Here is a 70391-nt window from a genome sequence, read left to right as displayed (position 1 = left end):
CTCTGGCACACTCAGTGCTGGGGATCAAACTCAGACCTCATGCTTGCAAGTCCTGTGCCTTATTATTATTATTATTACTATTTTTACCAGAGCACTGCTCAGCTCTGGCTTGTGGTGGTGCAGAGGATTAAACCTGGGACTTCGGAGCCTCAGGCATGAGAGTCTCTTTGCATAACCATTATGCTATCTACTACTGCCCCTTCTTTTGCACTACCTCTCAGGCCACCTAACTTCATATATAGGATAGAGACAGAGAGAAATTAAGAGGAGAGGGGGATACAGAGAGGGAGAGAGACAGGGCCTGCAGCCCTGCTTTGCTGCCTTGGAAGCTTCCCCCCTACAGGTGGGGACAGGAAGTTTGAACTTGGGTCCTTGCATATTGTAATATGTGCACTCAACTGGGTGCATCACCGACCAGCCCCCATAAAATTTATCTATTTTTCCACATTAAAAAAAAATTTGGCGGGGGGCAGGGGTAGATAGCATAATGGCTATGCAAACAGACTGTCATGACTGAGGCTTCGAAGTCCCAGGTTCAATCCCCTGCACCACCATAAACCAGAGCTGAACAGTGCTCTGGTAATAAATAAATAAATATTTATTTTCCCTTTTGTTGCCCTTGTTGTTTTTCATAGTTGTTATAGTTATTATTGTTGTTGTTATTGATGTCATCGTTGTTGGATAGGACAGACAGAAGTGGAGAGAGGAGGGGAAGACAGAGAGGGAGAAAGATAAGACACCTGCAGACCTGCTTCACCACCTGTGAAGCCACCCCCCTGCAGGTGGGGAGCCGGGACCTTAAACCGGGATCCTTATGCTTCACGCCACGTGCGCTCAACCCGCTGCGCTACCACCCAACTCCCGTTTTTCCACATTTTATAATCACTCTGTTTGAAATATTTATTGGGGGCTGGTTGGTAGCGTAGTGGGTTAAGCGCACATGGCGCAAAGCGCAAGGACTGGTTTAAGCCCCAACTCCCCACCTGCAGGAGGGCCCTTCAAAAGGGGTGAAGCAGGTCTGCAGGTGTCTGTCTTTCTCTCCCCCTCTCTGTCTTCCCCTCCTCTCTTGGTTTCTCTCTGTCCTATCCAACAACAATAATAAAATATAACAATGATGAACAACAAGGGGAAAAAATAGCCTCCAGGAGCAGTGGATTCATAGTGTAGGCTCCAAGCCCCAGCAATAATGCTGGAGGCAAAAAGAGAAAGAAAGAAAGAAAGAGAATTATTTATTTGTTGTTGCCATCAGAGTTATCACTGTATGGCTGGGGCTCATTGTCTGCATGACAAATCCACCATTCCCAGCAGCAATTATTTAGGATAGAGACAGAGAAATTGAAAGAGCAGAGGGGGATAGATAGACGCTGGGTAGATGAATGGCTAGAAACATGCATTCTTGTTTGACCGCCCATGAAGCTTTTTCCTTGCAGGTGGGGACCCAGAGGACTCGAGCCTGGGTCCTTGGACATGGTAAAGTGTGCACTCAACTAGGTAGCCACCACCCGGCCTCCTGTCTTCTTGGTTAATGAGAAAGTGAGAGGAGAGAGAAGATACACACCAACTGCTCTCCAGGAATGCCTTTTGTCTCTGTTCTTGCTCTCCCAGGTAGTGCCAATGATGTCTCATGCGTAGGAGACATCTCCTCCAGCCTATGAGCCACCTCCCACAAGTCAAGGTCTACTAACTCTTTAATGACTGTGTGAAGTGTCTCCTTACTGGAAAAGAAACAGAGCTTACTGGCCTGGGGTCAACGGGTCAACAGATTCTATTCATGTTGCCTAGATACTTAATCGAGATTTTATGCAGGAGGTTCCCTTACCAGTAAAGACAAGTGTAGGAAGGGAGTTGAGGGACAGGGAGAGGGGTAGTAGGGACCATGCAGGGGGTACCATGAGCAGTACCATGGACAGCAGCTGTAATGCCGAAAGGGCCAGATAAGCAGCAGGGGAAATAGCTCGACTGGTAGAGCACTGGACCTTTATGCTAGGACTTTCTAGATAGACCCCTGGTACTGGGTCTATGTACCAGAAGCTCCAGCTTCTCTCTCTTTCTCTTTGCCTATGTGAAACTCTCATATGTAATAAATAAAATCAATCTTTAACAAAATGGTAGGGGGCAGAGAAATTACATAGGAGTAGTCAGCAAACACTAATCTCTGGGGACCGTGAACAGGCAGTTCAAATCTTTAAAATGCAGGAAAACACTGTAGGCCCACTAAGGGACCAGATGGCTTTACAGTTGGGTTGAAACCTCAGGGACATGAAGAGGAGGGGGAAGAAGAGATGAGCGTGAAAAAGAAGGCTTGGAATCTTGCTGCAAAGGCCCTTAAATGCCAGGCAAAGGAGTTCATGCCCAATTTTGTAGGCAGTGAGAGTCACTGTAGGTCTTAGACAGGGGAAGTGGCATGACCAGGATGCTCCTTTGAGATGTGGAGGCTGAGGGGCTGAATGGTAGCACACCTGGTTGAGTGCACGTGTTAAAATGCACAAGGACAGGACCCAGTCTCCGGTCCCCACCTACAGGGAGGAAAGCCTTGTGGGTGGTGAAGCAATGTTGTAGGTGTGTGTGTGTGTGTGTGTGTGTGTGTGTGTGTCTCTCTCTCTCTCCCTATCACCTTCTTCCCTCTCAATTTCTCGATTTCTGGCTAGTGAAAGGCCTCCTAGGGAGATAGCAGTGAAAGTGAAGAGGCATATATTTGAGGGTCAGAATCAATGGGACTTGGCATCTTAACCTAAACACCAGGAGGGGTATAATAAAGAATAAAAATTTTTTTAAAAATCACCAGGGGAAGTCACAGAAGGTGGGAGGATGGTGATGAGTTAGGAGTTGGGGGCAGAGGAGAGATATGGAGTAAATGTTTTCTTTTTAATTATTATTTTAAAAATATTTTTATTTATAGTGGTCTGGGAGCTGGCGCAGTGGATAAAGCGATTGACTCTCAAGAGTGAGGTCCTGAGTTCAAGCCCCGGCAGCAAGTGTACCAGAGTGATGTCTGGTTCTTTCTCTCTCTCCTCCTTCCTCATCAATAAATAAATAAAATCCTTTAAAAAATTATTTATTTTCCCTTTTGTTGCCCTTGTTGCTTTTTATTGTTGTTGTAGTTATTATTGTTGTTGTTACTGATGTCATCATTGTTGGATAGGACAGAGAGAAATGGAGAGAAGAGGGGAAGACAGAGAGGGGAAGAGAAAGACACCTGCCGAGCTGCTTCACCACCTGTGAAGCGACCCCCCTGCAGGTGGGGAGCCGGGGGCTCAAACCAGGATCCTTACTCCAGTCCTTGTGCTTTGTGCCACCTGTGTTTAAGCCCCTGCGCTACCGCCCGAATCCCTGTTGTTTTTTTTTAATATTTATTTTATTTATTTATTCCCTTTTGTTGCCCTTGTTGTTTTATTGTTGTAGTTATTATTGTTGTTGTTGTTGGATAGGACAGAGAGAAATGGAGAGAGAAGGGGAAGACAGAGAGGAGGAGAGAAAGATAGACACCTGCAGACCTGCTTTACCGCCTGTGAAGCGACTCCCCTGCAGGTGGGGAGCCAGGGTTCGAACCGGGATCCTTATGCCAGTCCTTGTGCTTTGCGCCACCTGCGCTTAACCCGCTGTGCTACAGCCCGACTCCCCTCCCTGCTTTTTTTTTTTTTAATGAGAGAGAGAGAATGTGTGGTGGGGGTAGATAGCATAATCGTTATGTAAGAGACTCTCATGCGTGAGGCTCTAAAGTCCCAGGTTCATTCCCCTGCACCACCATAAACCAGAGGTGAGCAGTGCTCTGGTTTAAAAAATGAGAGACAAGCCAAAGCACTCTCAGTTCTGGTTTCTAGTGCAGCTGGGGATTAAACCTGTGACCTCAGACCTCGGGCATGACAGTCTTTTTCTTTTTTCTTTTTTTACCTTTACTGTAGAAGAGATAGATACAGAAAGAAATGGGGAAGAAAGAGAAAGACTAGAGCACTGCTCAGCTCTGGCTTATGGTAGTGTTGGAGACTAAACCTGGGACTTCAGAACCTCAAGCATGAAAATATATTTATTTATTGATTTATTTTTCCCCTTTCTGTTGCCCTTTTTTTTATTGTTGTTGTAGTTATTATTGTTGTTATTGATGTCTTCATTGTTGGATAGGACAGAGACAAATGGAGAGAGGAGGGGAAGACAGAGAGGAGGAGAGAAAGATAAGACACCTGCAAATCTGCTTCACCACCTGTGAAGCAACTCCTCTGCAGGTGGGGAGCCGGGGGCTTGAACCGGGATCCTTATACCGGTCCTTGCACTTTCCACCACGTGTGCTTATAAGACCCACTGTGCCGTCGGACGCCCATTTTTTTAATTTTAAGTATTTCATTTATTTATTAGATAGAGACAGAGAGAAATTGAGAGGGAGGGAGAGATATGAAGAGAGATACCTGCAGACCCTGCTTCACCACTTGTGAAGTTTCTCCCTGCAGGTGGGGACTGAGAGCTTGAACCCAGGTCCTTGTGCATTGTAATGTGCGTTCAACCAGGTGTGTCACCACCTGGTCCCTGAAAGTCTTTTTGTATAACCATTATACAATCTCCCCAGACCAGAAAATACCTTCATTCTAGAGACACTAAGGTGCTTTGTTTTGGTGTGCGCAGAGCTGAGCCTCTTTTGGATGCATTTTCATTCTGCTAGGGAGACAGCACAGTGCCAGAGCTTCCTCCCAGATGGTACCAGGGTCCTGACCTGACACAACCTAACCCACTGAGCTACTCTGTCCCTGCAGACAGCGAGTTTGAGGCGCCATGCAGCGCATGGAGAGTTTCAGCAGCTCCCTACATAGCTGAATCTGAAAAACAAGTTGGGGCAAGAGACACTGCCATGAGGATAATCACCATAATCGTGATGGTAGCAGAGCTAGAGGAAGGGCTGAGACTGGTGCTGGGTTTGCTTTGTGCTCCTGGGCCTTTATTTAGCATGGTGCCTGCATGCCTGAGGCTCCCAGTTTTCTGCCGTCACTTTGCACATGTCTGACGTTCTTGTGAACTAGTAGTCTGATGTGTCTGTGCAGACGCGAGAACAGGGTTCACAAATTTCATCAGATTTCCAAAGGGAACCTAACAAGTCAGAGACTAGGATGCTACTGATTGCTGCTGGGAAGAGGAGCTGGGTAGGAGGAGGACAGGTGTGGGAGGTTGACTTTCTATCATATGCTCTTACAACTGTTTTTTTTTTTTTTTTTTTTTGCCTCCAGGTTTATTGCTGGGGCTTGGCACCTACACTACAAATCCACTGCTCCTAGCAGTCATTTTTTCCATTTGTTGTTGTTGGATAGGACAGAGAGAAATCGAGAGAGGAGGGGAAGTGGGGGGCAGGGGGAGAGAGATTCCTGCAGACCTGCTTCACCGCTTGTGAGGTAACCCCCCTGCAGGTAACCCCCCTGGTGGGACGCTGGGGGCTCGAACCAGGGTCGCTTTGCATTATGTGTGCTTAACCAGGTGTGCCACTGCCTCCTGACTGCCTCTGACAAACTTTTTTTTTTTAACCAGAGCACTGATCAGCTCTGGCTTATGGTGGTGCAGGGAGATTGAACCTGGGACTTTGGAGCATCAGGCATGACAGTCTGGTTGCATAACCATCATGCCTCCTACCCCGCACTCTGACAACCTTTTTACTCTGACTATGGCATATATCACCTGGCCATTATTATTATTGTTGTTGGTATTAATTATTTTAACACGTGTGCTCAACCAAGTGTGCCACCACCTGACGGTGTTAATTATTTTAACTTATCCAGAGCACAGTTCAGCTCTGGCTTATGGTGGTGCAGAGGGTTGAACCTGGGACTTCAGAAGTTGGAGCATGAAAGTCTTGTGTGGTCCAGGAGGTGATGCAGTGGATAAAGCATTGGATTCTCAAGCATGAGGTCCTAAGTTCGGTCCCTGGCAGCACATGTACCAGAGAGGTATCTGGTTCTTTCTCTCTTTGTCCTCCTAGCTTCATGAATAAATAAATAAAATCTTAAAAAAAAAAAAAGAAAGTCTTTTGTATAAGCATTATGCTGTCTCCCCCCCACCCTTTACTACCTATTTAAAAAAAAAAAAAAAAAACTCAGGCAAAGGTAGACGGCATAATGGTTATGCAAAGAGACTCTTACACCTGCAGCTGCAAAGTCCCAGGTTCAACCTCCCGCACCACCATAAACCAGAACTAAACAGTGGTCTGGTTTAAAAAAACAACAACAACTTGGGAGTCGAGCGGTAGCACAGCAGGTTAAGTGCACGTGGCGCAAAGCGCAAGGACCAGTGTAAGGATCCCGGTTCAAGCCCCAGCTCCCCACCTGCAGGGGAGTCGCTTCACAGGCAGTGAAGCAGGTCTGCAGGTGTCTATCTTTCTCTCCCCCCTCTATCTTCCCCTCCTCTCTCCATTTCTCTCTGTCCTATTCAACAACAACAACATCAATAACTACAACAATAAAACAAGGGCATCAAAAGGGAATAAATAAATAAATATTTAAAAAGAAAAAGAAAAAAGTAAAACAACTCAGCTGGAGAAGCATCTGCCTTTCATGTCCAAGGTTCCCAGTTTGACCTATGGCACCACATGTAACAGTGATTCTGCTGTGCTTCTCTCTGTCTCAGATGAAATGCGCTTTCACTACAGACATAGATTTAACAAAACAAATAGCCAAACAACACCCAGTGGCATAGCCTGGGAGGTGGAGCAATAAGGAGGGTGTGGAATCTCAGGCTTCAGGTTGTGAGTTCAGTCCCTGGCATCCCATGTGATGCTCTGAGTGATGCTCTGATCATCTTGTATAAGTAGTCTTTTTTTTTTTTCAATTTTTTAATTAATTTATTTATTTCCCCTTTAGTTGCCCTTGTTCCTTTTCATTGTCATGTAGTTGCTGTTATTGATGTCATCGTTGTTGGATAGGACAGAGAGAAATGGAGAGAGGAGGGGAAGACAGAGAGGGGGAGAGAAAGAGAGACACCTGCAGACCTGCTTCACCGCCTGTGATGCAACTCCCCTGCAGGTGGGGAGCTGGGGGCTCGAACCAGGGTCCTGACGCTGGTCCTTGTGCTTTGCGCCACATGCGCTTAACCCACTGCACTACCGCCCAACTCCCATAAAGTCTTTTTTAAAAACCTAAGTAAAATATTTTATTTTTATTTCTTTAGAAAGATGTATTAATAGAGGCCAGGTGGCGCACCTGCTTAAGTGCATACATTACAGTGCACAAGGACCCAGGTTCAAGCCCCTGGTCCCCACGTGCAGGGGAGAAGTTTCATGAGTGCTGGAGAGGGCTGCAGGTGTCTCTGTCTCGCTCCCTCTCTATGTCTCCCTCCCCTCTCAATTTCTTTCTTTCTCTGTCCAATAATAAATAAAATATGAAAAAAAATTTAGAAAGATGCATTGGGGGCTGGGCGGTAGCACAGTGGGTTAAGCGCACAAGGTGCAAAGTGCAAGGACTGGCTTAAGGATCTGGGTTCCAGCCCCCTGCTCCCCTCCTGCAGGCGGGGGTCGCTTTGCAGGCGGTGAGGCAGGCCTGTAGGCGTCTTATCTTCCTCTCCTCCTCTGTCTTCCCCTCCTCTCTTGATTTCTCTCTGTCCTGTCCAACAACAACAACCATAACAACAATAGCAATAACAACCACAAAGGCAACAAAATGGGAAAAAATAGCCTCCAGGACCAGTGGATTCGTAGTGCAGGCACTGAGCCCCAGTGATAACCCTGGAGGCAAAAAAAACAACTGCATTAATGAGAAAGAGAAAGAACTAGACATCACTCTGGCACATGTGGTTCAGGACCTTTTATGCCTGAGAACCCAACATTATCTACCACATCACCTCCTAGAATGCTAAATAAATAAAATTATTATTGTTATTTTACCAGAGCACTTCTCAGCACTGGTTTTTGGTGGTGTGGGATTGAACCTGGGGCTTTGGAGCCTCAGTCACAAGAGTCTTTTTGTATAACCATTATGCTATCTACCCCTGCCCAAATTATTTTCTTTTAAAAAATGTTTATTTATTTATTTATTTATTTTGCCTCCACGGTTATTGCTGGGGCTCGGTGCCTACATTACGAATCCACTGCTCCTGGAGGTCATTTCTCATTTTATTGGATAGGCAGAGAGAAATTCAGAGAGAAGAAGGGGAAGATAAAGAGGTGGAGGGAGAGAAAGATAAGACACCTGCAGACCTGCTTCAAGGCTTGTATAGCGAGCCCCCTGCAGGTGGGGAACCGGCAGGCTCGAACCGGGATCCTTGCATGGGTCCTTGGGCTTCGTACTATTTGGACTTAACCCGGTATGCTACCGCTCGGCCCCTTTCTTAAAAAACATTTTATTTATTTACTTATATGATAGAGACACAGCGAAATCAAGACAAGAGGGAAAGAGAAGACAGAGTGGCAGAGAAAGAGAAACATCTAACAGCACTGCTTCACCGTTTATAAAGCTTACCCCCTGACTGGGGAATTGAACTTGGATCCTTGAACTGGGCTAAGCGCACAGAAATGCAAGCACTCGTGCAGGGATCCGGGTTCGAGCCTCCAGCCCCCCATCTGCATGGGGGATGCTTCACAAGCAGTGAAGCAGGTCTGCAGGTGTCTCTCTCTGTCCCTTTCTATCTTCTCCTCCTCTGTCCTCTCCAATAAAATGGAACAAATGGCTGTCAGGAGCAGTGAATTCTTAGTGCTGGCACTGAACCCCGGTGACAAAAGAACTTAGATCCTTGGTGCACCACTGCCCGGCGCCTAAAAAACAAAACAAGTTAAAACAAAGCAAAGCCTTGTTTCAGAGAAAGAAGAGGGCCTAGAGAGTCTTAAGGCTGGGGAAATAGCATAATGATTATGCAAAAACCTTTCATGCTTGAGGCTTCAAAGATCCCATGTTCAATCCCCAGCACCATCATAAGCCAGAGTTAAGCAGTGCTTTGGTATAATAAAGTAAAAAAAAAAAAAAAAAAAAAAGGTGGGGCCCACTTTCCTGCATGCTTCTCTCAATTCAAATCAAATAATATTACATCCGAGGATCGCAACTCAATCAACGCAATGAGTGCCACCACAACATGCTTCACTTCAGACTGTGACCAGAGACTTCAGGTGTGGAATGACAACCCTTCAGCTTCATCACTCGGGTGAGACCTTTCCTTTCATAGTATTCTCTAATTCCATCCCAGGTGGTCCACTCCCCAATAAAGTCCCCAAACCTAGATATAGTCCAGGTCCCCTGAGATAGAGCATAGGTTCACACGTGCCCATAATCTAGGGAAAAATATATACCTGAAAGCAGAAGTACACAAGAGCATGCAGGGAATACTCCCACAACACTTCATCTGCACTATTCCAGTCTTTAGGTCCATGATTGTTCAACAATTTGTTTGGCTTTGTATGTTAACTCTCTTTTCAGCCACCAGGTTCCGGATGCCAGCACGATGCTGACCAGTCTTCCCAGGACAGACGACCCCACCAATGTGTCCTGGAGCTCCACTTCCCCTGAGACCCACCCTACTAGGGAAAGATAGAGGCAGACTGGGAGTATGGATCCACCAATCAACGCCCATGTTCAGCGGGAAGCAATTATAGAAGCCAGACCTTCCACTCTCTGCAACCCACGACCTTGGGTCCATGCTCCCAGAGCGACAGAGAATGGGAAAGCTATCAGGGGAGGGGGTGGGATATGGAGATCGGGTGGTGGGAACTGTGTGGAACTGTACCCCTCTTAGCCTATGGTTTTGTTAATGTCTCCTTTCTTAAATAAATAAATAAATAAATAAATAAATAAATAAATAAAAAGGAGGGGGGCTGGGTAGTAGCGTACTTGGTTGAGCACACATGTTACAATGCACAAAGACCCGGGCCAGGAGGTGGCACACCTGGTTGAATGTATGTTACAATGTGCAAGGACCAGAGTTCGAGCCCCTGTTTCCCACCGGCAGGAGGAAAGCTTCACAAGTGGTGAAGCAGGGCTGCAGGTGTCTCTCTGTCTCTCTCCCTCTCTACCTCCCCCTTCCTCTCAATTTCTCTCTGTCCTATCCAATAATAAATAATATAAAAAATTGAGAATACAATGCACAAAGACCCAGGTTCAAGCCCCCAGTTCCCACAAGTGCTGCAGGTGTCTTCTCTCCCTTGCTCTCTTCCCCATCCCCCTCGATTTCTGTCTCTATCCAATTAACTAATTAATTAAGAGAAAACTGACATTTAAAAAAAAAGATTCGGGCGGTAGCGCAGCGGGTTAAGCTCACGTGGCACAAAGCTCAAGGACCCGGTGTAAGGATCCCGGTTCAAGCCCCCGGCTCCCCACCTGCAGGGGAGTCGCTTCACAGGCGGTGAAGCAGGTCTGCAGGTGTCTGTCTTTCTCTCCCCCTCTCTGTCTTCCTCTCCTCTCTCCATTTCTCTCTGTCCTATCCAACAACAACGACATCAATAGCAACAATAATAATAACTACAACAATAAAACAACAAGAGCAACAAAAGGGAAAATAAATTAATTTTTTTAAAGATTTTTTTATTTTATTTTATGAGAAAGATAGGGGAGAGAGAGAAAGAACCAGACATCATTCTGGTACATGTGCTGCCAGGGATTGAACTCAGGACCTCATGCTTGAGAGTCTAGTGCCTTAGCCACTGCGCCAGCTCCTGGACCACAATAAATAAATTTTTAAAAATTAAAAAAAAAAGATTCTTAGGGGCTAGGTAGGTGAAGAAGGCAAAGATAATATGCCAAAGAGGTTGTGGAAGAAGTGGGGGCTACTGTCAAGGGAGGGGAGTTTTCTAGAAAGAACCACCTATGGACATGTGTGGCAAGAGAGGAGAAGGGACAAGAAAGCCTTGTATCTCTCATGGGGAAGACACTTTAAAATGTGCTCACGGGGGAGCCGGGTGGTGGTGCAACAGGTTAAGCGCACATGGCACCAAGCGCAAGGACCGGCGTAAGGACCCCGGTTCAAGCCCCGGGATCCCCACCTGCAGGGGCGTTGCTTCACAGGCAGTGAAGCAGGCCTGCAGGTGTCTGTCTTTCTCTCCCCCTCTCTGTCTTCCCGTCCTCTCTCCATTTCTCTCTGTCCTATCCAACAACGATGACAACAATAACAACAACAATAATAACTACAACAATGATAAACAACAAGGGCAACAAAAGGGAAAAAAATAGAAAATAAAGTTTCTTTAAAAAAACCAGAGACTGTCATGCTTTAGGCTCCGAAGTCTCAGGTTCAATCCCCCACACCTCTGTAAGCCAGAGCTGAGCAGTGCTCTGGTTATAAAAAAAAAAAAAAAAGTGTTCACTGCAGCTGGTGGAGAAGGGACCTCCCCCATGAGGGGAGCTACACGCACCACAAGCCTGCCTCCCTCCAACTCAGCCAGTCCCATCAGCCGACCCATCTGTGTGTTCCCTCCAGACGCCTACAGGGAAGAGCTCTCAGAACAGAAGGAAGCTGAAGCCAAGCTCCCGCCAGATTTGGGAGATGGGGTCTTCTTCGAGAGCCAGGTAACTCTCCCCACCTCTGACCAAGGTTGTGAGATCAGCTAAGGGCGCTGGGCCTTGCCCGTCTTAAGCATTGCCATTGTTTGTCTTGTATCCTCTCTCTGCCCACCCCTACTGGTCTCACTGCCGCCCAGCTCCCCATGAGCTCTCATGAGCAAAAGCACTGACACTGTGTGTTCCCTGAAGGGTCAGGGATAAGGCCAGTCCCGAGTCTGAGGTCCATTTGCTCCGAGCCAGTGGCCCCTGCTGCATCTATCCATCCTGAGAGACTGGATCAGGGCTGTCTTCTGAAAGGCCGCTGGAATCACGGAAGGGTACTCAGGATCCAACCCTCACTCGTTGTTTTTATTAGCTTAATATAGCTCCAGTTCTTATCGGCCTGAGTGAATTTTTCCTAGACATGATAATCTTTCATCCACAGTTGCTTAACTGTCCCCCCGCCGCAACCCCCACCCATCCCACCAAGTACTGCGATATGCCAGTCACTCGGTTAAGATCCTCTGGGAAAGACAGATATAGACAAGACATTATCCTCATCCTTGTAGCTCACAAGTGAGCTAGAGACAGGACAAAACAGTGACAGCATTACTACAGCTGAAACTGCAGTAAATGCTGACTCGCTTTAAAAAAGTAAAAGAAATATATTTGACTTTCATGAGGCCAAAGCACTGCACAGCTCTGGCATATGGGGGTGACAGAAATTGAATTTGGGACCTCTGTAACCTCAGACATGCAAGTCTAATGCACAGAGTCTTCACCAGGGATATTCAGATAGCCAACACGCATATGAAAAAGTGCTCAGTTTTGTGTATTGCACCAAGACAAAGGATTCTGGGAAAATAAGGAGTGGGGAGAGGGGAGGGGCTTTGGGGCCATGGTTTATGACAGTGGAAAAGGTCATAGGCTGGGGGTGAGATGAGATATTTTACCTATGTGTCAACAACTACACTGTAAACCATTACACCCCCTCCCCATTAAAAAAAAGCTCAAAGTTAGGACTGAGTAAATAGTTCAGTGGCTTAGACAACAGACTCCCATGCCTGAAGCACCAGAAATCTCACAGGTTCAATCCCTGGCACCACCATAAACCAGTTGAGCAGTATTCTGGAAAAAATAGAAGAACAATAAATGCTCAAAGACAGTAACTATCAGAAAATGCAAATCAAGACAACAGTGAGATACCAACCACCTCACCCTTATAAGAATGGCCTAATAGCAGTGCTTTGGTTAAGAAATAAAAATAAGGGGAAGCAACTACAGAAGCCAACCTTCCACCTTCTGCAACCCACAAGGACCCTGGGTCCATGCTCCCAGAGGGATAGAGAATGGGAAAGCTACTGGGGAGGGGGTGGGATATGGAGATTAGGTGGCGGGAATTGTGTGGAGTTGTACCCCCCCCCCATCCTATGATTTTGTTAATGTCTCCTTTATTAAATAAATAATAATTAAAAAAATAAATAAAAACAGCTGCTGGTAAGGATATGAAGAGAAAAGTGGGCAGGGATAGATAGCATAATGGTTATGCAAAGAGACTCTCATGCCTGAGGCTCCGAAGTCCCAGGTTCAATCCCCCACATCATCAAAAGTCAGAGCGAGCAGTTAAAGAGAGAGAGAGAGAGAAAGAGAGAAGAGAGAGAGAACAGTTTTCTTCCTTCCTTGCTCAGGGAGAGAGAAACAGAGAACACCAGACATCTCTCTGGTACATGTGATGCCAGGGATTGAACTTGAGTTCTCATGCTTGAGAGTCCAACACTTTACTCACTTTGGTGATTCCCACAAACATAAAAAATGAAACTACCTGGGAGTCGGATGGTAGCGCAGTGGGTTAAGCGCACGTGGCGCAAAGCGCAAGGACCGGTGTCAAGGATCCCGGTTCGAGCCCCCGGCTCCCCACCTGCAGGGGAGTCGCTTCACAAGTGGTGAAGTAGGTCTGCAGGTGTCTGTCTTTCTCTCCTCCTCTCTCTGTCTTCCCCTCCTCTCTCCATTTCTCTGTCCTATCCAACAGTGACAACATCAACAACAACAATAATAACTACAACAATAAAAAAAAAGGGCAACAAAAAAGAAAGAAATATTTAAAAATAAATAAAATCTTAAAAAAAAAGAAGAAGAAGAGAAAAGACACAGTGGCATACATATGCAATAGACCTTCCCTCCAGTTCTCATCTCACGTCATGAGTGGTGAAGCAATGTTGCTGGTGACTTTCTTTCTCTCTACCTACCTCCCCTGCTTTCTCAATCTTTCTCCGCCTATATCCAATAAATAGAATTAAATATTCAACAGTATTTAAAAAAAGAAACCACTTGAGTCAATGTTCAAGAGAAACGGGCAGGTCAATACCCTCTCTGCACAGAGGGCAGCGACATTTGTTTGGGCGCCGTGAGCAAGTTGTCAAGGGACTCCCTGAAAGGCAAACACATTTTGCTTTGCTTTTCCCTTTTTATTTATTTATTTATCTTTATTTTTCAGATTACTGATTTCCCATTGCAGAAGAAAAGCTTCACAAAGGGTGGGGCAGGGAGGCAGTGCTGTAGTTATCTTACTGTCTCTCTCTCTCTTCCCTCTTAATTTTTTTTTTTCTTTTTTTTAACCAAAGCACTGCTCAGCTCTGATGGTGTGGGGGAGATTGCACCTGAGACATTGAAGCCTCAAGCATGAAAATCTCTCTATATAACCTTTATGCTGCCTACCCATGCGCCCTTTCAATTTCTCTTTGTCCTATAAAAACAAACAAACAAACAATGACGGCATAATGGTTCTATAAAGAGATTCTCATGCCTGAGGTTCTAAAAGTCCCAGGTTCAAAAGCCCATACCACCATAAGCCAGAGCTGAGCAGGGCTCTGGTTAAAAACAAACAAACAAACAAACTCAGGAGTCGGGCAGTAATGCAGTGGGTTAAGCACAGGTGGCACAAAGCGCAAGGACCAGCATAAGGATCTCAGTTCGAGCCCCCCACTCCCTACCTATAGGGGAGTCGCTTCACAAGTGTTGAAGCAGGTCTGCAGGAGTCTTTCTCTCCCCTTCTGTCTTCCCCTCCTGGCTCCATTTCTCTCTGTCCTATCCAACAACAACAATAACAACAACAACAAAAAGGGCAACAAAAGGGAATAAATAAATAAAACTTAAAAAGATTTTACTACAGGAGTCGGGCGGTAGCGCAGCGGGTTAAGAGCAAGTGGAGCAAAGCACAAGGACCAGTGAAAGGATCCCGGTTCGAGCCCCCGGCTCCCCACCTGCAGGGGAGTCACTTCACAGGTAGTGAAGCAGGTCTGCAGGTGTCTATCTTTCTCTCCCCCTCTGTCTTCCCCTCCTCTCTCCATTTCTCTCAGTCCTATCCAACGACGACGACATCAGCAACAGCAGCAATAATAACTACAATAAAACAACCAGGGCAATAAAAGGAAATAAATAAATATTAAACAAAAAGAGTTTATTACACAAGAAAGGAAAAAGAGAAAGAGAAATAGAGCATCACACTGGCACACTCAATGCCAGAGATCAAACTTGAACCCTCATGCTTTTAAATCCAACGCTCTTGTCATTGTACCACAAAAGTACCCGGCTTCTAAGTCTTTTATGATCTTTGATGGCTCTCTGCTGGATATGTTCATGGTTTCTTTTCATCTATTTCAATTTTGATGTCATGCCCCTTCAGCGTATTGGCCTTGTACATTCAAGATCTAAATGCAGATTCAGGGGGCCTTGCAATCATCCTAGCAGCCACTCAGGCCCACTCTTGTGGATGGAGGTCTATGAACAGTGTCAGCGCTCTGCTTTGCTGAAGCTCGGCTCTCCCAGCCGTGAAATGAAATTACTGGGGGCTAGAAAGACAGCTCACCTGGACTCTGTGCCTGTTCTGCCATGGACACGACTCCGGCTCAAGCTGGTTCCCATCACACTAGAGGAAGCCCTGGTGCTTGCCGTATCTTTCCTTCTCTCCCTTCTCTGTCTCTGCCTCTCTCTCTGAAAAAGTCAACCCAGAGTGGTGAAGTTTCAACAACAAGCAAACTAACAAACACAAAACAAGACAAAAAACAAATGGGGTCGGGCAGTAGTGCAGTGAGTGGGTTGAGCGCACATGATGCAAAGCCAAGGACGGGTGTAAGGATCCCTGTTCGAGCCCCCGGCTCCCCATCTGCAGGGGGTTCGCTTCAAGAGCAGTGAAGCAGGTCTGCAGCTGTCTTTCCATCCCCCTCTGTCTTCCCCTCCTCTCTCCATCCTATCCAACAACAATGACATCAATAACAACAACAATAATAACCACAACGAGGATAAAACAACAAGGGCAACAAAAGGGAAAAAATAGCCTCCAGGCGCAACGGATTCAGGGTGCAGGCACCAAGCCCCAGCAATAACCCTGGCGGCAAAATATATATATATATTTAGCTTGCAAGGTAGTTAGTCATGAAGTCTAAACTAAATGCAAATAGCCAGGTGGTTTACCAAGAATTCTATGAATAAGTACTGGAAATGATTTTTTTGCAATCTGTGTCCTGATCCCTTACTCAAGACACCCTGGCTAGTTAACCTCTCAAAGTACAGTACCACCCTGGAAATGCGAAATAAAGTCATGGTCCACAAGACCCAACAAGCCACCCACAGGACTCCTTAAGTATCCTGTTATTAGATTTGTTTCTGGGGGGTGGGGTGGGGGAGAACTGGGGAAAACCACTAAAGCATAAGTGATGGCATTATACTGCAGAATTCCCCACTTCCAACTCAAATTATCACTTGTCTTTTAGGCAGATGACCTGCTGATTTCAGTGTTTATTTTGAAAATTGCCAGCGTAGGGCTAAGGTCTGAACACCAACAAAGGTGTTACAGGGATGCTGGAGCTGTGACAGAGAGTGCACTGGCAGTTTCCTGGCTCGGAGTAAAAGGCCCTCGTACTTAAACACAAATGGGGGCTCACCTTGAGTTTTCAAAGCTCTCTGGTTGTCATCTGATTATGCAGCATTTTAAGCATAAAAAGAAACTGGGGGTGCAGTTGGGCAGTAGTGCACTGGGTTAAGTGAACGTAGTACAAAGTGTAAGCATCCTGGTTTGAGCTCCCAGAACCCCACCTGTGTGTGTGTGTTTGTGGGGGGGGGTCACTTCACAAGTGGTGAAGCAGGTCTGCAGGTCTCTCCCTATCTTCCCCCACCTCTCTCAATTTCTCTGTCCTATCTGTCCTCCTGCACTGCTGGTGGGAATGTCAACTGGTCCAACCTCTGTGGAGAACAGTCTGGAGAACTCTCAGAAGGCTAGAAATGGACCTACCCTATGACCCTGCAATTCCCCTCCTGGGGATATATCCTAAGGAACCCAACACATCCATCCAAAAAGATCTGTGTACACATATGTTCTTGGCAGCACAATTTGTAATAGCCAAAACCTGGAAGCAACCCAGGTGTCCAACAACAGATGAGTGGCTGAGCAAGTTGTGGTCTATATACACAATGGAATACTACTCAGCTGTAAAAAACGGTGACTTCACTGTTTTCAGCCGATCTTGGATGGACCTTGGAAAAATCATGTTGAGTGAAATAAGTCAGAAACAGAAGGATGAATATGGGATGATCTCACTCTCAGGCCGAAGTTGAAAAACAAGATTAGAAAAGAAAACACAAGTCGAACCTGAAATGGAATTGGAGTATTACACCAAAGTAAAAGACTCTGGGGTGGGTGGGTGGGTGGGGAGAATACAGGTCCATGAAAAATGATGAATGAAATAGTGGGGGTTGTATTGCTAAATGGGAATCTGGGGAATGTTATGCATGTAAAAAAAAAAAAAAAAAGAAGTAGAAACGCAAAGCAGAAATTGACTGAGTTTGGAGTATGGCACCAAAGTAAGAAAGCAGAAGTATACTAGAGTTTGCAGTGAGTACCTCCCTAATACTTCCTCTCCACTTTTCCAAGCTTTGGGTCCATGATTGCTCAACAATTTGTTTGGCTTTGTATGTTAACTCTCTTTTCTGTCACCAGGTTCCAGGTGTCATCAGGATGCAGGCCAGACTTCCCTGGATTGAAGACACCACCAATGTGTCCTGGAGCTCAGCTTCCCCAGAGACCCATCCTACTAGGGAAAGAGAGAGGCAGACTGGGAGTATGGACCGACCAGTCAACGCCCATGTTCAGCGAGGAAGCAATTACAGAAGCCAGACCTTCTACCTTCTGCAACCCTCAATGACCCTGGGTCCATGCTCCCAGAGGGATAGAGAATGGGAAAGCTATCGGGGGAGGGGGTGGGATATGGAGATTGGGTGGTGGGAATTGTGTGGAGTTGTACCCCTCCTACCCTATGGTTTTGTTAATTAATAAAAAAAAAAAAAAAGACTCTGGAGTGGGTGGGTGGGTGGGGAGAATACAGGTCCATGAAAGATGATGAATGACATAGTGGGGGTTGTATTGTTAAATGGGAATCTAGGGAATGTTATGCATGTAAAAACTATTGTATTTACTGTTGAATGTAAAACATTAATTCCCCAATAAAGAAATAAATTATTAAAAAAACCCAAAAAACAAAAAAAATTGAAAAAAAATGACCACAGGAGCAGTGGATTCATAGTCCAGGCACTGAGCCCCAGCAATAACCCTGGAGGCAAAAAAAAAAAAAAAAGAAGCTGGGGGGGGATAGGAAGGAAGCATAATAATTTACACAACAGACCTTGTTGTGTAAATTACCCTCATGCCTGTGGTTTCAGGTCCCAGGTTCAATTCCTGGCACCACAAGTCAGAGCTGAGCAGTGCTCTGGTTAAGAAATGAGGGGGGGGGGGTGGTCGGGCAGTAGCGCAGTGGGCTAAGCGCACATGGTGCAAAGCACAAGGACCAGCGTAGGGATCCCGGTTCAAGCCCCCGGCTCCCCACCTGCAGGGGGAGAGCTTCAGGAGTGGTGAAGCAGGGCTGCAGTTGTCTCTCTCCCTCTCTACCTCCCCGTCCTCTCAATTTCTGGCTGTCTCTATCCAGTAAATAAAGATAATTAAAAAAATTAAAAAGAGAAAGAAAGAAAGAAAGAAAGAAAGAAAGAAAGAAAGAAAGAAAGAAAGAAAGAAAGAAAAGGAGAAAGGCTGGCAAAATAACTCCCTTGGGCAGTGTGCTGTTTTGCTGTGTGCACAGCCCAGGTTCAAATTCAGGTCCCACCGCATTGAAGGCGGCTTTGGTGCTGTGGTCTCACTCTCTTTGCCTCTCTACTTCTGTCTTTACCTAAAAAAAAAAAAAAAATATATATATATATATATGTAAATAATAATGTGGGAGACAACATAGTGGTAATACAAAAAAAAAAAAAAACTCTTCCAAGCCAGAGACTCTCAAATCCTAGGTTTAATCCCCAGCACTACTATAAGCCAGAGCTGAGCAGTGATCTGGTAAAGAAGGGGGAAAAAATTATGCATGAATGAATGAAGCTATAAAAAAAATATATATATACAACAAGACAACAAATAACCCCATCCAAAAATGGGGGGAGGACTTGGACAGAATATTCACCACAGAAGAGATCCAAAAGGCCGAGAAACACATGAAAAAATGCTCCAAGTCTCTGATTGTCAGAGAAATGCAAATAAAGACAACAATGAGATACCACTTCACTCCTGTGAGAATGTCATACATCAGAAAAGGTAACAGCAGCAAATGCTGGAGAGGGTGTGGGCTCAAAGGAACCCTCCTACACGGCTGGTGGGAATGTAAATTGGTCCAACCTCTGTGGAGAACAGTCTGGAGAACTCTCAGAAGGCTAGAAATGGACCTACCCTATGATCCTGCAATTCCTCTCCTGGGGATATATCCTAAGGAACCCAGCACATCCATCCAAAAAGATCTGTGTACACATATGTTCTTAGCAGCGCAATTTGTAATAGCCAAAACCTGGAAGCAACCCAGGTATCCAACAACAGATGAGTGGCTGAGCAAGTTGTGGTATATATACACACAATGGAATACTACTCAGCTGTAAAAAATGGTGACTTCACCGTTTTGAGCTGATCTTGAATGGACCTTGAAAAAATCATGTTAAGTGAAATAAGTCAGAAACTTATGAATATGGGATGATGAATATGGGATGATCGCACTCTCAGGCAGAAGTTGAAAAACAAGATCAGAAAAGAAAACACAAGTAGAACCTGAACTGGAATTGGCGTATTACACCAAAGTAAAAGACAATACAGGTCCATAAAGGATGATAGAGGACCTAATGGGGGTTGTATTGTTATATGGGAAACGGGGGAATGTTATGCATGTACAAACTATTATGTTTACTGTTGAATGTAAAACATTAATTCCCCAATAAAATATATATATATGGCTCCCAAGGCATTGAAAAAAGTTTCAGTACTATGGTGGTTTTTTATATTTTTTTTTCTTTTTATTTTATTTACTAGATAGTAACAGAGAAATTGAGAGGGGAGATAGAGAGGGAGAGAGACAGAGACACACCTGCAGCCCTGCTTCACCACTCGTGAAGCTTTCCCACTGCAGGTGGGGACGGGGGCTTGAACCTGGGTCCTTGCGCACTGTAATGTGTGCTGTGTGTGCTCAACCAGGAGCGCCACCGCCTGGCCCCAGTCCTATGGTTTCTTTTCCTCTCTGAAAACATCAACCCAGAGTGGTGTCGGTTTAGTGGTGACAAACATACCTAAGTAAGTAGCCAACAGCAGCCCAGGAGGTGGCAGTCATTAGAGTGACAGAGCCACAGGCATTAATTCTCAAATGCAATCTTGGGTATCACATGTACCAGTGATGCTACGGCTCAATTTCTCTCCTCTTTATCTAATATAAAGAAATAAATGTGAAAATCAATTAATTTAGAATAGAGAGACTGAACTAGCTGAAAGTCTGACTGACTATATGTAGCCAAAATCTTGTGACCCTGGGATTTTAGCCGAGGAGCAACTAAGCTTATTCTCACCACAGTCTCACCTTCATGTCTCCCCCTCAAGTCCCAAGCAATCCCCAAAAGTCAAGCCTATAGGCACCCAGAGAAATGGGAATAATTACTAACAAGTTTATTTTATTTTATTTATTTTCCCTTGTTGTTTTTCTTAATTTATTTTTTAAATATTTATTTTTCCCTTTTGTTGCCCTTGTTTTTCATTGTTGTAGTAGTTATTATTGTTGTTGATTTTGTCGTTGTTAGATAGGACAGAGAAAGAGAGAGAGGAGGGGAAGACAGAGGAGGAGAGAAAGAGAGACACCTGCAGACCTGCTTCACCACCTACCTGTGAAGCGACTCCCCTGTAGGTGGGGAGCCGGGGGCTAGAACGGTGATCCTTATGCCCATCCTTGCGCTTTGCGCCACATGCGCTTAACCCGCTGTGCTACCAGCCAACTCCCACCCTTGTTGTTTTTTATTGTTGTTGTCACATTAAAGCTTTATCCAGCTGTTATGTGACAAAGAGCGACCTGAACCATGCACTGTTCTAGAATATGACCACTCAGCTGGAGTGGAGGTCCTGTCTTGGTCAGGCTTGAGAGGACGAGGCCAATTTTCAGGTATACTCATTCTAAACAAGTAGGCTTTAGGATGTTTTTTTAAAAATTTAAAAAATAATTTGTTATCTTTATTTATTGGATAGAGACAGCCAGAAATCAAGAGGGAAGGAAGTGATAGAGTGGGAGAGAGACAGAGACACCTGCAGCCCTGCTTCACCACTCATGAAGATTTCCCCCTGTAGGTGGGGACCGGGGGCTCGAACCCGGGTCCTTGCACATTGTAATACATGTGCTCAACCAGGTGCACCACCACGTGGCCCCGGCTTTAGGATGTTGAAACTGACTGGTGCTCCCATCCTTTCTGGAACCTTGACAAAAGTTTGACAAGTCTGATTTCCAAGGTCATTGTTTCCCCTTTTTGTAATGTAGCACTGACTGGCTCCTTTCCAGTCTCCAAGCACCTCATCCATCTTCCCATTGTCCTCAAAAATAACTGCTTAATGGCTCTTCTGTAACACCAGCCAACTCTTTAAGGGTTCTTGAGAGCAGATGATCTGGACCAGTTAGCAGAACTCAGCCAATGTTATTATATACTTTTTATTTTTGCCTCCAAAGTTGTCGTGGGGCTTGGTGCCTGCACTATGAATCCACTGCTCCATTCTCCCCTGCCCCCACTGTTGTTGTTGTTGGATAGGACAGAGAGAAGTTGAGGAAGGAAGGGAAGATAGGGGGAGAGAAAGATAGATACCTGCAGACCTGCTTCACCGCTTGCAAAGGTGGCGAGTCGGGAGCTCGAACCCGATCTTTCTGCCAGTGTTTGTGCTTCATACTATGTGTGCTTAACCTGAGGCGCTACCGCTATTATTTATTACCCACTATTTATTTATCAGCACAAGAGAGTGAGGGAGAGAGAACCAGAGCATCACTCTGGCACATGAAAGCCAGGGATCAGAATCAAACGCAGAACCTCATGCTTCAAAGTACAGTACCCTGCTCACTGCACCACTTCCTGGGCCCCTCATCCAACTTTAAAAAAAATATATTTATTATTTATTCCCTTTTGTTGCCCTTGTTTTATTGTTGTAGTTATGACTGATGTCATTGTTGTTGGGTAGGACAGCAAGAAATGGAGAAAGGAGGGGGAAGACAGAGCGGGGAGAGAAAGACACCTGCAGACCTGCTTCACCACTTGTGAAGCGACTCCCCTGAAGGTGGGGAGCTGGGGGCTCAAACCAGGATCCTTATGCCAATCCTTGGGCTTTGCACCACCTGCGCTTAAGCCGCTGCGCTATCGCCCGACTCCCCCCAACTTTTTTTTTTTTCTTTCCTCCTCCAGGGTTATTGCTGGGCTCAGTGCCTGCACCATGAATCCACCGCTCCTGGAGGCCATTTTTTCCCCCCTTTTGTTGCCCTTGTTGTAGCTTCGTTGTGGTTATTATTATTGCCCTTGTTGACACAATTCGTTGTTGGAGAGGACAGAGAGAAATGGAGAGAGGAGGGGAAGACAGCGAAGGGGAGAGAAAGATAGACACCTGCAGACCTGCTTCACCACCTGTGAAGCGACTCCCCTGCAGGTGGGGAGCTGGGGGCTTGAACCGGGATCCTTATGTGGGTCCTTGCCATGTGTGCTTAACCCGCTGCGCTACTGCCTGACTCCCCCATAACCAACTTTTATCTATTTATTTCCCCTTTTGTTGCCCTTGTTGCATAACCAACTTTTTAAAAGTGATCTTTGCTCAACTTTCCTTACCTTCCCACATAACGTGGGTTGATTGATTTCACCTTCTTCTTCTAGCGTTTGCCCTTCTTCCGTAGCCAGTCAACAGGTCAGGTTGAAAGCTGGCAGGAGCTGCTTGTTGCTGGCTTGGAAAGTGACTGGGATCCATGTGGATTCAGTCGGCTAGGAAGGATCGTCAGTTTCCCCAGTGACTGGGTCCGCACGGGATGCACCACGTTGGTTTCGCCTAACATTCACAGAGATTCAGAGAAAATCCAAGGGCAGGGCTGCTCAGACTAGTATTCCTTTCCTGCCTCCAACTCAGGACTATTGACTTCACCTGGTTGCCATGGAAACATCAGTCTCTATTGACTTCACCTGGTTGCCATGGAAACATCAGTCTCGGATGGATTGCATGGAGCACGGAGTGCTTTAGACAGAAAGCATCACCGGCTACCATGGCAATACCAAAAAGAGCGCAACTGCCTCCTCTCTTGGATAAGTGAGGATGAGACTGCTGAGAGCAGCAGAAAAAAAGGAGCAGCCTTTGGAATGACTGGTGCTTTGACTTTGGTGGTGAGGGGATGAATTCAGACATTTTATATGTTCAAAGCAAAGCAATAATGAAGGCTGGCGAGATAGCATAATGGCTAATGCAAATGAATTTTATGCCAGAGGTTCTCAAGTCCAAGGTTCAAGTTCCCTACACCACCATAAGCCAAAGCTGAGCAGTGCTCTGGAAGAAGAGAAAGAGAGAAGAAAAAAGAACAAATAAGGAAGAGAAACAGCAGCAATAATTAAATAGATGTATCAATAGCTGGCCTCATCAGATTATGACCATCTAGTAATATCTAATAATACAGTTTACAAAGACTTGCAATGAAGGGCAGAGTTAGGACCTATAGCAGGACAAATAAAACTGAAAAAAAGACATCAATTCCAGCTATGAAAGCTTGATTTTTACTACTACTTTTCTCTGGTTGTCGCTGGAACTTAACCATTCCTGGCCAAAGATGGAGACAGAGAGAGTAAGGAAGATACTTTATAAAGCACTGAAGCTTCCTCCAGTGCGGTGAAGGCCAGGCAGAGAGGGGGAGAGAAGATAGACACCTGCTGACCTGCTGCACTGCCTGTGAAGCGACTCCCCTGCAGGGGCTCGAACTGAAGCCTTACACCAGTCCTTGTGCTTTGCGCCACGTGCGTTAACCCACTGCACTACGGCCCAGCTATCTTTCTTAATAGGGGCTATAATGTGTCTTGCTTGCCCATCCCACCCCTTAGGGCTTTGTGTCTGAACGCAATTCCACTGCTCCCAACTTTTTTTAACCAAGAGCACTGCTCAGCTCTGGCTTATGATGGTGTCTCCCATCCTTCCGTATCTCCAAACTCAGTGGCCAGTCACCTAACTCAAGTTGGACGTGCTAAGATCAACCCAGTCTGGAAAAGAGAAATTTCCCATGAGTGGTCATCCCATTTCCGTTTATCTTGTCCATCTCCAAAACTCTCTCCCTTTACACTGTCTGAACTGGAAGACGCCTTGAAGAGGGCTAAACGGGGAACGGCTGCTGGCTATGATAACATCACCCCAGAACTCATTCTTAACCTGGGCCCTGCGGCAAAGAAGTGGCTCACTTCATTCCTGTCCCACATCTTGGAATCCGAATCTATGCCCAAAATATGGCGTCGTGCGAAGATAATAGCAGTTTTGAAACCAAAGAAAGACCCAACACTGGCCGCCAGCTATAGACCAATTTCTCTCCTCTCCGTGTGTTACAAACTCCTTGAGAGGCTGCTTCTGTCACGAATTTCTCCTCTTACAGAGAAATTCCTATCACCCGCCCAAGCTGGTTTCCGCCCAGGAAGATCTACCTGCGAACAAGTCCTGGCCCTCTCAATTTACATTGAAAATGGATTCCAGAAGAATTTAAAGACGGGTGCTGTCTTTGTTGATCTCACAGCAGCCTATGACATGGTCTGGCACCGTGGTCTCCTGGTCAAGATCTCAAGATGCCTGCCTCCATGGGTGGCCAACACTGTATCGTTTCTTCTCCAAAACAGAAGATTCCGGGTGCATCTGGGTGACAAGTCTAGCAGATGGAGACTTGTCTCAAGTGGCCTCCCCCAGGGCTCTGTTCTGGCTCCTACGCTTTTTAATATTTACATCAATGACCTCCCATAAACTTCTTCAAGGAAGTTCATCTACGCCGATGACATCTGCTGTGCAACTCAGGCATCAAAGTTAGACATCCTCGAGGAAACACGAAAGACATGTCTCTGATATCTGATTACTGTAAAAAATGGCGACTAATCCCTAGCACTGCAAAAACGGTATCATCTGTTTTCCATCTCGGCCTTAATGTGCAGCTTGACAATACGAGAATCCGGCATGAAGCCCAGCCAGTCTATCTTGGCGTTACTCTCGATCGCACCCTGTCATTTCACGAACATCTCATAAAAACTGCAGCAAAGGTGGGCACGAGGAATAATATCATTGCAAGACTGGCCAGCTCCTCATGGGGCGCGAGCGCTTCCACACTACGATCATCCTCTCTGGCATTATGCTATTCCACTGCAGAATACTGTGCCCCAGTATGGTTCCGTAGCCCCCATGTCCACTTGGTCGATTCCAAATTATATTCCTCCATGAGGATCATTTCTGGAACCATCCATTCCACCCCGGTTCCATGGCTGCCAGTTCTTAGCAACATCGCCCCGCCAGATATTCGTCGGGATGCGGCATCATCTAAGTTCATTTCCCACGTCTATGCTCGACCAGACCTGCCAATATATGCAGATATCTTCGCCCACCCTAACGCTTGACATCTCGTCACCCAATCTGGTCCCCTATGCCTACAGTGAACTTCTCTGTTCCAGTCTCTTGGAAACAGAGTTGGCAGTCAGCTGAGGTCAAGAACAAACACCTCATCACAGACCCCTGCAAGCGTCAACCCGGCTTTGACCTAGCACGTTATGATCGGGCCCTCCTCAATCGCTATCGAACAGGCCATGGCCGGTGCGCCGCTATGTTCCATCGCTGGGGAGCCAGAGACGACCCGAACTGCCCCTGCGGCTCCAGACAGACTATGACCCACACAGTCAACGACTGCCACCTCTCCAGATTCAAAGGAGGTCTCGAAACTTTACATCAGGCTCAACCTGACGCTGTTGACTGGCTACGGAAGAAGGGCAAATGCTAGAAGAATGGTGTGGGGGGAATTGAACCTGAGACTGTGGAGCCTCAGGCATTAGTGTTTTGTGTTTTTTTTTTTTATATATATAACCATTATGCTATCTACCCCTGCCTTGAAGCTCCCCCTCTCACATGGTGCTTCCATGTGGCAGTGGGTGCTCAAAATTGGGTCCCTGCACATGGTAAAGTGTGTGCTTTTCCAAGCGAGCCGTCTGAGGCCCCCTATACGTTTTTTACTTTATTGGATAGAAACAAAGAAACTGAAAGGGAGACAGACACCTGCAGCTGTTTCACCACTTAAAAACTTCTCCGCTGTAGGAGGGGACCAGAACATGAGCCCAGGTCCTCCTTACTATGCACCGTAATGTGTATCCTCTACCTGGAGCACCGCCGCCCTGCCTTCCCCAGTTCAGTTTAACTCACTGCTTTTTTGTTTGTTAAACTACAATATTGTTCAGATCTGGTCTATAGTGATGCCAAGGACCAAACTGGAACCTCTGGTGCTTTTAACGAGAAGATCTTTTGTGCAAACTGTTGTGCTCCCATTCCCGTCCCAATTTATTTCTTTTCATCATAAAGTGTCAGGACTAAAGTTTCATAGGTCAAACTTCTGCTACCCCTTGTGACTCACATCTGGGGCTTATTAAAAGTCTAAGCAAGCGGGGAGTCGGGTGGTAGCGCAGCGGGTTAAGTGCACATGGTGCAAAGCGCAAGGATGGGTTTAAGGATCCCGGTTCGAGCCGCCGGCTCCCCACCTGCAGGGGAGTCGCTTCATAGGTGGTGAAGCAGGTCTGCAGGTGTCTATCTTTCTCTCCGTCTTCCCCTCCTCTCTCCATTTCTCTCTGTCCTATCTAACAATGATGACATTGATAGCAATAATAACTACAACAATAAAAAAACAAGGGCAACAAAAGAGAAAATAAATAAAATTAAAAAAATTTTTTTAAAAAGTCTAAGCAAGCAACAAACAGAATTCAGAAGTCAAGAACACAGCAGTCCCAAGAAAAGCAGGGAAATGTCACGGCCTTAGAGATAACAGAAGCTATATGCTAAAAAGCAGCTCAGGAATCCCACTTAAAATGGAGGATCAGCAGTCTTACTCCCAAGTAGAACTGTTCTTTCTTTTTCCAGAGGCTGTTTACTGGTTTTTCTCCATTCCCAACCACTCAGAAAACATGAGCAGCAAGCAGGATAGCACTGAGCCTCATGTGACACTAGCTGCCATCTTACCTGGGCTGTGGCTACAGCAGACTTTAAAAAATATTTTAAGAGAAAAGATAGGAGAAAGAATCAGGCATCATTCTGGTACATGTGATGCTAGGCACTGAACTCAGGACTTCTGGTACATGTGATGCTAGGCACTGAACTCAGGACCTCATGTTTTAGAGTCCAATGCTTTATCCACTGTGCCACCTCCCAGACCACAAGCTTGTCTCTGGTATTTCCTCACTCCCACCATCTTATATTTACTTATTTATTTTCCCTTTTGTTGTCCTTGTTTTATTGTTGTAGTTATTATTGTTGTCGTCATTGTTGGATAGGAGAGAAATGGAGAGAGGAGGGGAAGACGGGGGGGGGGGAGAAAAAGATAGACACCTGCAGACCTACTTCACTGCCTGTGAAGCGACTCCCCTGCAGGTGGGGAGCTGGGGTCTGGAACCAGGATCCTTATGCCGGCCCTTGCGCTTTACGCCACGTGCGCTTAACTCGCTGTGCTACCGCCTAACTCCCACTTTTTCTTTTTTTTTTTTTTTTGACCAGAGCACTGCTCAGCTCTGGCTTATGGTGGTGTGGGGGATTGAACTTGAGACTTTGGAGCTTCAGGCAGGAGAGTCATTTTGCATAACCATATACTATCTACCCCACCCCCACCATCACCTTTCTCTTTATGTAACAGAAAAAAAAAGGAGGGGGGGAGAAGAAACCAAGGAACAACTCAAGTAGAAGGAACCAAAGTGTAGGAAGGTCCAAGTAGCTATGGATGGGGAACAGAAGGGAAGCAGAGATGGGGGGCATCAGAAGAGGGCAGAGTAGGCCTATGGGCGTCCAGTTTGGAGGCGGTCAAACCTGTGTCATGGATGCCTGGTGCAGAGTCTCAGGATGACTAACAGAAATGATCTGCGCTGTGCTTCTCAGGATGTAGTAGCAGCCTGATCAGTAACTACCGGGACTGGGCCTCAGCCAGGCGCTCCTACCTAAGAATGCAGCTTCCTCCCCTCCCCCATGTGCAAAGCTCAAACTAGGACGGGGAAGGGTGGCGGTGGTAGCAGGTGGGACTGCAGCCTAGAAGAGGCCCCTAGATGTAGTAGGTTGCAGGTACTTCATATTTCATGAAAGGCAGCCCCCAAAGTTAACCATCACTGGTAAACCTTCAGTCTGCTTAGAAGTCTGAGAGCTGACAAATTAAAACCTAAGGCCAATTATCTGTATTTTTAGCATGACAATAAAGTCTTAACAGAATCTGTTGCTATAGAGACCTATGAAGAATGGAGACATCCCACAGAGGCCTGCCCCAGAACCTCAGGCATTCTGCTCTGGGTTGGTTTCTAGCTGGTGAGCCAGGCTCTGACCAAGCCTTTGTATTAAGCCCCACAGAGCAGGCAGAGCAAGGTGTGCCTCCTTTTCAGATGGGCCAGTCCCACAATTCATTAGCCCTACAACTGTGTTGCCCCAGCTGAGTCGCTCATAGAAAGCAAGAGTGGAGGGAACTGACCAAGGCATAACAGGCTCAAGACCCAGAGAGCCCTGATGGATAAAGCCCAAACTCCTTCCACTATGGGCCTGGGACTTCTACCATGACTAAGGACAGTGTGGAGGTCAAGGATAATGAGTTTAGGAGGCTTCTCTGGCACTTCAGCTTCTAGAGACTATGACCCCCCCGCCCCCCCCAAAAAAGGGTGCAGAATGTGCTACTGTACACTGCCATCTGGTGGAAAGACAAGATTGATCCTTGAGTACTGAGACAGCATCAATATGTGTCCGGTGGGCAAGCAGATTCAGAAATCCTTAAGGAGACGACCATGGGGCCAGAGCACGATGCAGACAGACACAGGTGGGTGGCGTGCTCTGCCCAGATGTCAGGTTAAGACAAAATAAAGCAAATGCAATGGCATTACAAATGTTTTATATCACTAGAATCATTCATAGTTTTGGCTCATGAGAGGTTAACATCAGACACACCGACTGAGACCACACACACGGATAGCAGCTACCAAAAGAGAAGGGCTTGCCTTTTGTCCAAAGTTTATATATACATTTCTATTTATGTACACAGACACAAAGGTATAAAATCCAGTGAGAAAGGCTCACACATGCCCAGGTAGGGGACAGGAGCAGCTTTAATAGCCAAAACTGAGTCCATGGTAGAGGCACGTGGGAAGTAGTAAAGAGTAGCAGTTCTCCCTCCGACCTCCTCTTTGGGCTTAAGGAAGGGCAACTTTACAAAGGAAGATGCTGGAAAGGTGTTTCCACCTTTCACCAAACTCCGGACTGCCCCCAAATGAGCCAGCAGGCTAACATCCTCACACCTCCCAGCAAAATGCTGAACCCACAGTAGTGGCTGTGACCCCAGTTGAGGTGGAAGGCATGCATACTGATGCCCCTGCCATTCCCCGTGGCCCGGGCAGTAGCGAGCCAGCACCTTAAAGGTCTAAACTCTAAAAATCCTCTTGGACTAGTAGTCTCGTGAGACTTTCCTTGACAGACTGTAGAAAAAGGAAAAGGGTTAACTCCCCCAGTTGATGCCATATGGCCTTTCCAACAGGGGAGATATGGAGGCATCACTAAGAGGTTGTTGGAAAGGGCAGTGAAGGTCATCCAGGAGAAGACTGACATGGAGAAGCGTAGATTCTGTTCTCTTCAACTAGTAGCTTTGCTCAGCAGAGTCCATTCTTGTGGGCCATGGGTAGGAGCTCTTCTTGGTGTCCAAGGGTGGCCCCAGTTTCCCCACAGTCAATGTCTAGGCTCCCCCAGAATGGCTTGGTCCACAGAAAGGAGACAAGGGGCTGGAGAAAGGAGAGACAGGACCCAGAGGCACTGGAAGGCAGTGTACTGTGCCACTGATTCACCTGCAGCAAGGAGAAGAGGTGAGCAGGAAGGCCCGAGAGAAGAGAAAAGCAGCAAAGACCAAAACGGGCTAATCGTGGAGACTCACATGGTCTGGGGAGTGAAGAGGCTGGAAAGCTGCAAGCACTGCGAGGCGATTGCCTGGGAGGCGAGGTTGAGGGCTGGACTCAGTGCTGTAACACAGAGCAGCGCAGTTAGTGCCCAAGCGTTCCTTCCACCAAAGCCCAACCTATCTCCCCACCCCCAAGCCCAAACCTACCAGTTAGAGCTGCTGGGTTCAGGGCCCCCAAGGGAAGGGCTCCATTCAGTTGTTGCAAGGCAGCAGCCTGAGCAGCCACGGCAGCAGCAGCTGTGCTTGGCAGCTGGATTCCAGAGCCTAAACAGAAAAAGTGGAGGTTAAATTATCTAAAATCCAACCCTACATTCTGGGAAGAGGGAGATAGAGAGGAAGAGAGACAGAGAGACACCTGCAACACTGCTTCACTACTTGCAAAGCTTTCCCCCCCACAGGTGGGGACCAGGGGCTCGAACCTCGGTCCTTATGCATTGTAATATGTGTGCTCAACCAGGTGCACCACCACCCAGCCCCTAACCCTGTGTTCTTTACAAAGAAATTCTACCTTCTGCCAATTTGGCCATGAGCTGCAAGTGTCCACCAGTGGATGATCCTAGGTCTGGCTCCTGGTCCCCTTCAGGAAAAGTGATGTCTGTGCTACCATCTGGTCGTTCAGTCACGTGGCCAATCCTCATAGGTCGACCAGCAAGTTCAAAGCCATTCAACTGTTCCAGGGCTCTCCGGCCACACTCTGCATCTGAGAACTAACAATAGAAGAAACGCAGGTCCATTGGCAATGACTTCATGGCCGCAGATATTCTCTTGGAGTCCCTTAGCTCCCTAGTCCTACTACCCGAGGAAAATCACATGTTCATTACAACGCAAACTGTTCTTCCCCAGGGACTATGGACTAAGACCCCGACCCACCCCACAGTGGTTCTCCCAAGAGGACCTTCTGCAGATGACTCAATAGCAACCAGTTTTCAGTGCTCCTCCTCCCCTAAGAGCCTCACAGTGAGGTCTGCTATCTGTAAAAGAAGCCTATTCTGACAGGCTGGCTCCCAGATGGGTATACAATGGATAAAGACAACTGTGGTTGCTGGGCTTTCAGTTCAACTCTTAGGACTAGTTAAGTTTTGGTTCTCTCAATTCAAGAACTAGCAATCTGGACTTGTAGGACCCAGCCTCAGCAAGGACCACACCCACGTTGACAGCAAGATCAAGACTCACCCCCTCAATACAGTGCTGCTGACTTGGAACTGCTGAGCACAGCACCCTTAACCTCTAGTGCCTGCCACAAGCACCAGCAGCAGTTTGGCAAAAAAGAAAGAAAGAAAGAAATTTTTAAAAATTGCCAGTCTGCTGCTTTGAACTGTTGGACCCAAAAGGCAGTAACACAAGGGCAAAAAGAGCCCACAGAAGCCTTTCTGTATCTGAGTCCCATGGGGAGCTTAAAAAGGGCATTTGCCACCAGGAACACTGCAGCTGGCTTTGTTTACTTAGTTATTATTACCTACCCTAGGGCTTGGCACCTGATATACACAGTTCCTAGGCAGATGGCATAGGTGGCCTGCCTTTACTGGATGCTTCTGAGTTCAGCCATCCCCATGAACACAACCTGCTTCCCCTCTGCCCTGAAGGCAACTATGGGAGTGCATGCTACCTGGACTGAGCCCAGAAAACATCAGCTTCTATCAGACTTTGTGTCTGGCAGCCAGTCCTCAGCCTGGAGTCACAAGTGGCTGAAAGAACCAGTTGTGGGAAATGAAAACAATCTTGTGGAGTGTCAGGAAAAGGTGAGAGTAGCCCACTGTTATGGGACTTCACTATCCTCCCCACAGTATCATTTAAATGTAAAATACCAAGGGCAGGAATAGATAGCATAATGATTATGCAAAGAGACTCTCATGCCTGAAGCTCTGGAAGTCCCAGGTTCAATCCCCCACACCACCATAAGCCAGAGCTGAGCAGTGCTCTAGTAAAATAAAATAAAATACTTCAAGGAATACTTCAAACTGAGTAATACCAAAGGGAAGTATAACTTCCAATCCCCACCCCATCATGGAAATAAATCAATTCTCTAAAGCATGTTGATAAAAGCCCAGCTCTCACCTCCCTCAAGCCCCAAACCTTTAGCTGCAGCCTGGAATCATTACTATTACCCCAAAAGCAGGTTGCAGCACCAGGGAAGCTGGATGAACTCCTGAACACCCCCATGCCAGCACCACTGGGAGTGTAGGAGCAAAGCCAAGATCTCAAGCAATGTGCTCATCTCAAGGGGCAGAAGGCTAGTCCAAGCTTCAGGCATCGGGGTTTATGGGTCATTTAGACAGTTCCTAAAGGAGGAGGATAAAGCTAAGCTGCAAATTCAGACAAATGGACAAACCCAAATTACACTCAAGAGTCAAGAGTAGAAGCTTACCGTGATGAAACCGTAGCCTTTAGAGCGGCCTGTATCGGATTCCTTCATCAAGACAATATTGTCAATCTGTGGAACAGGAAGAAGTTATCAATACTTAGAGACACACAGTCATCACTAAGGTTTCATCACTTAGGGTTGACTTTGGTTTTGTTTCAGTGACAGAAAGGCAGTGCTTTTTGAAAGAGACTAAAGCTTCCTTCACTGCAATGGGGGCTGGGCTTAAACTTGGGCTGTGCCCATGACAAAGCAGTGTACTATCCAGGTGAGCTATTCGGCCAGTCCTCCAGGCTGATTTTTTTCAGATAGATACAGATAGAGATACAAGAGTAAACACACCATAATACCAAATCTTCCTCTAATGTGTGTGGGGGTGTGTGGTGGGGGGGAGGTAGATTGGAACCTGGGTCACGTGCATAACAAAGCAGACGTTATCCAAGTTGAGCTTTGATGGTTAGAAATTATTAGTACTTTTTCTTTTTAAATCTAACTCACTCTCTCTGATCTTATATGGACTGTTCTGAATACTTCTAAATTTCTAGTCAACTACATTATCTTCAAATCTTTGTTTACTTGTTAGTTCTGCAGTGCCAGGGATTAAACCCAGGGCCTCCTACATGCAAAACACACACTATCATTGACCTACATTCTAGGCTCCAAGTGTATTATTTTTAACTGTGTTAACGTTGCAATATAACATATATTTCGTGTATGAAACACTAAAAACCAGTATGTATATAAACTAAGTTCACCACTAAACGTGCAGCCCTGTTGTTTGAGCTTACTGAGCCTGACCCAGTTGTCTACATGGTAATATAGATACGGAGATGGGGTCTAACATTCAAAGCATGGACCATGTGCCCACTATGCCACATGTAGTGGGTCTAGTTCTGAACAGACTAACTCAGCTACCCATTATTCCCAATTCCCTCCAGATGTCTTCTTCCTTCCTTTCTCTTATCATTCATTTTATTTTAATGAGATACACCACAGCACTGTTCAATTCTGATTTATGGTGGTTCTGGAGATTGAATCTGGGGAGATTGAGGCATGAAAGTCCTTTTCGTAACTGCTGCGTCTCCCCCAGCCCCCAGAGGTTTTCTATCTACTCACTTTGCCAAAGGGCTCAAAGATGCCCCGAAGCATCTCCTCGGTGATGTTGAAGTGCAGGGAGCCCACATAGAGGCGCAGTGGCCCCCCACTGCCCTTCTGCAGGTTGTTGGCCATGGCTGCCAGTCGATTCTTCTCAGCCTAGAAAGGAGGAAATGAGCATGGATCATATCCCATAGATATTACTTCCAATCCCACTTCCTCCCCATCTCTTTATTTTACTTATAAGAGACAGAGAGAAATTGAGAGAGGAGGGAGAAATAGGCAGACATAATGTGAAGATACCTGCAGCACTGCTTCACTACTTGTAAAGCTTTCCCGAGAGTGGGAAGCAGGGGCTTGAACCTGGGTCCTTGCACATTGTAATGTGTGCATTAATCCAGGTGCACCACCTGATCCCCCAACCCCTTTCTCCACCTCTCTCTTTTTTTAAGAGATACGATCCTGATTTACAAAAATCACATGTCGACATGGGTATAACTCCACACTGTTCCCACCACTAGAGTTCTGAATCCCAAATCCCTCCATTGCAAACCACCGCGGTTCTCCCAAGGTGCAGCTATCACTTTCTCCATCTTTTTCTCCTCTACTCACCTGTGAGGCCTGCACAATGATAGGCACTCCTAGCAGCCGCTGTCCTGTGAGCCCAATGGCCAGCGGCACAGACTGGATTTCACAGAATTCTACATAGGCTATGCCCTTAGAGCGGCGTGAGTTCCGGTCTGAGATAATCCGTACATCACGAACCTAATAATGGAAACAAGGAAATCCTGAGTTGGGCATAAAAGAGCAACAGCAGAAGATCTAATACTTAGAAATAAACCAAGGGGGGAGGGTTACCTTGCCAACAGCAGAGAAAAAGTCCTCCAGGTCTCGGGGCCGAATGCGGGCAGCTAACTGCATGCAGAACACAGTGCGGGTATCGCGCTCCTCGGGACTCAGATTGTCAACTGGCTCCCTGGACAGAGTGTCACAGGTATTGAGATCCCCCTCCTGATACCCAGTCTCTGTTTTCCAGCAGCTGTCCCCTACTACTACATCTTCTTCAAGTCTGGCTACAACACTCTGTATTTAAGTCAAGCCAAGCCAAGCCAAGCCAAGCCAAGCCTCACAAGTCCTCAAAAGACCTGACCATCAACTCACCTGACAGGGCTCTTCTCTCTGAAATGAGGATTCTTAATTGGTCCATATTTACGTCTGTGGAATAGAAAATAAAAATAAAAACCACATTACCTGATGTTATACCGTCCCAATACCGTCCCAATGCTGGGTATTCATTTGATCATAAAGAAACTATTCCAGTACTTCATCTCACATGAGTTCTTAATACCAACCCCCCCAACCAGGAACAGGGTACCCAAGTCATCATATAAAGGAGATTTTTTATTTTGTTTTAGCCACCAGAGCCTCAGCTGTACAGCTCTCCATCACACTCCTGCCCCCCCCCCCCTTCTTAGAAAGAGAACTGGGGAAATAGCATAATGGTTATGAAAAAAAGACATTCATGGCTGAAGCATGAAAAGTCCCAGGTTCAAGCCCCATTAAAACAAGAAGGGGGGTGGGCAGAGAGACAGTAAAAGAGACCACAGCACTGAACTGAAGCTTTCTCCAATGCAGTTGGGGCCGGGCTGGGACCCAGGTCACACATACACATGGCATAGCAGCACACTATCTAAGTCAATTATTTTGCCAGTCGCCCAGCACTTTTTTCCCTTTCAGTATCAGTTAAAAAGATTCAAAAAGGGAGAGACTGAGGAGGAGGAGGAGGAGGAGGAGGAGGAGGAGGAGGAGGAGGAGGCACACCACAGCACTTCACTGTTTAGGGAGCTGCCTCCTGGGGCTGGGCATGGTGTTCCCATGTGGTTTTGGGGACTTGAATCTGGGTCCACACACAGAACAGTGTGTGCTCTACCAGGGAAGCTACCTTCACACCTCTAATGATCTTATATACAAGAAATGGTACCCAGTGGCAAGTGGTGGGCTCCTGTAATGTGCGCGGTCCTCACGACGCCAGTCCCGACTGCGTGACTCACTGCTATGTCTGCGATCCCTGCTGCGGCTGCGGTGACGACGCTGCCGATCTCGGCTTCTGCTCCGACTGTTTTTCCGCCTATGCCGATCTCGGTCTCGACTGCGACTACAGGTGGAGATGGCGATCAAGTGTGTTAAAGAGCAAACACACCTCTTTAATGCAGAGCTTCCCCAGGCTCTTTCCACTGACAGTCATTTTAATAGTCCCCCCAGTTACTGACCTACGTCTCTTATCCCTGTTTTTACTATGGCTCCGACTCCTCTTCTTCCTGTGAAAAAGAATGGAAATTTTAGTAAAGATTTCGGGTCTTCAGGAGACAGCATAGTGGTTATGCAAAAAGCTCTGGCACCTCCCTACCATAAGCCAGAAGTGAACAGTGCTCTGGTAAGAAGAAAGAAGAAGCTCATGCCTGAGGCTCAAAAGTCCCAAGTTCAATCCCCCACACAACCATAAGTCAAAGCTGTACAGTGCCCTGGTAAAGTAAATAAGTAAAAAACAAAAGAAAAGAAAAGGAAAGGAAAAGAGAGGGGTGGGGGAGATGTTTCAATAATTCTTCCAAGGAAAAGGAAGACAGTAAGACAATAGCCAGAGTGAAACAAAAAACACACAAGACCAAAGCCCAGCGGGTGGGCTGGCGAGTGCCTGCATAACATGCTCCTTCTGAATGCCTGTCAAACACACATCTTAAATTCTCCTCCTCAGTCCCACCCCCACCGGTGAAAGCCGTGAAAGCCGGTGCTTCTAAACGAGGGCTTCTCTGGCCATTTTCCTCAAATGAAAGGTACTCATAAGACCCACAAACCCACACTGGAAAGTGAGACCAGAAGATCATTAAGCCAAGTCACCATTACTGTCTCCCAAGTAGCCGCTTCTCCGGCAAACACTGCATTCCCCTGGCTCAGGCCGCGCCCATTCCCGTGTAGCACTCACCTGCTTGCCTCCCCGCCTGCAGTGCTCCCGCTGGTGCCGCTGGTGCCGCTGGTCCTGTTGTCAGTGCTGCCGGTGGTGTCGGCGCCATTGCTAGGGTCATCCTTTTTCATCTCCTTCCTTTGCTGCTCATCCTGAGGGGTTTGCCAGGAAGATGCCGCCAAGGTGGAAGGTGGCCAATACAGATTCCATTGGGGAAAGAAAGGAAAAGGTGAGCAAGGAAGCGAAACTCAATCATCTAGCTAGTCTCGGAGGACCTGGAGGAAGGAGGAAACTACCCAGAGCTCCAAGTGACAGATCCTGATGTCAAACCTTAGCTACCCAGCAATTGCTCCACTCTATTTCCCAGTCATGAGCCCCCAGCAAAGTACTCATTCCACCACCGCGCACAAAGTGCTCAGTCACTCCCACCCTCTTTCAAAGGGGTGACCCTTGAGCATGAGTCTCCAGCACAGCTGAGCCTACACCTTTCATGAAGAAGCAGAAAAAGAGGATTCACACGTGTTCAAAGTTGGGACCCACAACTGCTTTTCCTTATTACCCCAAGTCTAAGAGCGAGATAGGGGACATTACCTCCTCTTTTTTATAAGGAGCCTCCAGCATGGCCTCAATCACTATGTCAAAGTCATCAGATGCCATGGCAGCACACCTGAGGAGAGAGAGGATACTGAAACACAAGCAGCTCCTTTACTCTTTCCCTTCTGACACTGCGTATTCCCTTTCCCCGCCAAGAAACACTGCAGGAGATCAGCTGTTTCTCAAGCTCTACAGAGACCGTATCACTTTTGCTCACCGTAGACATGTTTTTGCACTTACAGATGCAAACTGGGCCTACTCTGTGGCTTAGTGACGGTAAAGAGTATAGAAGGAAACTGCATAGCTTAGTAGAGACAGAATATGATACAAATCCTACTCTGTGAAAAGAAAATGCTGTGCAACCCAGGAGGTGGTTCAATGGATAAAGCATCGGAGTGGTCCTGAAGGTGGCACAGTGGATAAAGCATTGAACTCTAAAGCATGAGGTCCTGAGTTCAATTCCCAGCAGCACACATACAGAGTGATATCTGGTTCTTTCCCGCTCTCCTCCTACCCCTTAAATAAATAAATAACGTTTAAAATAAATAAACCTGGGAGTTGGGCAGTAGTGCAGCGGGTTAAGCGCATGTGGCATGAAGCACAAGGACTGGTGTTAAGGATCCTGGTTCGAGCCCCTAGGCTTCCCACCTGCAGGTCTTCACAGGTGGTGAAGCAGGTCTTTCTCTCCTCTCCCCTCCCACCCCCAACTTTCCCCTCCTCTCTGTCCTATCCAACAATGATGATATCAACAATAACTACAACAACAATAAAAAACAACAAGGGCAACAAAAGGGAAAATAAATATGTATAAGTGCTGCACTCCTTGGCGTGGGGTCCTGAGTTTAATCTCCATGGTGTCATATGCCAGAGTGATGTTCTGGTTCCCTCTCCTCGACTTATTTTCTTATCAATAAAATTGAAAAAGAATATGCCTGTACTCAGAATACTATTTTTTCATTTACTTAAAAAAAAAATAGTTTTATATAAGGGGGCCAGGCAGTTATAGTGCACACATTACCATTCACAAAGACCTGAGTTCAAGCCCCCATTCCCTACCTGTAGAAGAAGCTTCATGAATGATAAAGGAGGTTCGTGGGTGTCGCTCTCCCTCCCCTCTCATTTTTTCTCTCCTATTAAATTAAAAAAAAAAAAAAGAGGGCCTGGGTGGTGACACACTTGGTTGAGCACACAGGTAACTGTGCACAAGGACCCAGGTTCTAGCCCCTGGTCCCCACCTGCAGGGGGATGCTTCACAAGTGGTAAGGCAGTGCTGCAGGTTTCTGTCTCTCTCCCTCTATTTATTTTTACCAGTGCACTGCTTAGCTTTGGCTTAAGGTGGTATGAAGGATTACACATGGGAGCCTCAGGCATGAGTCTGTTTGCATAACCATATGCTATCTCTTGATTTCTGGCTATCTCTATCTAACAAATAAAGATTATAAAAAATAATTTTTATGTTTATTTATTTTCCCTTTTGTTGCCCTTGTTATTTTTTTTTATTGTTGTTGTAGTTATTAATGTCACTGCTGTTGGACAGGACAGAGAGAAATGGAGAAAGGAGAGGAAGACAGAGGGGGAGAGAAAGACAGACACCTGCAGGGGAGTCGCTTCAGGTCTGCAGGTGTCTGTCTTTCGCTCCCCGTCTCCTCTCTTCTCTCGATTTCTCTCTGTCCTATACAACAGCAGCAATGACGACAACAATAATAAAGACAACAAGGGCAACAAAACGGGAAAAATGGCCCCCCGGAGCAGTGTATTCGTAGTGCAGTAACTGAGCCCCAGCAATAATCCTGGAGGCAAAAGGGGGGAGATAGCTGCAGCACTGTTTCACCTGTTGTGAAGCTTCCCCCTGCAGGTGAGGTCTAGGGGTTTGAACCCAGGCCCTTGCACACTGTAACATATGCACTAAACCAGCTGAGTCACAGCCCAGACTTTCTTTTTCTTTCTCTCTAACCAGAGCACTGCTCAGCTCTGGCTTATGGTGGTGGCAGGGATTGAACCTGGAACCATGGAGCCTCAGGCAAGAAAACTGTTTGCATTGCCACTATGCTTGCTCCCAGGCTCTGAGATACCAAGTTCAATCCCCAGCACCACCATAAACCAGAGCTTCAACACAAAACGGAATGCCCATGGTACCGGGGAAAGCGCCAGTGCTATGGTGACCACCCTACCCACCCCCCGTCTCATCTAAAATGAATGAAAAGTCAGTCTTAAAAGAGAGAGATTGTACAGTGCAAGACACCTACGCTGACAAATTAAAAAAGAAAGCATTTGGGAGTCGGGCAGTAGCGCAGTGGGTTAAGCGCAGGTGGCACAAAGAGCAAGGACCAGCTTAAGGATCCAGGTTCGAGCCCCCAGCTCCCCACCTGCAGGGGAGTCGATTCACAGGCAGTGAAGCAGGTCTGCTGCAGGTGTCTATCTTTCTCTCCCCCTGTGTTCCCCTCCCCTCTCCATTTCTTTGTCCTATCCAACAACGACGACATCAATAACAACAATAACTACAATAAAACCAAGGGCAACAAAATGGAATAAATAAATACATATTAAAAAGCGAGAGAGAGAATTTTAGCAAGTGCCAGGAAACAAACCACCTAAGAATAGAGGCACACGAGGAGGGGGTAGGAGGAATTATAAAAGGACATAATGGAACTTTTGGGAGTGATGACTTCCTGGGTGTATCAAAATCCATCTTAGAGAACATTTATTTTACTATTTATCCTTTAGTTATATATTTTTGGATAGACAAAGAAATTGAGGGGGGGGGGGAGAAACCTGAAGCTCACACTGCTTCACCTCTCGTGAGGTGGGAACTAGGGGCTTGCCCTTGTCCTTGCAGGCTGTCCAGTATGTGCTCAACCAGATGCACCACCACCTGCCCCCACCCCATAAAATACATTTCTTTTTTTTCTTTTTTTGCCTCCAGGGTTATTGCTGGGGCTGGATACCTGCACCACGAATCCACTGCTCCTGGAGGCTATTTTTCCCCCTTTTAATGCCCTTGTTTTATCATTGTTGTGGTCATTATTGTTGTTGTTACTGATGTCATTGTTGTTGGATAGGACAGACAGAAATGGAGAGAGAAGGGGAAGACAGAGGGGGAGAGAAAGACAGACACCTACAGATCTGCTTCACTGCTCATGAAGTGACTACCACTGCAGGTGGGGAGCCTGGGGCTTGAACCGGGATCCTTATTCTAGTCGTTGCGCTTTGCATCACTGCGCTTAACCCCAACCCCCCCATAAAGTATATTTTAATTTCTATCATTTGACATCAATCATACCTCAACAAAGCAGGGGAAAAGTCAGTTAATCTGAAGAATTTCGTGAAAGGCTAACCACAATCAGACTACATGTTCACAAAATCTTTGTCCTCTTTAAAGCAACTGAAGTATGGGCCAGGGGAGACAGCATAACTGTCATGCAAAAAGACTTGCTTGCATGCTTGAGGCACTGGGGCCCCAGATTCAATATTTAGTACCACCGTAAGCCCGAGCTAAGCAGTGCTCTGAGGAAAACAGCGAGAATGTAGCCATCACCCAATGCTGTTATCCAGATTGCTTTCAAAGCATTAGAACACTTAGATAATCTAATGAAGAATAATATTTACAATACTATTTATAGAACCTAATATTATCAGGCACTGTGCTAAGCACATTACAAAGATAAGATTATCTGAAAGATCAAAACAATATAATCACTTGGAGCCAAATTTAAAGCTTAAAATAGAAATCAAAGATAGGTATGTCTTAAAACCAAAGAATCCAATCGCTTAAAATAACTCCTCATATTTATTTAGTAATCAAAGGTTACGTGCTATCATCAGGTTACGGATGAATGCAGAAAAAGTTTTTTTTTTTTCAGCCAGAGTTTGGATGGGTCTCCAAGCCTGTGCGAATCAATCCACTGCTCTGCCCCCTAAAGACTTGCCCAAATTGTGGTCCAGGAGGTGGTGCAGTGGATAAAGCACTGGATTCTCAGTCATGAGGTCCCAAGTTCAATCCCCGGCAGCACAAGTACCAAAGTGATGGCTGGTTCTTTCTCTCCTATCTTTCTCATGAATAAATAAATTCTTTTTTTAAAAATATTTTTATATTTATTTTTATTTATTTATTTATTCCCTTTTGTTGCCCTTGTTGTTTTATTGTTGTAGTTATTATTGTTGTCATTGTTGTTGGATAGGACAGAGAAAAATGGAGAGGGGAGGGGGAAGACAGAGAGAGGGAGAGAAAGATAGACACCTGCAGACCTGTTTCACCTCTTGTGAAGCGACACCCGTGCAGGTGGGGAGCCAGGGCTTGAACCAGGATCCTTATGCGGGTCCTTGTGCTTAGCGCGCCACCTGCGCTTAACCCACTGCGCTACAGCCCAACTCCCGAATAAATAAATTCCTAAAAAAAAAAAAAAAAGAGAGAGAGACAACTCACTCAGTAGCACACACTTTACCATGTTCGAGGATCTGGGTGAGTCTTTTTTTAAGTATTTATTCATGAGAAAGATAGGAGAGAGAACCAGATATCACTCTGGTACATGTGCTGCCAGGGATCGAACTCAGGACCTCATGGTTAAGAATCCAATGCTGTGTGGTCCGGGAGGTGGCGCAGTGATAAAGCTTTGGATTCTCAAGCATGAGGTCCCAAGTTCGATCCCCGGCAGCACTTGTGCCAGGGTGATGTCTGGTTCTTTCTCTCTGCTATCTTCCTCATAAATAAATAAAAATCTTAAAAAAAAAAAAAAAAAAAAAAAACAACCCAATGACTTATTCATTGTACCACCTCCCAGGCCACGCTTTTTTTTTTTTTAAGTATTTATTCTCCTTTGTTGCCTTTGTTTTATTGTTGCAGTTATTATTGATGTCATTGTCGTTGGACAGGACAGAGAGAAATGGAGAAAGGAGGGGAAGACAGAGAGGGGGAGAGAAAGATAGACACATGCAGACCTGCTTCACCACTTGTGAAGGTCTCCTAACTCTTAATAAGAGATTTTATGAACTGCCTAAAATAAAAGCTTAAGAGTTTTTTTTGTTTGTTTGTTTGTACCAAAGCACTGTTAAGTTCTGGCTTCTGGTAGTGTGGAGGATTTAACCCAAGGATCTCAGAGTCTCAGGCATGAGTGTATTATAAACATGATGCTATTCCCACTACCCACAGGAGCTTGCTTGTTTATATTTTTATTTACACAAATATTTATTTATGAAAAAAAGAACGACGGGGGCACGCTGGCACGTGTGATGTAGTGGGCTGAATTCTGGACCTCATGCTTGTGAGTCCAATGTGTTTTTTTTTTACCCATTGAGTCACTTCCCGGATCATAAGGAGCCAACTCTCAACCAGAGATCTCCCAAAGTTAAGTCTAATGCTCTATTCACTACATCAAGTTACCTCTTTCATGTGCTTTATGATTTAACTTAAAAAAAAAAAAAGTACAAAGCATATTATGATGTCTATTTTTAAATAAACATTCAACTGGAAAACTAAGTGTTCCGATGGTTTCTCAAAATGTTTTCCGTTCCAGTAGTCAGTCACACCTAAGGTGCACAGAGCAGATTTTTCAAGTTGTTTGAGGTCTGGCTGATAGTAACATACAATATCCTGTCAAAAACAGCAGTGTTTTAGGGCTGGAGAGGTAGTTCACAGGTGGGGTGCCTATGCTATAAGGCATGTTTGTTTCAAAGAGATGGCAGACCACCAAACTCTGGGTTGTTGTGATCCCAGGATTGAACCTTTCACCCCTGGGGCCTGGGCATGATAGTACAGTGTGCTGTCGTTGCACTATTCCTTGCCTTCCTCTCAGTATTTATCAATGCTTTTTTCTTTTCCAGATAAACAACTTCTGGCTTCAAGAATCACTGAATGCATTGCTGGGTGGTGGCACACCTGGTTAAGCGCACGTTACAATGCACAAGGAACCGGGTTCGAGCCCCCCAGTCCCCACCTGCGGGGAAAGCTTCACAAGTGGTGAAGCAGTGCTGCAGGTGTCTGTCTCTCTCCCTCTCGATCTCCCCCTTCCCTCTCTCAATTTCTGGCTGTCTCTATCAAATAAAGATTAAAAAAAAAAAAAAATCATTGGCCCGGGATAAAGCACTGGATTCTCAACCATGAGGTCACAAGTTTGGTCCCCAGCAGCACATGTACCAGAGTGATGTCTGTCTTCTCTCATCCTCTCTCTCTCTTATAAATAAATAAATAAATACATTCTTTAAAAAAAAAAAAAAATCAGTGAATGCTGGGGGGGGAGACACGACACAAGAACAAAAACTGCTGTGTTGGCAGGGGGTAAAGGTTATGCAAAGAGACTCTCATGTCTGATGCTCCAAAGTCTCAGGTTCAATACCCCCCAACCATAAGCCAGAGCTGAGCAGTGCTCTGGTAAAGATAATTAATTAATTAATTAATTAAAAAAAAACTGCTGTGGTCCAGGAAGTGGTGCAATGGATAAAGCACTGTACTTTCAAGCATGAGGTCCTGAATTCAAGCCCCCCACAGCACGTGTACCAGAGTGATGTCTGGTTCTACCTCTCTCTCCCCTTTCTCATCAATAAATAAGTAAAATCTTTTTTTAATTAAAAACTTTATTATTGGATACAGACAAATTAGAAATTGAGAGGGAAGGAGGAGATATAGAGGGGAAAAGCTAAGACACTTTAAGCCCCGTTTTACCAGTCATGCAGCTTTTTCCCTGCAGGTGGGACCAGGGGCTTGTACCCAGGTCATTGTACTATATATAATGTGTACGCTTACCCAGGCACACCAGTGTGGCCCCAATTCACTTTTTTTTTTTCTAAACACAAGATTTTATTTTATTTTATTAAAGCTTTTATTTATAAAATGGAAACACTGGGGAGTCTGTTAGTGCAGCGGGTTATGCACAGGTGGTGCAAAGCACAAGGACCAGTTTAAGGATCCTGGTTCAAGCCCTGGCTCCCCACCTACGGGGGGGGGGGTGTCACTTCACAGTCGGTGAAGCAGGTCTGCAGGTGTCTTTCTCTCTCCCTCTGTCTTCCCCTCCTTTCTCCATTTCTCTCAGTTCTACCCAACAATGACATCAATAACTACAACAATAAAAAAGGGCAACAAAAAGGAATAAATAAATATTAAATAAAATGGAAACACCGACAAGACCATAGAATAAGAGGGGTACAACTCCACACAATTTCCGCCACTAGAACTCCATATCCCATCCTCTCCCCTGATATCTTTCCTATTCTTTTTTTTTTTTTTTAATTTTTCATTATTATTTATCTCCAGGGTTATGGCTTGAGCTCGGTGCCTGCACTATAAATCCACTGCTCCTGGAGGCTGTTTTTTCCCATTTTGTTGCCCTTGTTTCGTTGTTACAGCTATTGTTGTTGGGTAGGACAGAGAGAAATGGAGAGAGGAGGGGAAGACAGAGAGGGTGAGAGAAAGATAGACACTGCAGATCTGCTTCACTGCCTGTGAAGTGACTCCCCTGTAGGCTGGGAGCCGGGGGCTCGAAGAGGGATCCATACTCCAGCCCTTGTGCTTTACACAGTGAGCTTAACCCACTATGCTACCGCCCAGCCCCCAGCTTTCCTTTAAAAAAAAAATTGTTTATTTATTCATGAGAAAGGAGGAGAGAAAGAACCAGCCATCACTCTGGTACATGTGCTGCCAGGGATGGAACTCGGGACCTCATGCTTGAGAGTCTAGTGCTTAGCCACTGCGCCACCTCCTGGACCACTAGCTTTCCTATTCTTTATCCCTCTGGGAGTATGGACCCAGGATGCAAAAAGTGGAAGGTCTTTCTGTAATTGCTTCCCCGCTGAACTGTGGATGAGCGCTGACAGGTCGATCCATACTCCCAGCCAAATAAGTCTTTAAAAGAACAAAAACTGAAGTCATCAAAGAAATCCTGTGCACAGACTAAAGCTTTCACTCAAAACAATTATCAGGGCTGGGGAGACTGCATAATGGTTATGCGGAGATTCTCATGCCTGAGGCTCCAAGGGCTCAATCCCTAGCACCATCATAAACCAGAGCTGAGCAGTGCTCTGGTGTCTCCCATCTTTGTATCTCATTAAAATATTTTTAAAATATGATTTCACGGGCGGGGTAGATAGTATAATGGTTATGCACAGAGACTCTCATACCTGAGGGATCCCAGGTTCAATCCCCACACCACCCTAAGTCATAGCTGAGCAGTGCTCTGGTTAAAAAAAAAAAAAAAAAAAAAAAAGGCGGTAGCGCAGCAAGTTAAGTGGCGCAAAGCGCAAGGACCGGCGGAAGAATCCCGGTTCGAGCCTCCGTCTCCCCACCTGCAGGGGAGTCACTTCACAAGGGGTGAAGCAGGTCTGCAGGTGTCTGTCTTTCTCTCCCCCTCTGTCTTCCCCTCCTCTCTCCATTTCTCTGTCCTATCCAACAACATCAATAATAATAACTACAACAATAAAAAAACAAGGGTAACAACAGGGAATAAATAAATATATATTAAAAAAAAAAAGATTTCACTGACAGTGACAAATCTGGACACTTGGTAACCTGGAACCTCACTGGGTTTAGTGGAGCTTTCTACATGTTCTAAAGGCAGTCAATCTCAAGCACTACACATTTGCAGTGCTGGTATTTTTCAAAATCTCTCCACGTCCTAACATGGATCTTCCACAGGATTCTTTCAGTCCTACCCATCCAAACGCTACAATGCCATGTCTAGTCCCTGCTTCAAAAGCCACCTCTGGGGCTAGCTACTGACAGTAACGTGGCAGTGCCTGAACCCTGTCAGCACCAAAGCTCCGCTACGGATGGGGCGGAAGTCGAGACCATTTGTCTTTTAAAAAACAAAAACAAGGGCAGAGGGTAGACAGCATAACGGTTATGCAAAGAGATTCTCATGCCTGAGGCTCCAAAGTCCCAGGTTCAATCCCCTGCACCACCACAAGCCAGAGCTGAGCAGTGCTCTGGTTAAAAAAAAAAAAAAAAAAAAAAAAAAAAAGGAAAAAAATAACAAAAAACAAAAACAAACCCGATCACGAGTCAGCTCCGCTTCACGGGTGGCGCTGGGGGGTTGAACCCGGGGCTCTAGCGCCTCAGGCGACACTGACTCCCCCGCCCCGTCTGCCCGCTTCAGATGAACCTCCAAATGCCGGGAGCCAGGCCGGGTGGCAGTGCCGCCGGTCTCCTTACCACTTACAGGAACGTCTCCAAACTGGAGGCAACTGGAACCACGCCAGGAGCAGTGACAAGAGCGGCCTCTCGAGGCTTCCTCCCACCCCGCGCCGGGGACCAGACGGGTCGCGGCTCTGCTTTGAAACGGCCCCCAAGGGACCGTCCGTCCCGTCTGTGCGGCCCACGGTGCCAGCGCTCTATCGGCCTCTAGCACTTCGGGGTGTTGTCCGTCTCCAGGAAGGAGACGGACAACAGACGAAAAACAAAAACCAGAAAGCCAACAACCTGCCCAGAGACCCAACGAGGGAATGTGGAGCTCGCAGAGACAAAGAGAAGGAACTCTCAGCGCCTGAGCAGCAGCAGGAGGAGCTGAAGGTCGCCGCCGCCCGTCCTCTCCCGCCCCCCAGAGCTTCAGCGCCGCGGGGACGCCCGACGACCGCACCGCCGCGGGGGAGCCGAGCCCCCCACACCACGCCCGCAAGCTACCTCCGGGCCGTGAGCACTTCTCAGGTCAAAGCAAACAAAATGTTTCTCAATTGTGAAAGTTTTCGGCACTCGGCGCCTCTCGCCATTTTCCGTCTGTGACGTCAGGGGAGGCGCCGTGCGGCAACGTCACGCAGAGGTGACGTTGCGAGGGGCCGATTCTCGGGGCTTCTTACCGGTTTCGGGCCCCCGCCCGGGGACCCTGGTTCTCTCCGTTACTCTCCGTGTGTTGCAGGGTGCGAAGAGAGGCTGTTTCCCGGAGCCTCAGGTGCAGCGGCAGCACCGCAGCCGGAGCTACTCTTGTTCTCGCAAAATGGCGGCCGCTCCAGAACTTGTCTCCGTCTGCGCAGGCGCCTGAGCTTCCCGGCGGTGAAATTTACCTCGCCGACTTCGCAGCAACAAGCCGAACGGCAGATTTTCATTGGCTAAAATCCCAAGCGTGGGTGGAGCCAAGATCAAATGTCTCTTAGCAACGGCCAACTTCTCATTGATTGGTTAACCTCGGGAAGTCCGAGAGGAAGCGCCCTTCGGAGGCCGCGCATCGCTCTCTCATTGGCTCAGACTCGCGGCCGGCGGGAGGGCGGCCGAGAGTGAACACCGACGTCTTCTTGAGTGACGTGGGTCTTCTGGGGGCAGCTTTGTTTGTTTTATATTGGGATGGGTACAGAACATCACGTTCCCATGTCTGAGCGGGCTGTCTACACGAACCTATAACCACATTCTTCCAAGCTCAGAGCTTGGGACTCAGTAACTCAAGTCCCAGATCTGGTTTCCATCTGTTACCACCAGTTCAGATGGCTAGTTCAAACCATTACCCCACAAACCACACCTCCACATCCATTTCAGACTTTTCAGGTCATTTCTTGGGTATGTTAATACTCTGACCATAAAGACTTTGATGTCCACTTTCCCATTCTAGAGGCTGCAGTAACCTAAAGATGCCCCAAACGGATCTGATTGTTAATGATAATAATTTAAAAAAAAAAAAAAAAAACTGGTTAGATACATGGAAAGAACTAGAGTACTAGGACTTTTCCTGATAATTGCTTTTTTTTTTTTTTAACCAGAGCACTGCATAGCTCTGGCTTATAGTGGTACAGGGGATTGAACCTAGGACTTTGGAGCCTCAGGATTGAAAGAGTCTCTTTGCATACCACTATGCTATCTACCCCTGCCCATATCTGACTATCTTACCAACTTCAAATTCCTCATCTGGAAAAGGGAGAACTGGACGTCAGACTAATTTTATCCCAACAAAGTCGGTGGCTTCTTGCAGGAGATGCCTGTGTGGCTTCCAGTTTCTCTTCCAAGAGTTATCAAGGAAGTTGGTAATGCATCAGCTCAGAAGGGTAGAAAGGAAGTTGATTCAGCTGTCTACCTCATCTTTCTGCACGACCATAAAGTCTACTCTCTTTTCTCCAGAGAAAAAGCAAGTCAAGAGATCCTAATGAACAAGATCTCTTTGTAGCCGGCAAATAAAACATATAACCAGGAGTCCAACAGTCACCACTATGCTTTCTGAAAAGGGAAGAAAGCTAGGCTCCTTAAGGTCACAGATCTCAAGATATCTAGATTTAAGAAAAGTATGGGGAAGCAGAGAGAGGCAGGGGGCAGCAGAGTTGGGGAAGGAAAGGTCATAACTTCACTTTATTTGTATTTCCTCCTGCACAAAACCATTGAAACAGGAACAGGTATGGGCTGGGAAAGGGATGAAAATTTGTCCAATCCACATATGTTCAGGGCTATTCCAGGGAAAGCTTCAGGCTTGAGTCTGTCAAGTAGCTTCAGATCCGGCACTAATTCCTCATACCTTGGCCTGAAGTCTTTGCAGATGGGTGGCTTGACCCTGCAATGAATTCTCACCCTTTGCCCACCCTAACTGTAAGGTAGGAAAACAGACTGCAATGCTCCTCTCTGATGGGCAAGGAGAATCACAGCCCACAGATGTACTTCGCCTTCTGCATCACAGGAGCAGAACTTGAAGTGGCTGCTAAGGCTCTGGACTCTTGCAGGCAGGGCTAGAGCCCAATGGTGTATGAGCGACCTGTAGGGTTGTGAATAGCAGAACAGACTGGTGCTGTCACAGCCCACTCATACCACACCTTCTTGGAATTGCTGCATCGCCAGAAACGTACACAGATGGTCTGGCCTTCACGCACCGTGATGGGTTGCTGTTAAAAAAGAAAGAAGTGGGGAGGGGTGTTCACATAATGAACTGAATGTGAAAATGAAATAATACTGTTCCAACCCTGATGAAGTTGACCTGCAGTCAGCCAGAACTGAGTAATCAGATAATGCACACACAATCAAACGGGTGATGAGTGCTGTGAACACACATGGGGCTCTCTAAAACCACCCACGAAGGAATGCCAGAGCAGGTGGGGTGGAAGTTACATGACAGCAGGTATGTTCAAGGACACTTGGATAGTTAGCTGGATGAAGAGATGAGCAAAGGATTTTCCACACAAAGGAGAAAGGTGTGAGAACAAGTAAAAGGAGATAAAGATAGCAGGCTGGGGAAATAGCGTAATAGTTATGCCAAAGACTTGTGTCTTGAGTCTTCAAGTTCCCAGGTTCAATTCCCACCAGTACTCTGGTGTCTCGCTCTCTCTAAAATACATTTTTTTTTATTAAAGAATATGAAATATTAGAAGAGCCACAGGCCTATAGGTCAACAGCAATGTAATAAATGGCACAAAAATCCCATAGACAGGTTAAAATTAGATCATGGAAAGGATCTAATCAGGCCCACCACCACCACCCACCCATCTCCAACTCCAGGAAGAAAATGTGTCTGTGTGCTCAGGGCTATTCCAGGGAAATCAGGCTGAGTGCCTGTCAAGTAACTTCAGATCAAGCAGTGCTCAAGGTGTCTTTTCTCTCTCCCTCTAGCCCCCACTCCCCTCTCAATTTGTCTCTTAGCAAATAAAAACTAAGAGGTGGGGGGGGGAAGGCTGTCGAGAATGAATTCATTTTGCATACCATTGTGATGACCTTGGTGGCAATAAGAAAAAGGAGGGGCTGGGCCGTGGTGCACCTAGTTGAGCACACATTACAATGTGCAAGGACCCAGGGTCAAGCCTTGGCTCCCACGTGCATGGGGAAAACTTCATGACTGGTGAAGCAGGTGTCTCTTTCCCTCTATACCTACTCCTCCCCCTCTCCATTCCTCTCCACTTCTATCTAATGGACAATAAATTAAATCAAAAAAGAAAAGGCTGGACAGTGGCACACCCTGTAAAACACACATGTTACCATGTAGACTTGGATTCAAACCTCCTGTCCCCAGCTGCAAGGGGGAAACTTCCTCTCAATTTCTCTATGCCTATAAAAATAGTCTTTAAGGGGGTCAGGCGATAGATAGCACAGCAGGTTAAGTGCACATGGCACAAAGCGCAAGGACTGGCGTAAGGATCCCAGTTCGAGCCCCCAGCTCCCCACCTGCAGGGAAGTCACTTCACAAGTGGTGAAGCAGGTCTACAGGTGTCTCTCTCTCCCCCTCTCTGTCTTCCCCTCCTCACTCCATTTCTCTCTGTCCTATCCAACAACGTCATCATCAACAACAACAACAACAACAACTACAACAAAAATAAAACGATATGGGCAACAAAAGGGAAAAGAAATAATAATAATAAAAACTTTTTTAAAGTCCCTTAATAAACCCTCAAAAAGTGGTCCAGGAGGTGGCGCAGTGATAGGGCTTTGGACTCTCAAGCATGAAGTCCTGAGTTTGATCCCCGGCAGCACATGTGCCAGAGTGATGTCTGGTTCTTTCTCTTTCCTATCTTTCTCATAAATAAAATCTTCAAAAAAAAAAAAAAACTCTAAAAAAAGAAAAAGGAAAAGAGAAAGAGGGAGGGAGGGAGGGAGGAAGATCACACCAAGTTTTACAAGCAATATTCAGGACTTACCTTTATACTAGGGGGGTGGGAAACAGTAAAGGATTTTAAGCAGGAGAGCAATATAATCACAGCAGAGAGAATACATATTTATGTTTTTCTTTTTAAAAATATTTATTTTATTTATTCCCTTTTGTTGCCCTTGTTTTATTGTTGTATTTATTATTGATGTCATCATTGTTGGATAGGACAGAGAGAAATGGAGAGAGGAGGGGAAGACAGAGAGGAGGAGAGAAAGATAGACACCTGCTTCACCGCCTGTGAAGCGACTCCCCTGCAGATGGGGAGCCGGGGCTCAAACCGGGATCCTTACACTGGTTCTTATGCTTTGCGCCACCTGCGCTTAACCCATTGTGCTAGACCTGACTCCCCATCCTTTATTTTAGAGGTCAGAAGGAGAGTACCCCAGCACTCTTCCACCATCCATGGAGACTCCTTGATGAAGCTCAGTCTTGGGGTCACAAATGTAAGACGTGCTCTATCACGTGAGTTATCTTCCTACCTGAGAGAATTTTTTTTTTTAAGATTATTTGTGTGTGGTCTGGGAGGTGGCGCAATGGATAAAGCATTGGGTTCTCAACCATGAGGTCCCGAGTTCAATCCCTGGCAGCACATGTACCAGAGTGATATCTGGTTCTTCCTCTTCTCCTATCTTTCTCATTCATAAATCAAATCTTTAAAAAAAACAAAAAGTATCCTTGTTTTAGTTTTTGTTATTTTTCTTATGATTTGATATGACAAGGAAATTGAGAGGGGGAGTCAGGCGGTATGGGGAGACCTGCTTCACTGCCTGTGAAACAACTCCCCTGCATGTGGGGAGCCGGAGGCTCGAACCAGGATCCTTGAGCCGGTCCCTGTGCTTTGTGCCATGTGTGCTTAACCCACTGTGCTACCGCCCAGCTCCCCAAATTTTAGTTTTTAAAAGAAGATTCTTGTTCAAGGCAGAGAATGGACAGAAGATTAGCCAGGGGAGATGTGGGGAACCAAGCCAAAGATCACTGCAGATGTCTCAACAACTACTGCGATCCAAGAGCACGTGAAGACAACAGAACATGGGCGACAGCCTGAGTATCATCCCAGGACAGGTGGCGTAAAGACATAACACGAGTGGCCACCAGTAACTCCTCCTTAAACTATGGAGTCATAAAAGTGATTCGTACCTTAACAGGGAAAAGAATAGGAAACCATGAGAACATCCCAGGAGAGTGAGTCTCTGGACGGATACCTGCATGGACAAAACAATGAAAAAAGTTGAGGTCTCCACCCACACAAGGCTCTAAACCTGACTGAGCAAGCTGTGGTATATAGACACAATAGAATACTACTCAGCTATTAAAAATGGTGATTCACTGTTCTCAGCCCATCTTGGATGGAGCTTGAAGAAATCATGTTAAGTGAAATAAGTCAGAATCAGAAGGATGAATATGGGATGACCTCACTCAAAGGCAGAAGTTGAAAAACAAGGTAAGGAGAGAAAATGCTAAGCAGAACTTGGACTGGAGTTGGTGTACTGCACCAAAGTCGAAGACTCTGGGGCAGGCGGAGGGAAGAGTTCAGGTCCTGCAACATAATGGCAGAGGAGGACCCAGTGGGGGTTGTATTGTTGTGTATTGAAAAACAGAAATGTTATGCACACACAAACTGTAAAACATTCATCCTGCAATAAAGAAATTAAAAAAAAAAAGACTTTAAACCAAGTAGTGTATTCTCAGATCCCTAAATCCACCGCCCTAGACACTTACTCAGAGTGATGTCTTGATAAAGCACAGTCTCAAAGTAGCCTGCAAAGCCATGCAACACGGTGTTCACCTCCACAGGAAACTCCAAGGTGCAGTAGCGGTTGTTGTCAATCACAGGATCTGGAAGGGAAGAGGTGTGTGGAGGCCAAGAGGCCAGAAGCCCTAGACAACTTGGTAAAGCATGAGCAAAAACCATGGGAAGTCTGGATGGAGGAGCAGACAAAGGAAGGGAAGGGAAGGAGCCAGGAGGGTGCTCACAACCTTTCAGCTAGAGGCCAGCCAGGCAGGAACCTACCTCTGTTAGGATGGCTGAAGGTAAAACAGGGCTGGGGTGCAGAGAGCTGGTGGAAGTTGTGCAGCCGTACCACGTAAGGCATCTCAAACTGGGCCTGTGATGAGAAACAGAAAGCCAGAGCTGGAGAAGGTGGTCAAGAGAAGCCTGCTTCCTCTGGGAAAGAAGCTCAAGCCCTAGCGACAAGAAAAGATAAAAAGCATTGTTTTGGGAGTCAGCGCAGCAGGTTAAGCACACATAGTGCAAAGTGCAAGAACCAGTATTAACAATCCCCGTTCAAGCCCCCTGCTCCCCACCTGCAGGGGAGTCGCTTCACAAGCGGTGAAGCAGGTCTGCAGGTGTCTGTCTTTCTCTCCTCCTCTCTGTCTTCCTCTCCTGTCTCCATTTCTCTCTTTCCTATCCAACAACGACAACAATAATAAACTAGGGCAACAACAGAGAATAAATAAACAAATAAATAAATAAATAAAAGCATTTTTTTGCACAAAGCGCAAGGACCAGCCTAAGAATCCTGGTTCGAGCCCCCGGCTCCCCAACTGCAGGGGAGTCTCTTCACAGGCAGTGAAGCAGGTCTGCAGGTGTCTATCTTTCTCTCCCCCTCTGTCTTCCCCTCCTGTCTGCATTACTCTCTGTCCTATCCAACAACGACAATATCAATAACAATAATTACAACAATAAAACAATGGGAGTTGGGCTGTAGCACAGCGGGTTAAGCGCAGATGGCACAAAGCGCAAGGATAGGTATAAGGATCCCAGTTCGAGCCCTGGCTCCCCACCTGCAGGGGAGTTGCTTCACAAGTGGTGAAGCAGGTCTTCAGGTGTCTATCTTTCTCTCCTCTCTGTCTTCCCCTCCTGTCTCCATTTCTCTCTTTCCTATCCAACAATGACAACAACAATAATAATAAAAGGGCAACAAAAGGGAATAAATAAATATTAAAAAAATAAAAACAAGGGCAACAAAAGAGAATAAATAAATAAATAAAGCATTGTTTTGTTCTACCACTGTCCCATATTTGTCACCTCATCATCTTCTCCAATGGAAGGAAAGAGTCAACGCTGACAAGGAAAAAAACAAAGAATGAGAGAAGTCTCCAGAAGAGTCCAACTCTTTACCTCAGGGTCACGGTCCTTCTCTCGACAAGCTCTGACTTCATTGTACAGCTTGGATGAAGAGATGGGCGCCAGAAAGGAGGTGTATTCCCCAGGGATGCTCACGCCATCATCTGCAGAACAGGAGGCTCACATTAGTTCCCAAGGCGTAGAAATGGTTATGTCTGTACCATCTGAAGATTCCCAAGTCTCTCATGTCAAAACATCCCCAGCACCACCACATGCTAGAACTCAGCCGTGCCTATAAAAAAAAAAAAGCAAGTGGTCTGGGAGGTGATGCAGTGGATAAAGCATTGGACTCTCAACCATGAGGTCCCGAGTTCAGTCCCCCCGGCAGCACATGTACGAGAGTGATATCTGGTTCTTTCTCTCCTCCTATCTTTCTCATGAATAAATAATAAAATCTTTAAAAAAAAAAAAAAAGCAAGCAGATAACAAACACCAGGCCTAGACAACAATGCCATCACATTCCCAGGTAAACTTGTTCCTGACTCCTGTCTTGGAGAAATTCCTCCTCTAAATCAATTTATAGACTCATACAAGATTGAAACTGGAAGGAATCTAAGATAGTTTGATTCTATAGTTCTTAAACATGGGATCACCAAGGCCTGAGATCTTGATTTAAGCACATGTCATATTGGCTCAGGGCCCATTAGAGATGGCTTCTTTTGCAAGGGGAACTGACCCAAGTCCAACCCACCCATCCTCCTCTAGACCTACACCGCAAAGCCTCCTCCCGCTGCTCCGTCCCTTCACACCCAAGCTGATAATCCATTTTCCTTATGCAGTACATCCCAGCCTGGAGGCACCTTTGAGGAAGTGCTGGGCTCCATCCAGGCACTCAGGTGACAGTTCATTGTCAGCAAAGGAGCCCAGAAGCTCACTGACGATGATGTCGGCTTTCTCTGGAGCCACCCATTCTCGCATGTCTGATGAAACGACTGTCACTTGGCTTCCCCATTCTTCAAACTGCCAGTTCTCTAGCCTAAGCCAGAAATCAAACAGGTGAGCATCATGATGGGAAAAACAGGCTCTGGGGACGGACTTCCCAGCAAGCCAAGTTGCTACTCACGTCACCACAGCGTTAGGGTTCTTCTCCACAGCATACAGCTTTATCCGCCGGTCAGCCTGCTTGGCTGCTCGCAGGGAGGCATTCACCAAAGGACCCCGGCCGGCACCCAGCACCATTAGCACCCTAGGAAGGCAGAGTCAGGCTGACTCAACATCTGGAGAAGTGGGCACGCTAACCTCTAGAATCATGTGGAAAACACTCACTGGACATTGGTGTCCTTCTCTTCTTCCGGCACTCGGTCTAAGAGGCATTTATAGATCGCCTGGGGGAGGGGGAGAAAATGGACTAGAATCCCCCTGCTCCCCCCCAAGCCAACCCCCCTCCTGGGCCCAACCCATTCTGGGATCCCCCACTGTACCTGCTGGTATTGAGAATATTTGATGGGGTCCTTTTCAAACACTTCATATGTCTGTGATTCCAGGTTGTCCATCAGTGGCTGGTAAGTGGAGGAAAAGATCGAGTGTGTCAGTCTCTAACAGACAAACAGACCATTGTACCAAAGACCTTCCCATGCCCTCTGAGCTTTTGGTAGAATTTTAGGACACCAACCCCCCCCCCACACACACACACACACACACTTCACTGCCATGTTTTTCAGACCCACCTGGAGCGGGGACTGCAAGTAGTCTTCATAGCCCTTGGCAAAGAGCTCATATGCATTAGGCGGAGGTCGGTTCTGGCTCAGATATTCCAAGTACTGGAGGTAGGAGCAAAACTCCTTCTCTGAGTGGTGGTTGGTGCCCGTGATAATGAACTGCACTTCCAACTGTGAGAGAAGCCAGACCATCAGATGCAGCACTTGGCTTCAGTAAATAAAGCTCTTACATGTCACGTTAACGTCATCCTGGATCAAAACATCCCACCAGGGTCAAAGGAACCCTCCTACACTGCTGGTGGGAATGTAAATTGGTCCAACCTCTGTGGAGAACAGTCTGGAGAACTCTCCAAAGGCTAGAAATGAACCTACCCTATGATCCTGCAATTCCTCTCCTGGGGATATATCCTAAGGAACCCAACACATCCATCCAAAAAGATCTGTGTACACATGTGTTCTTAGCAGCGCAATTTGTAATAGCCAAAACCTGGAAGCAACCCAGGTGCCCAACAACAGATGAGTGGCTGAGCAAGTTGTGGTATATATACACAATGGACTACTACTCAGCTGTAAAAAATGGTGACTTCACCGTTTTCAGCCAATCTTGGATGGACCTTGAAAAATTCATGTTAAGTGAAATAAGTCAGAAACAGAAGGATGAATATGGGATGATCTCACTCTCAGGCCAAAGTTGAAAAACAAGATCAGAAACGAAAACACAAGAAGAACCTGAAATGGAATTGGCATATCACACCAAAGTAAAAGACTCTGGGGTGGGTGGGTGGGGAGAATACAGGTCCATGAAGGATGATAAATGACATAGTTGGGGTTGTATTGTTAAATGGGAAACTGGGGAATGTATGCATGTACAAACTATTGTATTTACTGTTGAAAGTAAAACATTAATTCCCCAATAAAGAAATAAATTTTAAAAAAAAAGGGCAACAAAAAGGGAATTAATTAATTAATTTTAAAAAATCCCACCAGATCTTCACTTTAATGATTAAAAAAAAAAAAACTTACTAGAGACAGACAAAACCTGAGAGTGGAGGGGGAGGTAGAGGAGGAGGGAGACACCTTCAGCACCGCTTCACTGATCCCCAAAGGTGAGGACTGGGGGCTTGAACCAGGGTCTTCACGCAAGGTAATATGTGTGCTCAACCAGGTGCACCATCACCCAGCCCCCTCACTTCCACTTGTTAAGTGAAACCTGCGAAGTCCTCATATGCTCTGGTTCCTTCTGAAATGTCCTGTTCTGCCTTTTTGCTTCTAAGACCCCCAATTTTACTGACACTGTTCTCCAGAAACCAGAGACAAGCCAGCCCCACAGGGGAAAACAAGTCATACATGAACAAGGCAAGAGAGTAGCTCAAGTGCCTTTAGAACCCTTCTATCACCCACCTTGAGCAGTCGGAAGATCAGTCTCTGGTGCATTTTTGAAAGAACAGGAAATCCCTTCTTATTGGTCAGGAAAATGCTAGTGGGGAGAACGGCTGCTTTGATGGGTTCCCCAAGCCAACGATCGATGACGTGATTAGACGGAAGGTCAGCCCCAATTTCAAGAGCTACACACAGAGGAAGAGACACCTGCCAATTACCGCTGAGAAAGAAGCCTTTCTCTGCTCTTTTGGGCGAGTCCTATTTACTCCTTAAAAGCATGGCAGCCTGAGACATAGTAAAAGGAACCGATGACCCAAGGTAGTCAGTTCAGCGATCAAGCACAGGGTTCTCATGTGAGAGATACAGAGTGGCGCTCTGGTTCTCTCTCTCATTAGTAAATGCATGCATTTGTCTGCCTCCAGGGTTAGCGCTGGGGCTCGGTGCCTGCACTATGAATCCGCTGCTCCTGGAGGCCATTTTTTCCCTTTTCGTTGCCCTTATTGTTTAAGTTATTGTTGCTTTGTTGTTGTTGGATAGGACAGAGAAATAGAGAGAGGAGGGGAAGGCAGAGAGGGGGAGAGAAAGACAGACACCTGCAGACCTGCTTGTGAAGCAACCCCCCCCCCCCCCCGCAGTTGGGGAGCTGGGGGCTTGAACCAGGATCCTTATGCCGTTCCTTGCATTTCACGCCATGTGCACTTAACCCGCTGTGCTACTGCCTGGGCCCCTATCTTAAACTTCCTCATTGTCAAGCATATGTAAAACTCATTCTTATTCTCAGATAGGCAGAATGGGATACTGATCCCATAAGCTGTCGGACATACCCACGGCAATCCTTTTGCTGTAGTCACATAAGGTCCGGAAGTTGTGCCACCTGTCCAGAGTCAAACACAGAGCAATGCAGTCAGATGGATGTGACCCACCAATCACCACAGTTAGAGGAGACCTACCTACAGGCCCCACCCCATACCTCCCCTCGCTCTACATTTGGCTGCTGAAGGTGACATACCACATCCATGTCTTCTCCTCTCCACTATATTCCTCTGTATGTGGAGTTGGTACATTCTCAATTATATCATCTCTCAGGTCCTCTGGGGCCACCAGTGGTACCCGCATCCAGAACTGTACAGGAACAAGTACACTATTTAGAACTTTACTTTGAGCTCACTGGGTCTGACGAGAGCTTAGTCCTAAGTTCAGGCTCCAGTACCAACAGAAAAAAAGTAAAAAAATATCTGATTCAGATCTCAAATTCTTATACATGCTTTCCTCAATTTGTCATTATTGGTATGTGATATATATATAATATATCCTATATAAAGGCCTGTCTGCCATATAATTTTTTAATTTATTTACAAGACTGAGAGAGAAAGACAGACAGACAGACAATACTCCAGAGCACTCTCTGGTACATGCAATGCTAGAAATCAAACTCGGGAGCTCATGCTTGAGGACTCAACACCTTCACTGTGCCATCTCCCAGGCCTCTCAACTATAAATTTCTAGAAAATACAAAGTTTGGGAGTCGGGCTGTAGCACAACGGGTTAAGCGCAGGTGGCGCAAAGCACAAGGACCGGCATAAGGATCCCGGTTTGAACCCCGGCTTCCCACCTGCAGGGGAGTCACTTCACAGGCGGTGAAGCAGGTTTGCAGGTGTCTATCTTACTCTCCTCCTCTCTGTCTTCCCCTCCTCTCTCTATTTCTCTCTGTCCTATCCAACAACGACAACAACAATAATAACTACAACAATAAAACAACAAGGGCAACAAAAGGGAATAAAATAAATATTAAAAAAAAAAGAAAAAGAAAATACAAAGTTTATATTTCATAGCTCTCTGCTTACCACTTTGGACAGGGGGTAGACAGTACTATTATTTCAGCTCAACCAAGTGCATCCTTTACTATAGAGCTAGGATCAAGAAGGTACTTAGTGTAATTTGACTATCATATGAAACGCAGGAGACCCTCAGGCATACCATGGAGGAGTGATGACCAGTGTGAATGTGGTTGGTCAAAACTCTGGCCAGATTTGTGTTATCTTCTTGATTTAGGGGTAGCAGGAAAGCTGGAAGACCTAAATATGCCCCAAAATTCAGCTCCTGTAACATGGCCTGGAATGGAGATCAAGAGGAAAAGGTAAAGAGTTAGCAACTCACAAGTACCTTCAATTCATTAGGTTAATCAAATCATAAAGGGAAAAACAGCTCTCCTCACAGGTTACAGGCCTGATTCAATGAAGTCTTACCGCCTCAGAATTCCTCCGGATCTTCTCCACTTTGGAGTCTGGGCGAATCCAAGGAGAAAGTTTTCCCACAATTAAGGTATTCCAGTCTGTAATCCCCAAGACAGCCAAGAAAGACATAGACAGAATGAGGTTCAGCTCTTTACACATATTCAAATCTAATTTTTAGCAGGGAGCAGATTGGAAATAAGAGAGATAAAAGACCCTTGATAATCACAGTTATGAGATAGCTTGATGCAGGGAGGGAAATCAGGCTTTTCAGCGGGCACACAGGAGAAAACAAGATATAGCTATATTCCAGGAACTAGCAGGTACATCCAAATTAGGAAAGGATAAAGCCAAAATTGTTACTGTCTTCAATTAAGGAGCATATGAGATGGTCCCTACCCCTTCCTGACAGCAGCAGGTCTGATCTTGTCTGGGGGCCCGGCCGATTCTTAGCAGGTTCCTGAGTGAACTCCCTCTTGAAACGCGGGTGGAAGACGGGCATGCAGAGGAAATCAAACCTACAAGCGCGACAGACCCAGCATCGTCATGCACAGGGAGCACCTGAGGGCCAGTGGGTCCAGCTAGACTGAGTCTGTGCTCCCCTTCCAGTGGCCATCAGTCACTTGACTGTACTGCTGAGCTCAGTCCACCTTAGGGACATCATCTCTTCTGCTGCTCTGCGCCTCAATTTCTTCCCCCAGAAAACAGCCACATGGGAAACATGAACACCCACGTGAAGTGCAATTCTTTCTACTCCACTCTCACTGCTTTTCCGGGGCTACGGTTTCTGCCCCAGGACTGCCCAGGCCTCCTATACTTGCTACCTGCTCGCTCACACAATACTCTCACTCCCCAGGCTCCTGGAGGGCTGCACGCTCCTTTCCGAGTTGTTTCTGACAACTCCTCCCGAGGATCCAGCTCAGCGACCCCACGCCCCCAAACACTTTTTCCCTCTCTCGCTCCAGGGCGAGAGGCTTCTGCCCTCCGAGAAACACAGACCCTCCCGCCCTCCTCTATTCACTCTCTCCCCCTCAGTCATCCCTGCCACTCTGGGGATGACTAGTCTGCTCCTCTTGGTCCCCCGCATCCCACTCGCAGAGGTCCTAGCCCTCACCCCTGCTTGGCCACAGCCCCCAATGTGTCAGCTATTTCGGGGACACAATTCAGGTCCCTCCCGCTGGACACGCGGCTGCCACCAGTAGCTCCGACCGCCATCGCCGCCATCTTTTCCCTCGCGCTGTCCACGCCGAGATTCCTTAATACCAGCAGCCAATCACAAAGTCAGAAAAAAATCACCGAGAGGCGGGACGAGTTCCCTGGCAACTAGAGCGTCTCCGCGGCTCCCGAGCAAAAGGCTGAGGGGGCGGGGAGTAGCTGTATCTGCCAATCCGCAGACAGCAAGGTGACGTACCACGGGGCTCCGAAGATGCACCAATCTCAGCGCCCGGCTCTTCGCGAACTCCCATCTCCCATAATGCTCTGCGCGCCAACAGTGTTCCGTTAAGAGACTACACGTCCCATGAAACCCCGCAACGTCAGCTTGAAGTATCATTCTTGAGAACAGCATTTCCATCTCCGGGCCAGTGGCGCAATGGATAACGCGTCTGACTACGGATCAGAAGATTCCAGGTTCGACTCCTGGCTGGCTCGTTGGGACCGGTGCTCCTTTATTGCATTATATGCAAGAGGACATAGGCAACATTTTGTTATTACTTTTTTCTTCTCTTACATTTTAGTATATTACGTCCTCACGCTCTCATTTTCAGATCATCGTATGATTGGACTATTCAGCTAATGCATAGCTTTCCCCTTATCTAATTGAAAGGTTCTTGTGTAATCAGACAGGTGCATCTGAATCCTGAAAAAACAAGATTAATGACTGATTCTCTTGATATGTTTTTTTGCTTGTTTGGTTGGAGTTTTGTTTTCTTGCTTTTTTTTTTTTTTTTTTTTACCAAAATACTGCTCAGCTCTGGCTCATGACAGTGTGGGGGGACTGAAACCAGGACTTTGTTGCCTTTGGACCTAAAAGTCTTTTTGTTATTATGCTACCTCCCCCATCATTAATATGGGCTTCCCCACCCCCACCCCCCAAAGCACTTTTCAGCTTCTGGCTTATAGGGTGGTGTGGAACATCGAACCCGGACCTCTTTGCACAATCACTATGCTCCCCCACTTTATATGGGCTTTTTTGTGGATACACATAGCCGTACATCTGCTTTATCTTTTGTTTTTGTTTTTAATAAATGTTGGCGAGTCAGCCATAATTCCTTATGATTCTTTATCTCAAACCCAATAGGTAAATAAACACACACGGAAACAGAGAAAATGAATTCACGGTGAGAGGAGGCATGAAACTGCGGGCTGAGGGCTGAGCTTTATTTTGTCCATAATGGCTAGAGAGTCAGAAAAGAAGGAGAGGAATGAGGGTGAGGAAAAAATCACAGGGAGAAGGCAGTTGTTTGTTTGTGTTGAAGGCCTGGCAGCACAGCTAGAGGAGAACACGTACAGAGCCTTGCAGCAGGAGGCAATGGCACAACGGAGGGACCTCAGAGCGTGAGGAAGGCGGATCTGCTGTCCTAAGGTCTGGCCTCTGGTTTCTTAGCAAAGAAACCAGAGAAGGTGGTTTAGGAAGCACCGGGGCTGGGGTTTGGAAATGGAAATGCTGCATTGGACTTCCAGGGGGCGCTGTGTAGTAGGGAGTTAGGTGAGCAGGGCTCTGAATAGGATGAGCTGAGGAAACTGCCAGAAGAGGCTTAGAGACCGAGCCACAGAGGCCTGTGGACTAAGAGTCCTGGGCCACACCGCAAAGCTGTGGGTAGGATCAGCTCTGAGGATCCCTGGATGCACCGCCTCCCACGAGATCTATTTATTTATTACGATCGCCTGTGCCAGGCGATCCAGGAACTGAACTCAAGAACCTTTAGCTTGCAAATCTGACACTCTTGTCACTGTACCATTTCCCAGGTCACTCCTGTTTTGTTGTTGTTATTTTCTGACATTATTGTTTTAAGATTTAGTTTTGGTTGTTTTGTTTGTTTGTTTGTTTGTTTTTTCATATGAGATAAATAGATAGTTTCACATGTGAGAGAGACACCAAAGAATGATTATGGTACATGTGGGACCAACGATCAAACCAGGAGCCTCAGGTATGGAAGTCCTGTGCTTTACCAGGAAACTATCAGTTTCCCTGGCAACACCTGTCAGGGTTTATTTTTTTCTTTTTAACCAGATCACTGCTCAACTTTTTTGGTGGTGCTGGGGGATGAACCTGAGACCCCTCATGTCTCAGGCATGAAAAATGTGCTCCCAGGGGTGCCTCCGGCCAGTCTTCAGAATAGGCCTGCCCAGTTGGACAGCGCACTGCTTTGTCACGTGCAAGACCCAGGTTTGAGCCCAGCCTCCACCACAGGGAAGAAAGCTTTGGTGCTGTGCTGTGATTTCTCTGTCTTGCTGTTTCTTTGTCTATCTGAGAGAGAGAGAGAGAGAGAGAGAGAGAGAGAGAGAGAGGAGCAGAGGAGGGTTGGAGAGGTCAGAGAGAGAGAGAGATGTCTGTGGGGACCAGATGGTGGGTCATCCAATAGAGCACACACGTTACCATGCACTAGAAACCTGGTTCATGTCCCCAGTCCCCCACCTGCGGGAGGAAGCTTCACAAGTGGTGAAACAGGGCTGCAGGTGTGTTCTCTCCCTCCCTCTCTCTCTTTCTCTCTCCTTCTCTGTGCCTGGCACTCTTATTAAAAAAAATAAAAGAGTTATACAGACACTGAGCCCCAGCAATAATCCCAGTTGAAAAATATAGAGTAGACCGACATCTGCTTTTCTGTACATGTCCCACGGCAAGCCTCGCCCCCACAGCACTAGAGGAAGCTTCTCTGTGTTGTGGTTTTTCTCTCTGTGTCTTAAAAAGACAGCATGTGAAGCATTGCAATACAAGACGAGAGAGAGAGAGAGAGAGAGAGAGAGATCTACATCCTGTGTAGGAACTGGGTGAATGCTGTGGTGACGTTTTGTTGGGTTAGCTTGCTTGCCCTCTGCCCCCATCTGTGTCCAACCAACTACATTCACAGAAAACATATTAAATGTTCCTTCTTTTTCAGAAGTTAATTACTTAATTATCTGACTTGTGGACCATCTGTGTTCCTGGCATCTTCCTCCTGATGTCAAGTTGGTAGCTGCTCTGTTGGTTGTTAACTAACCCTTCCATGGTTGGGGGGGGGGGGGTAGGCAGTAGCACAGTGGATTAAGTGCACATGGTACAAAGTGCAAGGACCTGGCTCCCCACCTGCTGGGGGGTCGCTTCACAAGCAGTGAAGCAGGTCTGCAGGTGTCTTTCTCTCCCCCTCTCTGTTTTCCCCTCCTCTCTCAATTTCTCTCTGTCCTACCCAACAACAATGACAACAATAATAACAACAACAACAATGATAACAAGGGCAACAAAAGGGGAAAGCTAGCCTCCAGGAGCAGTAGATTCCTAGAGCAGGCACCAAGCCCCAGCAAAATGTCCCTGGAAGCAGGGGAAAAAAAAAGAAAGAAAGAAAGAAAGAAAGAAAGAAAGAAAGAGAAGAAAGAAAGAGAAGAAAAGGGAGAGAGGAGAATTCCTGAAGGTAGTGTCTGTTTGACCATTACTTAAAAGACATTTCAGGCCTTCGAAATAGCTCACCTAGACAGTGTGCCTGCTTTGCTCTGTGTGGCCCTGGTTTAATTCTGGCCCCAACTGAACAGGAAGAAGCTTTGTGCTGTGTGTGGTGTCTATAGCCCTTTTCTTCCCCTCAGCCTTCCCTCGCTCACTCCCTCCATCCTTCCCTCCAGAAAACTGACCCAGAGTGGGGCGTCCGGCAGTAGGGCAGTGGGTTAAGCACGTGTGGCGCGAAGCGCAGGGACAGCTTAAGGATCCCAGTTTGAGCCCCCAGCTCCCCACCTGCAGAAGGGGGGGGCGCTTCACAAGTGGTGAAGCAGGTCTGCAGGTGTCTGTCTTTTTTCCCCTCTCTGTCTTCCCCTCCTCTCACCATTTCTCTCTGTCCTATCTAACAATGACAACATCAACAACAATAATAACTACAACAGTAAAAAACAACAAGGGCAACAAAAGGGAAAATAAATATAAGAAGAAAAAAAAAAACTAGTGGTCCGGGAGGTAGCACAATGATAAGGCTTTGGACTCTCAAGCATGAGGTCCTGAGTTCAATCCCCGGCAGCACATGTGCCAGAGTGATGTCTGGTTCTTTCTCTCTCCTCCTATCTTCTCATGAATAAATAAATAAAATCTTGAAGAAAAAAAAAACTGACCCAGAGTGGTAAAGTCCTGGCAGTGAAAAAATTTAATAGTTTATAAAATTTTCCCCTGCACTACTGGTGGGAATGTAAATTAGTCCAACCCCTATAGAGAGCAGTCAGGAGAACTCTCAGAAGGCTAGAAATGGACCTTCCCTATGGCCCTGAAATTCCTCTCCTGGGGATATATCCTAAGGAACCCAGCAAACCCATCCAAAAAGATGTGTATGCCAATGTTCATAGCAGCAAAATTCCTAATAGCCAAAACATGGAAGCAGCCCAGGTGTCCAACAACAGATGAGTGGCAGAGGAAGTTGTGGTCTATATACACAGTGGAATACTACTCAGGTATTAATAATGAATTCATCTTCTTCACCTCATCTTGGATGGAGCTTAAAGAAATCATATTAAGTGAGATAAGGCAGAAACAAAAGGATGAATATGGGATGATCTCACTCATAGGCAGAAGTTGAAAAACAAGGGAGTTGGTGGTAGCGCAGCAGCTTAAGTGCATGTGGCGCGAAGTGCAAGGACCAGCAGAAGGATCCTGGTTCAGGCCCCCGGGTCCCCACCTGCAGGGGAGTCGCTTCACAGGTGGTGAAACAGGTCTACAGGTGTCTGTCTTTCTCTCTCCCTCTCTGTCTCCCCTCCTCTCTGGATTTCTATCTGTTCTATCCAATGACAGCAACAACAACAACAATAATAATAACCACAACAATGATAAAACACAACAAGGGCAACAAAAGGGGAAAAAATGGCCTCCAGGAGCAGTGGATAAGGGGTGCAGGCACCGAGCCCCGGCAATAACCCTGGAGGAAAAAATTTAAAAAAAGAAGTTGTCCCCCACACCTATGGACATTTAATCTTTGTCAAAGGGGCCCAGACTATTAAATGGGGAAAGCAGAGTCTCTTCAACAAATGGTGTTGGAAACAATGGGTTGAAACATGCAGAAGAATGAAACTGAACCACTGTATTTCACCAAGTACAAAAGTAAATTCCAAGTGGATCAAAGACTTGGATGTTAGACCACAAACTATCAGATACTTAGAGGAAAATATTGGCAGAACTCTTTTTCCGCATAAATTTTAAAGACATATTCAATGAAATGAATTCAATTACAAAGAAGACTAAGGCAAATATAAACCTATGGGACTACATCAAATTAAAAGGCTTCTTCACAGCAAAAGAAACCACTACCCAAACCAAGAGACCCCTCACAGAATGGGAGAAGATCGTTATATGCCATACATCAGACAAGAGTTTAATGACCAACATATATAAAGAGTTTGCCAGACTCAACAAGACAACAAATAACCTCATCCAAAAATGGGGGGAGGACATGGACAGAATATTCACCACAGAAGAGATCCAAAAGGCCAAGAAACACATGAAAAATGCTCCAAGTCTCTGATTGTCAGAGAAATGCAAATAAAGACAACAATGAGATACCACTTCACTGTTGGTATCTTCTAATTCTGCTTTTAAAAACCCCTTCTGTTTCATTTGGTTTAAATCCCCCCTGCTTAACACTGCATTCTATTTACATAACCACTGCTGTCTATTTACATAAATCACTTTTACATTTACATAAAGCACCACCTTCCCTCCAGGGCATTGGTGGTTTAGTGGTAGAATTCTCACTTGCTCCACCCCCTCTCCTTGTCACACCCTGATCCTCTCCTTATCACACCCTGACTTTCACCAGTCACTTTTCTCTCCACCCTTTCTGCGTCACATCCTGTTCACACCCTACTTGGGAAGTATATATAAAGACAACATTGTTCGTTTTAGTTAGTTGTTAGTTTAGTCTAGCTTGGTATAGATTGCACTGCGTCCTGCATGAATAAAGAGATACTGCGTACAGCTCAACCATGAGTCCCTGGTCATCTGTCTCCCGTCAGTGAAGCTCAGCCCGACACTTCACCCCTGTGAGAATGTCATACATCAGAAAAGGTAACAGCAGCAAATGCTGGAGAGGGTGTGGGGTCAAAGGAACCCTCCTACACTGCTGGTGGGAATGTAAATTGGTCCAACCTCTGTGGAGAACAGTCTGGAGAACTCTCTGAAGGCTAGAAATGGACCTACCCTATGACCCTGCAATTCCTCTCCTGGGGATATCTCCTAAGGAACCCAACACATCCATCCAAAAAGATCTGTGTACACATATGTTCTTGGCAGCACAATTTGTAATAGCCAAAACCTGGAAGCAACCCAGGTGTCCAACAACAGATGAGTGGCTGAGCAAGTTGTGGTCTATATACACAATGGAATACTACTCAGCTGTAAAAAATGGTGACTTCACCGTTTTCAGCCCATCTTGAATGGACCTTGAAAAATTCATGTTAAGTGAAATAAGTCAGAAACAGAAGGATGAATATGGGATGATCTCACTCTCAGGCAGAAGTTGTAAAACAAGATCAGAAAAAAAACAAAACAACAACAACAACAAGTTGAACCTGAAATGGAATTGGCGTATTGCACCAAAGTAAAAGACTCTGGGGTGTGGGGGGGAGAATACAGGTCCAAGAAGGATGACAGAGGACCTACTGGGGGTTGTATTGTTAAATGGGAAACTGGGGAATGTTATGCATGTACAAACTATTACATTTACTGTTGAATGTAAAACATTAATTCCCCAATAAAGAAATTTTTTTTTAAAAGTTGAAAAAAAAAGAAGTTGAAAAACAAGATCAGAAGGGAAAAATACTAAGCAGAACTTGGACTAGAGTTAGCGTATTGCACCAAAGTAAAAGACTTGGGGTTGGGGGGGAGGGTTCAGGTCCTGGAACATGATGGCAGAGGAGGACCTAGTGGGGCTTGAATTGTTGTGTGGAAAACCAGGATATGTTACACATGTACAAACTATCATATTTTATTGTCAACTGTAAGCAATTAATCCCCCAATAAAATTTTAAAATAATAACTTATGAAATTGCATTGAAAACTGTAAAAGGTCCCCTAAAATTTCTGACTGCTTGATGGTTGGGATGAGGAGGCGCACAACCAGAACATCATTCTAGCACAAGCAATTTCAGCGATCAAACTCAAGGAGCTCAAGCTTGAGAGTCCAAGAGCTTACTCATTACGCAATGTCCTGAGCCACATTTTTACTATTTATTTATTTATTTAGAGGGAAGGAATCAAGAGGAACTGCATTACTCTGGCACATGGGATGCTGGGAGTTGAACTCAAGACCTCATGCTTGAGATGCTAAAACTTAATCCACGGCATCACCTCTAGGCTCCAACATTGTCACTGATCTTAAAGTAAATTTAGATGGGCTAAATTTTACTTGTCTTTGTGTGGGGTTTTGTTGTTGTTTCCTCGCTTTCTTTCTTTCTTTCTTTCTTTCTTTCTTTCTTTCTTTCTTTTTTTTAGAGAGAGGTAGGTGCCGGGTGGTGGTGCACCTGGCACCTGCTTGAGCACACATGTTACAGTGCTCAAGGACCTAGGTTCGAGCCTCCAGTCCCCACCTGCAGGGGGAAAGATTCACAAGCAGTGAAGCTGGTCTGCAGGTGTGTCTCTCTTTCTCTCTCCCTCTCTATTTCCCCTGCCCTCTCAATTTCTGGCTGTCTAGCCAATAAATAAAGATAATTTTTAAAAAGAGAGGTAGAGAGAGAGAAAAGGAGAAAATGTAATGAGGAGCAGTCTACTTTTTCATTCAAAATTACTTCAGTTACTCAGGAAACAAAATAGCTCGCACAAGTTCCCAAAGAGGCCACACCACAGCGCTTTGCTTTACTTATACTCCCCACACACCTTTCTTTCTTTCTTTTTTTTTTCTTGGCAAAGCAGGCACATAATCCAAGTGAGCTATTTGACCAGCTCGAGCAATTTTTAAAGAGAAAGAAATATTTTACTCTTTTAATTTTTAAAAAATATTTATTTATTTTCTTTTGTTGCCCTGGTTGTTTTATTGTTGTAGTTGCTATTATTGTCATCGTTGTTGGATAGGACAGAGAGAAATGGAGAGAGGAAGGGAAGACAGAGGGGGAGAGAAAGACAGACACCTGCAGACCTGCTTCACCGCCTGTGAAGCGACTCCCCTGCAGGTGTGTGTGTGTGGGGGGGCTCGAACCGGGGGCTCGAACCAGGCTCCTTATGCTGGTCCTAATTTTTGTTTTACTTATTTGATGAAAGTAGGAAGGAGAACTAGAGCAGCACTCTGGCACGTGCAATGCCAGGAACCAGACTCAGGACCCTGTGCTTGAGAATGTTGTTCTGTATGCATTGTGCCACTTCCTGGGCTGCCTTCCTTGCTTTTCATTTTTGTAATACTCTCAAGAAGAGAAAAGTGGGGAGGTGGCGGTAACGCAGCGAATTAAGTGCACATGGCGCAAAGCTCAAGGACCTGCGTAAGGATACGGGTTGGAGCCCCCTGGTTCCCCACCTGCAGGGGGAGTCACTTCACAAGTCTTCCCCCCCCCTCCATTTCTCTCTGTCCTATCCAACAACGATGACATCAATAACAACAACAATAAAACAAGGGCAACAAAAGGGAATAAATAAATAAATAAATAAATCAGAAGAGAAAAGTGAAGGAAAAACAAACCCTACTCTATAACTCTGATTCCATGGAGGCTTAAACCCAGGATCTTCTGCCTATAAAGGAGTAAGAACCACTACACTCTAGAACCATCAGCGTGTGTAGTTTTTGAAAGATATGTATAAAAGATCTACTCAAACGACCTGTGGTGAGACACAAAGGGGAAAAGTGGAAACAGAAACAGCCTTGAGAAGGCCTTGGCCCCAGGCATAATGGTAAAATCCACGCTAGGGAAGTCCGGCTTCTGTATTGCCTCCCATGCTTGTGCTCAGAAGCGTGGGGATCACAGGTCAACACTGGAGCTTGACCTTTGCTGAATGAAGGAGGATAGGGAGATGACACCGGTGTAAAAAATGTGACTTTCTCTACCATGCACTGGTGACGCAGCCAGAGCACTGGGAACTGTTCTGGAAAAAAAGGAGAAGCCGGGCTGGGGAGACAGCATAATGGTTATGCCAGGAATTTTCATGTCTGAAGCTCCACCATAAACTAGAGCTGAGAAGTGCTCTGGTATTCATTTCTCTGTATTTCTCTCTATTTAAACTAAAATGTTAAATAAAAAAGGGGTGGGGGTAGATAGCATAATGGCTATTCAAAGAGACTCTCATACCTGAGGCTCCAAAGTCCCCCACACCACCATAAGCCAGAGCTGAGCAGTGCTCTGGTAATAAAAAATAATATAATAAATAAATAAAATTTTAAAAAGAGAGAGAGAACCCTCGGCTGGGGAGATAACAATAGTTATGCAAGATTATTTCTTTATTTAACATTTTATTTATTTATTTATTTATTTTGATGAAAGAGCTAGAGATTGAAAGATACAAAGAGAAAAAGGCCTGGGGGTAAGGGTAGTAGCGCAGGTGTCTCTTTGTCTTTCTCTCCCTCCCTATTTCCCCATACCTCTCAATTTCTGGCTGTCTCTATCCAATAAATAGACTAAAGAGAGAGGGGGAGGGGCAGGGGGGACCTGAACAGTGCCCAGCACTTATAGTGGTGCTACAGATTAAATCTGTGACCTCAGAGCCTCAGGCATGAAAGTCTTGCAGGCAAGGGAGGCAGCATAATGGTATGCAAGTCTCAGGTTCAGTCCCCAGCAGCACCCCCATAAGCCAGAGCTTAGCAGTGCCCTGGTATTATTTATAATAATAATAATAATAATAACAATAATAGGTTTTTTCCTCCATGACTAGTGCTGGGGCTCGCTGCCTGCACCACAAATCCACTGCTCCTGGAAGCTACTTTTTTCCCTTTTGTTGCCCTTGTTTTATCGTTTTGTGGTTATTATTGTTGTTGTTATTTGATGTCATTGTTGTTGGATAGGACAGAGAGAAATGGAGAGAGGAGGGGAAGACAGAGAGGGGGAGAGAAAGACAGACACCTGCAGACCTGCTTCACCACCCGTGAATCGACCCCCACCCCCACCCCACCCCACCCCCACCGCAGTTGGGGAGCCGGAGGCTTGAACCAGGATCCTTACTCTGGTCTTTGCACTTTGTGCCACTGCGCTTAACCCACTGTGCTACTGCCCGACTAATAATAATAATAATAATAATAATAATAATAATAATAATAATAATAATAATAATTTGAAAAAGGAGGATCCTCCCCCATTATCAGTCCCTCCACATTCCTCAACTTCAGGCTGGATTCTTCTGTCAACTTCTGTTTTATGTCTTTATTTAAACACCTCTGATCCA

General features: G+C 46.1%; 2 protein-coding genes and 1 non-coding gene across 5 annotated transcripts; 1 reads left to right on the top strand and 2 right to left on the bottom strand.

Annotated features, from left to right (window-relative positions):
* Positions 1–28877: 28877 nt before the first annotated feature.
* Positions 28878–46912, bottom strand: RBM23 (RNA binding motif protein 23). 3 transcript variants are annotated; one of them, XM_016194522.2, is made up of 14 exons: positions 46732–46911; positions 36952–37027; positions 36382–36512; positions 35672–35719; positions 35383–35556; positions 34563–34616; positions 34260–34377; positions 34014–34166; positions 33423–33560; positions 32313–32378; positions 30456–30654; positions 30095–30211; positions 29924–30008; positions 28878–29837 (listed from the first exon to the last, which is right to left on the bottom strand). In XM_016194522.2, the coding sequence occupies exons 2-14, from the start codon at positions 37015–37017 to the stop codon at positions 29834–29836; spliced, it is 1353 nt and encodes a 450-aa protein (XP_016050008.2). In that variant the 5' UTR covers positions 37018–37027; positions 46732–46911; the 3' UTR covers positions 28878–29833. The 3 variants fall into 3 exon arrangements, 2 of the variants coding, with proteins under 2 accessions (XP_016050008.2, XP_007536792.2); XM_007536730.3 differs by lacking the exon at positions 28878–29837 and having other exon boundaries at positions 29920–30008; XR_009545379.1 differs by lacking the exons at positions 28878–29837; positions 29924–30008; positions 30095–30211 and adding an exon at positions 32053–32226 and having other exon boundaries at positions 30519–30654; positions 46732–46912.
* A 1262-nt stretch (positions 46913–48174) lies between these two features.
* On the bottom strand, positions 48175–60195 carry PRMT5 (protein arginine methyltransferase 5). The gene is made up of 17 exons (XM_007536712.2): positions 59988–60195; positions 59273–59391; positions 58889–58974; positions 58620–58754; positions 57652–57764; positions 57467–57516; positions 56664–56827; positions 55272–55433; positions 55026–55103; positions 54871–54929; positions 54668–54790; positions 54405–54580; positions 53599–53708; positions 52489–52582; positions 52197–52313; positions 51615–51679; positions 48175–48726 (listed from the first exon to the last, which is right to left on the bottom strand). The coding sequence occupies exons 1-17, from the start codon at positions 60095–60097 to the stop codon at positions 48574–48576; spliced, it is 1914 nt and encodes a 637-aa protein (XP_007536774.1). The 5' UTR covers positions 60098–60195; the 3' UTR covers positions 48175–48573.
* Positions 60196–60450: 255 nt separating this feature from the next.
* Positions 60451–60523, top strand: TRNAR-ACG (transfer RNA arginine (anticodon ACG)). Its single transcript has one exon. It is a non-coding gene; the product is annotated as a tRNA-Arg (tRNA).
* Positions 60524–70391: the final 9868 nt, after the last annotated feature.

Source organism: Erinaceus europaeus, chromosome 16 (assembly GCF_950295315.1).
Source record: "Erinaceus europaeus chromosome 16, mEriEur2.1, whole genome shotgun sequence".
NCBI classification, from domain to species: domain Eukaryota; kingdom Metazoa; phylum Chordata; class Mammalia; order Eulipotyphla; family Erinaceidae; genus Erinaceus; species Erinaceus europaeus.
The sequence above is the reverse complement of the archived record's forward strand: the minus strand, read 5'-3'. Positions and strand labels throughout refer to the sequence as shown.

Bases quoted from the DNA above. Each gene is read 5' to 3' on its own strand.
- PRMT5 (XM_007536712.2), bottom strand. From the start codon at position 60,097: ATGGCGGCGATGGCGGTCGGAGCTACTGGTGGCAGCCGCGTGTCCAGC. The intron at 59,392-59,987 runs GTGAGGGCTAGG...TCGCGCTTGTAG, and splicing joins GGGGCTGTGGCCAAGCAGGG to GTTTGATTTCCTCTGCATGC. The intron at 51,680-52,196 runs GTAAGTGTCTAG...TTGTCCATGCAG, and splicing joins TTATCAAGACATCACTCTGA to GTATCCGTCCAGAGACTCAC.
- RBM23 (XM_016194522.2), bottom strand. From the start codon at position 37,017: ATGGCATCTGATGACTTTGACATAGTGATTGAGGCCATGCTGGAGGCT. The intron at 35,720-36,381 runs GTGAGTGCTACA...TCTTTTTCACAG, and splicing joins GCAGGCGGGGAGGCAAGCAG to GAAGAAGAGGAGTCGGAGCC. The intron at 30,009-30,094 runs GTAGGTTTGGGC...TCTGTGTTACAG, and splicing joins GAACCCAGCAGCTCTAACTG to CACTGAGTCCAGCCCTCAAC.